This window comes from Coptis chinensis, chromosome 4 (genome assembly GCF_015680905.1).
Source record: "Coptis chinensis isolate HL-2020 chromosome 4, ASM1568090v1, whole genome shotgun sequence".
NCBI classification, from domain to species: domain Eukaryota; kingdom Viridiplantae; phylum Streptophyta; class Magnoliopsida; order Ranunculales; family Ranunculaceae; genus Coptis; species Coptis chinensis.
In genome coordinates this window covers 52,307,520-52,379,608 of record NC_141459.1, presented here as the reverse complement: position 1 = coordinate 52,379,608, position 72,089 = coordinate 52,307,520, and the positions used below count along the sequence as shown (strand labels likewise).

General features: G+C 37.7%; 3 protein-coding genes and 1 long non-coding RNA gene across 4 annotated transcripts in view; 3 read left to right on the top strand and 1 right to left on the bottom strand.

The window, feature by feature from the left end:
* Positions 1-2,412, top strand: part of LOC147503915 (uncharacterized) — a 2,610-nt gene extending 198 nt beyond the window's left edge. Inside the window, exons 2-7 of the long non-coding RNA XR_015220296.1 lie at positions 16-99; positions 219-283; positions 719-801; positions 1,487-1,579; positions 1,683-1,739; positions 2,353-2,412. This is a non-coding gene — a long non-coding RNA (uncharacterized LOC147503915). The remainder of the gene's footprint in view (positions 1-15; positions 100-218; positions 284-718; positions 802-1,486; positions 1,580-1,682; positions 1,740-2,352) is intronic.
* Positions 2,413-5,304: 2,892 nt separating this feature from the next.
* Positions 5,305-15,398, top strand: LOC147503914 (uncharacterized). The gene is made up of 3 exons (XM_086605011.1): positions 5,305-5,547; positions 6,993-7,140; positions 14,968-15,398. Exons 1-3 carry the CDS (start codon positions 5,305-5,307, stop codon positions 15,396-15,398), a joined length of 822 nt encoding a protein of 273 aa, XP_086461137.1.
* Positions 15,399-32,922: 17,524 nt separating this feature from the next.
* On the top strand, positions 32,923-34,109 carry LOC147503913 (F-box protein At2g26160-like). The gene is made up of 2 exons (XM_086605010.1): positions 32,923-33,256; positions 33,412-34,109. The coding sequence occupies exons 1-2, from the start codon at positions 32,923-32,925 to the stop codon at positions 34,107-34,109; spliced, it is 1,032 nt and encodes a 343-aa protein (XP_086461136.1).
* A 6,382-nt stretch (positions 34,110-40,491) lies between these two features.
* LOC147503912 (uncharacterized) lies at positions 40,492-40,830 on the bottom strand. Its single transcript, XM_086605008.1, has one exon. The coding sequence runs from the start codon at positions 40,828-40,830 to the stop codon at positions 40,492-40,494; it is 339 nt and encodes a 112-aa protein (XP_086461134.1).
* Positions 40,831-72,089: the final 31,259 nt, after the last annotated feature.

The following is a 72,089-nucleotide window of genomic DNA, read 5'->3' as shown; positions in this document are numbered from 1 at the left end:
TGCTTGATGTTTCAGCAGATGTGGTACTGGAATTCCCTAATGAAGGGCTTTCATTTTGTGGTTCTCTTGACTGGAGGTTCAGGAATTCATGATACTCAAGTTTGTTTTTTGCCTGGCTAGCGTAGCACACTCTTATCATCATCATCATTCGCACCTATTGATACCATAAGGTACTTGCTTCAGCTTCCTGTTATAACAGATTATTGTGTACTTTACAGTGTGGGTTTAAGATGTGTACATGGGCTGCTGCTAGGAAGCTTTTCACTAACATACGTTTGAAAAGGTACAGAACTATGTGTAACATATTTGCTCAACAACTAACATATGTTTGTTGCTTCACATTCACATAGAAAATATATCACTTTGCTCAAATAGTTTGACTAGCTAAAATCTCAAGGAATTTTGAATACATTGGAAGTCTAACTTGTAGTATCTTGTTGTGTATTGCATCTGTATTGTGGAAACTTTAAAGAATTATGCTGAATGTGAGCTAAATGCTAATTGACTTATGAATGGATGTCTCCTCACTAAATTTAAAGTTGATTGCAGATTTGCAGGTGCTCTGGATTCTTGCAACTCCTCTAAGCTGCGCTCCCATTCTATTCTATAACTCCTATTCAACTATATTAGGTCACCCTCCATGACACCATATTTAACACCATGTCGTTTTAATGGTTATTGTTTGCTTTAATGAGTTTTTTTTTTGCAATCTTTGCAGGTGATGAACACTAGTCCCTTTCATTAATTGGGGTTTTAGTTATTCTAGGATTCTTTGGAAAATGTGGTGCTCTACAGATTAAGGTATCAACTTGCTTATAAATGCTTATTTTTCTGTGAACTAAAAATTGACTTCAATTATGTATTTAGCCTTGCATCTACTACGCCGATTTTAAAAAAAAAATAATCATTTACAATTTAGGTACTCAATAACAAGTTGCTAGCAATTGCCAAGACTGAGATTTGAATTTCAAATAATTTAGACATCGAGTGCTTTATTAGTGTGAACGCAGCTCGATTAGTGTGCGGTAATGGCTCAGTCGTGTCTGCTTTCATTTTTTGTACACAAACAACTTAGGAGCGACTTGACCGTATGCCACTAGTTTGTCAGTGAACTATGTCTATGGACCATGTTAGTATGTTACTAATTAGTCTGGTATTCTGCAATGAATTTAGCAAGTAACGAGGTTATATCACTGTCTGTAGACTGTAGTCAGTTTCATTTAGCAAGTAACAGGTTTGTATCAATGTCAGTTTCAGGAGTTTCACTAGTTAGTTTTATTTGCAATTTGAGTACTTGATATTCCGTCATTATGTATTGTTCCTTTTGGTATTCATTTATTATGACCGCATGAAATTCCTTACACTACAATAACTTGTTATGAATGATTTAGTGTGTGTGCCTCTAATATTTGTTTTTCTTTCTCTTATTTCATTCCTGAAGAGGATGAAGAATTGGCACACTGACTGATTTCCTTATGTTTTAAAGGGTGTGGGAAACAATGACTATTTCTGTGATGACGGCAAGGCAAAATTTTAGTTTCGAGTCATCAGATTCAGAAGAATGAAATCCAAAGACATGGTACATTTACTTCTTACGTTGATATAATCTATTCTATCTAGACATGGTAAATTTAGTTTTGAGTCATCAGATTTAGAAGAATGAAATCCAAGTTCACCTTCAGGTATTGTTCTTGCTCAAATCTTGGGTGTGTAGCGAAGTTCTTTTAATACCCTTAAAGGTTAGTTTTTTGTGTACTCTTTTTTTCGTCATTAGAAAAAAGAAATTACTTGCCTTACTGAAAGAAATTATTACAAACTAAATTTGTTCTTATGAAGGAAATGGGTTGTTGGTAGTGTTTAGATATTGTGTTTTTGCATTTAATTCACTTGGAAAATGGATGACTCATTAGGATTATGGTGTTTGAGTGGTAGTTGTTCTACATTTCTTATCGTTGTGGGAAATCATCGTGGTAAGGACGAGGTGTTGTTAAGGTGTTATAAGAATTGTGTGTGATAATGTTGAGGTAGTGCTTTTTAGATTATGTTTTAAGCCTTGGTGAGAGAACCTTTTGTCTATTTTTTTTTTTTTTTTTTACCATGGCAAACTCATGATATACATGCTGAATCCATGTGATCTTTTAGGGAAGGTGAATCAAGTAAAATAGATTTGGTGATGTGTAGGTTAAGCTTACTAAGTGATCGAACAAGGAGATTTATTTTTCACAATACAAGTTTAGACATCTGAATTTCGATTGTTTCTTAGGTGCAAGAGTTTAATTGCTTGCTTGTATCCTTATTTGTTAGTAATCAACGGATTACTTTATGATGGATAAACACTTCTTTGGCACGTAGGAATTTGAATGCAGACATAGTTGTTCTCAAAGCAAATACGAGAGGTACATTTGATATTGCAGCATTGCTGCATAATACACTTTGAGATTATCAGAGAAATGGAACTGTGCACATCCTAGTGCCCGTTACGTCATTTTGTGGTATTAAACTACATTTTAGGCTTCAATTTTTCGTGGTCTATTCTTTTATGTGGGAAGTATGAGATTAAGGCGACATTTTTTTGGTAAAAACAGGTATACACATCCAACAATGTAAGGGTGAAGATGGTGGTGCTACTTCTGACTGGTACTCGACATATTCTCAATGGTTGAGTTGGTAGTTGTGTCAGCTTGTTAATGTTTGTCAGTTTCTATTATATTGTGTTACAATTGTTGTTGTAACTTTGGATGGATACGATTAGGTTAATTCATTTTTACAAGTGTTTGTTCTGTAAATTTGGATTTGGATTGGTGGCTTTAATTCTATAATATTAACTGAGTCGGGTTTTCTTTTATTCACTTGTTATTTGAGTTGTAATATAATGTAATATTTTTGTATGTAAGATGGATTGTGGATAATCAGATGTGATGTAGCTCCGTACAAGGTGGAAATCTTTTGGAGCTAGAAAAAATATTTTTTTTGCACTGGACTGTTTTTTAGTAACGGTTATATCTGTTACGCTAAATGTTAGTAATGAAAGGGCCCCAAGCTTCACTAACACTTATATCTGTTAGAAATGAAAGATTTCCGTGGACAATCAACGGTTGACTATATGTTACAAAATAATTACCAATGAATATAATTGTTACTAAATTAATATACGTAACGAATATATCCGTTACTAAATTTGCCTAAAGATTGTAACACTCCAGAAGTAACGGATATAAGCGTTAGTAAAAATATAAGTAACGATTATAATTGTTGCTAAACACCATTTATGGTGTAGTGTAATAAGCCATTCTCCTGTTGGTATCCAAACTTGTGAGACAATTGCTCTAACTCTCTCCAGTGACATTTTTGCAAATCAATTCTTCCTACCAAATAGTGTTTGCAAAACAACAAACCCTTTTCGTAAGCTTTCTCTGGGATAGTGATTGCTGGGTATTCTCCCATTTTTTCAGGGATTGGGAGTTCCTGGAATTCCACTGGTTGCCGAAGTTGATGTTTTGTGGCATCCACGTATGAAACTCTCAGAGTTCCTGCTTGAGCTGCATCAGTGCCATTCTCAGTGTGGGTTGACAGATTATGTTGTTGCAGTGCGTCTATCAACGTCTGATTGGGCTTCTCGAACTCGAAAAGGTCCATGGATGTAAGCCTTTTCAGAACACACACTGTGTATCAATGTGGGATTTTACCTGAAAGGCGATGAAGCCTGGGAAAAGAGAGAATGTAGAAGCAAATCCGTATCCAAGCTTTTAGAACTCACACTGTTATCAGTGGAGGATTTGACCCAAAAGCAATGGAGGAATTTACCACTTGATTTTAATTAAAAGCGGCAAAATGGGGGAGTACAGAATCATTCAAATAGCTTATGTTATCTGGCACCTAATCGCCCCACTTATGGTCCCCATGGCTAACCCCATGTCTCAATAAGTCCAAAACAGAACCAAAAATCCAAAACAATTCCTGTCTTTAATTTCATTTCCCTATTTTCTGTTTTTACATAAGCATTTTTCTTTCAATCTCACCTTTGACACTGAGTAGTCTTTCCTCTATAAAGAAGAGATGTGAAACAAAGCAGAGGGTGATAGGGATTGAGTAAGGTATCTTACAGTTGTCTCTCATGGTTGTTTATCATGTCTCATCTTCCATAAGCATGCCAAACCATGGGATGGTTGGCAACTATGGCCCTTTATTTTCGAAAACTTTTTCCTTCTATGGGTGATTTCTAGTTGTTTCGAGTTTCGTCTTACAATCTAGTTGGAATGGCTTTAACGATGGCAAACTAGAGAGTAGGAGAGGAGAGACTAGATTATCTAGAAATAGAGCTAGTCCTCTTCACTAGATTTGCCTACTTGCAAAACAAGAGGTAGAAGATCTAGGGAGACCAACCATGGGATGGTTCACAATTTAAGTTACCTACATTCAAAAATCTTTTCCTTCTATTGGGAGGATCACTTTTCATCATAGTGATTTTTCTTAGTAGTTTTTTCTTTTTCTATTATTGTTTTAAGTAATTTATGAACAAAAACCCAAAAACCCAAAAAGAAAAACCCTTCTCTCACCCTTTCATAAAAGTTCTTGTTTTTCCTATGCTTATAATAGAGTTTCTCGATACATCAATGGTTATGTGATTTTCTAAAAACAAAACGGGCAGTACATACGTAATCTCCATTCTTCTAAAGGCAATTTGAGGATCAGTTATGTGTTACTAAGGGTTGCCCATATCACCATGATATTCGTACAAGACATCTTTCGTCTTGCACAATAAATCCTCTAACACACAAAACTGAAGCCACAGTCTGACTGGATCGGGTTCAAAAATAGCCGACACTAAAGTTGCATAAGATCACCTGTTGTAGTTTGTTTTCAAACTTAGCTTAGAAATCACTGCTTTTTGTATGAGTCCTTTGTATATATTTCTACATAGTTTTCAAAAACTTGAGGATATAAAAATTTAAAATCTTACGTCCTAGAGTAACCAAAATGATACTGGATAAATGTATGATTTGATCTTCTTGCAAAAACCCTCTATCTTGCTAGAGATATCTTTTAAGAAAAAAAAAAAAAAAAACTCGACGAGGAGTTGACTTCTAGAATTAAACAAATGGTGTAACCCAAAGTGAAACCATGATCTGTTTAATTCTATCATGCACCTCTCTATTATTATCTCGAGAATTTGATGTTAAAAGACTCATTTTGTACAAATATTTCAAAAATTTCCCCCTCTTTTCTAAAACTCTACAAAATTTCCAGCTGCCAAAAATTTCAAAAACTTCTTTTCTCCACCCCCCCTTCTACAAACCTTTCAAAATGTCTAAAGACAGTTCTTCTCCATCGAGGAAGGTTCAATGGAGACGTGTACCCTCTGACTCTGAAGTTTTTGCATCTCTTTCGATTGATATTAAACATGATATATGGAAGAGAATTCACACAATCACACCTGGTGTAGGAAAAAGTTCATATGCTCACAGACATCGTGCAGACAGGGAGAACTGGTGTTTGAGATGTCAAACAACAGACTGCCCTGGGCTTCAGTCGAAAAGCAAGGGCTCAGTATTTACAATCTACATGTGTCTTACACCAAAACACAAATCCCATCTTCATAGAGTAATCAAACCATCTGGTTGGGATTGACTCGAGTCTTGGGGATCTGACTAAAAACGCATTTTTACAATTTTTCAAAATATAATCCAAAAAAATGAATTAGTCTTTAATTTCACATTTGTATATTCTTTCTACCATCCATTCCTTTTGCTCTTGTAACACTCTTTTTGATTTATTTCGTTATTCGTGTGCTTTGTTTTCAAGTTGGCATGCACTATTCTTTTTAGAGCTCCTTCGTGTATAGAGCTTATGTCATCTTCACGCTTTAAGGTGTTCATCTATCATCTTGTGTGTCATACAACCTTTGATCAAAGCATGTGATATACCGTTGGATAGGATTTTTCACGCTGATCATTTAAACAGTTCGTTTGTCCGAATCGGACTGGTAACAAAGCGGGGATTTGCTTTTTACTAGTTATGAGACGGAACGGGACCTTTTCGGTATTTCTACATTTCATATGGGCTTGGGCCAAAAATTTCAAACCCTAAAAACCCAACAACCAACAGTCGTATGCGGGTTTTAATTCCAACCATGCAACTGCCCGACGTACCATCTTCTCCACAAAAAACCCTAGCTCATGAAATCAAACCCAACATGCGCTCGCACCTACCCAACCTACGCCGCGCCTCGATTTTCACCAAATCAAAAACAGTTCCTGCTGCCACTAGAAAACCTTCACCCCATCTCATATCCACTTTCAATTTAATCAAAACATCCTCCCATGGCTGCCAATTGAAAGATTGTACCCGAAATGGATTTTTCAAATCTATTTGATTCGGGGGTTTTTTATGTTTTCTTCAAGGGACAGATCCTTAGAAGAGGTTGGAGGCCACTCTTGCTAGAACCCATCACTCATTACTCCCCTTCTCTTGTTCAAGCTTTCTATCGCGGCTTAGCTCACGATAATGAAGGCTTGGTTACCATTTCGTTTAGGGAGGCACGCATGTGTTGACTAGGCAGGCAGTTGGGTCATTTTTGGGTATCGAATCGCGACATGAGGTACTTGAGAGTCAGTAGTTCTATGGCACAATGTTCGATTTGATGCATACGACTGTGTTAGAGGGCGAGTACGTCAGTGGTTCCACCTATGCGAGGCAGACTTCTTTGAGGAAGAACTAGCTGGCAGTGGCAACTTGGATTGCGCACAACCTCGACGAAACCTTCGGATATAAGTAAGTCGATCCTTCACATTCTTTGGATTTTATAGACCTAGAACAACGAGTTATATATTAGTTCTTTCCTGTGGGACCAGCTTTCTCAGTCTAGATAGAGTACTTATTCCCTTCCTACCCTTGTAACTAAGCTCATGCTTAGTTGGGGAGAAGCAGTTTCGAGTAACTTTGTGGTAGTAAAGTCTTCCATATTCACTCTTGTCTACCTTCATTGCATTCAGCACGACTGGTCCCCAGAGGCTATACAAGAGATCGAGCATGGTCTCGACGATGACAAAACTCCACCTCCACCTTCTGTTGACTACTTTGCTCCAGGAGCCCTGTCTCAGTTCATGCGTCCCTTGGATGATTTGCAATTCATGCATGAAGGTCAGCGTCAACTACATCAGCAATTGAGTTTAATTCAGTGAGAGCAGCGCGACTTTCAGGCCAGCACTCTCTAGATGCTTCAGGAGCTGCGAGATAAGTTTGTTCCACAGGCTTCTACACCTGAGAGAGCTCGACGAGAGGGAAGAGACAGGAGTAGCTCGAGTTCGTCTCGACGTCATTACTTACCCCACGCGGATTCTGACTAGGCAGCTCCCTAGTGTCCGCATAGATAGCTATATTTGTTTTAGTTGTGGTACATGTCTTTACTTTCTACACTTTTAGTTTTTTGTAGTATTATCTGTTATGTATGTCTGTGTTTTGTGGAATGTATAAGGATTTGTGGTATATGAGCAGAAGGAAATACAAATACATCATGCCCAAATATTCTTATTTTCTACACTATGAATCTTTTTACAAATAAAATTCAAAAAAAAAAAAAAAAAACAAAAAATTTCAAGTTAGAATAATTACGTTTTCACCTTTTAGTTAAACCATGTACATCTTGTTCTTTCTTTATCAAACCACACTCCAAACTTGTTTGGGGGTGGTATATTTTCATAACGAAGAACAGAGTATAGGTTACTACCATTTTTGCTCATGTTCCTATGGTAATCTCTTTTCTTTTCTTCATACTTTGAGGACAAAGCATATTTCTGTTTGAGGGTGGTATAGTAACATTCTACAAAAACTATGCATTTATTATATAACATTTCTTATATTAGATAGATTTAGTATATTTCTTTCTTTCTTAAAATATTTTAAAAAGACCAAAAATATTTTTCTGTTTAGTACAAAAAGTCTCGTCTTCCTTTTTCTATAATGAATAAATGGTTTAGAAGTCTCATTAAAGCAATAGAGTAAAGATTCGTTCTTTGAACTTAGACTAATATACATACAATAGTTTCTGCATCTTTTCATGAACGGCATGCATCAACATTTGATTGTATATACAGTGAGTTTCCGAGACCAAGGTTAGAACAGTTAAGTTCTATATCCTGTGAGAATCTAGCCAAAAGCCTCATCTGAATGATTATTGAGTGATGACACAAGGATATCTGGATAGAAAGATAACGCGTCCACTTGCGTGATCACCATGCCATATCCTAAGAGAGAATTTATGCCCTTTATAAACGTTAAAACCCTAAAAAAAATTGATTTTCTCTAGTTACCCCCCTTGAGCCTTCACCAATTTCTAAAAGCCTTTTTATTTCTTCGCCATCAATCCCTGAACCATTACTACACACATAATAAAAAGTGTACCCAGCTGACGAGTTGAGAATTGGATGAACTGTGAAAAGAGAAGAGAAGGCCTTGTACTAAAACAGAATAGTTAGAAGCTTCAAAATAAAGAAAAAGAAAGAAAAGATTCAAAAATTGAAATCTCCCAAAAGTTCAAAATCAATCAAAAGGAGTCGAATTCAAAAGAAACAAAAGCAAATTTAGAACTCCCAAAAATCAAAATCATATGGAGTCACAAAGCCAAAGGGCTAAAGAATGAGTCACAAATTCGGAAGCAAAAGAACAAAACGAGGTTCTTCTCTAGTTACAAATATCCTGAAGACCTAATTTCTCAACTTTTCAGAGTTTGTCTTCCCTTCCTATTATTTCTAAACCACAACCTTAGCCCCAAAATTCATAATAAAAGACCTCTAGCTTAACTAGGAATAGGATGGTGTGATAGTAAGTGGATATTATGATCAATCGACCCTGGTTTCTTTGGACGTCATCCGAGTATGTGAGGAATATAAGTGCCCTCTGTACCTGAGAAAACAAACCTTGAGTGAATCTATCAGAGAGTTACGATTGCAACACACCCCTGTGAGAACCCAATTTAAGGACGCTCTCTAAAAGTTTCAGAAACAACTCTGCTTTTGTATTTCACCACTCATCTTTTGCACATTTATCTTTAGATGATTAAATTACTGTATATATATTATTTTGAGTTCAAATGAGGTTTTCTTTATTCCCCCACTAATGAGATGTATAAACCTCTGAGAATAAATAAGAAAACGAGACCCTTTATATTAAATAGAAGAAGTTTGTGAGTACCTTATCTGGAAAACTCTCACGAGGCTTAAACTCGTCCGCTAGGGGAGTCCTAGTAGTTTAAGGCCTTGTTGCATATGGTTAATGTAATCGCACTCTGCGAAACGAGACTAGTATAATAATCACACATTTGTGATCTTTGTTTTTTTCTCTCTCATCTTTGCTTGAGGACAAACAAAATATTGTTTGGGGGTAGTTTATCAGTCCCCAAATGTGCGTTTTATAACCTTTACAATACTTTAATTATGCCCTTCTTATGCTTAATGAATAGACGACTTATAGCTTTTGCTACCGTTTGCAGGATACATGCCATTTAGGACGTATATTCCTAATACGTGCATTTTAGCATGAAAAGAATTGCTATTGACGCTACTTGGGAAGATTCTGGCTTAAGAGCAAAAGTGCCAGAAAGTCAAAGTCAGCTGTGAAAGTCAACTTTCAAAGACTCAAGGACGCAAAGCTGAAAGCTATGGACTTAGGGACTTAAAGCCAAAAATTAGGAATTCAATTGTATGGGCTTAGGTCAAAAGCCCACTAAGCTTAAAGGTTGTTTCTAGAAGGAAGGGCAAAGATGTAATTGGTGTCCTATATAAACCTAAGTTGTAGAGAAAGAACTAACATTACCCTCGAGCTAATCTTTAGTCATTAGGAGTAGATTAAATGTTTTAATTTAATAGTGTAATTTGTTATTTACTTGTTTTCCATTTTTATGTTTTTCAAGCTAGGTTTAAGTGATTTAATATAAGTTTTCAATATTAACTTTAATACAAGTTTTCTCTACTTATCTCATCTTTGATTCAATCCCACAACAATAGTTATACTCATTTGACAAGTTCAAATGAGTATGACTTTGTGAGCAAGATATCCATCAAAACCAATTTCATTCCATGTTTTGATTCAACAAGAAGTTAAAAGCAAGTTTTAATCTATCTACAAATCAACCAAGAGTTTCACATTAAGAAGTAAGTTCAAATACCCATTAGAAAGTAGGAGAGAAGAGTTACAAGTATAGTTTTTTCAACCATCATACCCATCCTCCAAACAAAGGATTCAAGATGAACAACACAACCCTCAACACTACTATATTATCAAAATCAGAAAACATAACATGAATCTTTTATAGTAAGATATTTAAGACTATATGTGGGGTCATTTTAAGTCAGATTCCCCAAGACTATGCATATGATAGATGATATGTTGTTAACTATATACTAATAATCTAAACAGTTGGGGATCTTTATAGAAAAACATATGAAAGCATACACCCCCAAACAGAATGAAATGATGTATTTAGAGTGTAAGATGTAGAATGATAAGAGAATATTTGTGTAACCCATCATGGAAATTATGCAATAACCCGTCATAATTGACTTGCCCAAAAGAGTGAGAGGTTGGTAGTAGATGTCCTTCATGAGGCTCAATTGATGGGGAATATGACATACCATATTTCTAATCTACTGAAATGATGGACTCTTGTGTTTGTATGTTGGGCAAAGTCTCTTTACTGAGAAGGTTTAGAAAATTATGAATGATCTCAAAGGCAATTGGCTTAAGTGCGAATTTGAGGTTTCTTTGATATGGTTACGTGGTGCAATCCTCAGAAATTGTTGGATTTTTTATGAATGGAGGTTGGATTTCAAGAACTGTTAATTTGGGATGGTGATGATTGGGTGGTGGTTCTTCACATGATCTCGAGGACTCAGAGAATTCTTCATTAAGTTTTGGCGTTTTCACAAGATTGTGGTTCATATCTGCAATAGTAAGAATGTCACAAATTTGTTCCATTGATAAGTCTTTAATGGCCAAACTAAATTGAAATCCACTTTCCACCATAGATTTTACTCCCTCTTTTCCAAGCACTTTATTTTCTTTGTCCTATTTGCCTAGATCTTCATAAATTTTCTCAATACCATTATCCAAGTGTGTCGAGTCCATTACATGCTATTGAGTTTCTTTTGCCAGAGTTTTCTCATTTATGGGTGATGATGCATTAAGGCATGTGAGAGAAACTGTGAGTTTGGGCATATAGTCATTATCATAAGATTTGAAATTCTCACGATAGCTAGGTGGAGGATGATGGGTTTTTAACTGGTCATGAGTATTAAGATGGGCTTTAGCAATTGGCTTTGTTATAGTAACACCTTGTTTCTCTTGTTGGATGGGTTCTGGACTAGTGAGAAGAATATTAGTCTCAGATGTGGCATCTTTTGAATTGGATTGGAGAAAACATAAGGTAGTTACTATTGGCTAAGTTAGTAATGTTTACTTGGCCATTTCCTGGTAGAGTTGGTCTATAATGGATAGTAGAGTGGGATATGAATATGATATGGATGGTGATGTGAATGGTAATGGGTTTTGGGTAAAACCGTACTCTGACTGACCATATGGATACATGAATGGTGGTTGACTATTTGTGATGGAACTCCATGAATTGTCGACATGATTAGAAAACTCTTGAGTGTATTGGGTACTCGGGAAGTTTGAAAATTGAGGTTCATAATCGTAAAAACTTCCCGTATTTGACTCGAATTCGGTATATGATGGACAATGGGATAGCCAGTGATAAGGACTACTGCAAAAAGAACAAGGTTTTGGGTTTGCATTGTAATTCCATGACGGTTGAGATACATATTGATAAGACATGAATGCTTAATCAATGATGATGCACAAACAGTAGAAATTCATTTTTTTTTAGATTTTTGAAAATATTTGCATTGGTCTATAATTTACTATGCCTTGTTCAGAGGAACAATTGGGCGCGAGACTTGGATGGCTCTACTACACGTCTCAGAAGAGTAGGCAATCACTTCACCAAGTGGTGTGCTACTAAGAATCTCACTCACGATGAATCTGGGGGAGGGGAGTGAGGAAGGTAGTTGGTCCACCGGAATCTGGTAACTGATTACTTTAAATTCTCGTGGTTATATTTTTGTCCTTTTCTAGAGGAGCGTGACTACTTTGGGTTCTAGTTGATTGATTTTAAATCATTTTTTTGGTCTAGGGCTTTCAAGAATCAAGCAACGTTGCAGGTGCCGACTACCAAAGTCGGTAAAACCTTTGGGTGATGATACCAGAGGTCTGGGGCTCGAACCCCGCCAGCATCAAAGAGTTACTGATCTCATTTAAAACAGGCTTACCAATAAAAAAAAAAGAATCAAGCAACGTCCAATTTACCTACATTGGGGAATGACTTCCCAATGGTTGTTATGTAGCTCGGCCGCTTAGGTTCAGCCTTATGCGCGAATGTAAATTGCATTGCAGAAAGTAAATTTCAAACAATCACGTAAGTATGCTTGAACACACAAGGTATCCTCTTACTTAGGCTTCAAAGAGATTTAGAATTTACCTCTCAAGCCATGCTTACATGCTGCTCGAGGAGAAGGCGATGCCGGTTGGCGCGTGATTTGAGAATCATGCCCAACTTTCGAGCTTTACCCTATTTTAAGTTACAATAAAAGCCTACTTAAAAAACCTACAAGTTGGGTTTTTGATAATTTATACAACTTTGCCTTCAAGGGCCCAAACTTAAAACTAAACTAATATTATACTAATCTAATAGATTAAGTAGTTTTAGATTGATAAGCTAGATTAACTAGAGTCAAATGGACTTAGAGTGTTGATTACCAAGTTGATTCATAGTGTGTGAGCTATGATCCATAACTTGCCTCACACACTTGAACTTCCCAAGGCAATTAAAACTCTAATCCCTTGGTAAGTATATAACTTAAACCAAGTTTAACTCATGTTCATCATAAGGAATCAATCAAAAACCAATTTTTCCTAATTTTTTTCATTTTTCTTTTTATCTCTAACTATTATAAACAAGTTCCACTGATTTATCCTACTCTATTACAAAATCTGGGCTCGGAGTGCAACTATTCATAAAAAACCAACTGAGCTGCCAAAAAACTAGACCCACGTGTCTGGAGGTGATTGGGCAGTTGCACCCTAGGTAGCTCGCGGTCACCCGCTGGCACATGTGAAGTTGGGTCGTCCTTCGGTTGTATCTTTAGCTCCTCTCCAACTTGTTAGTCTCGCACCCTGATTTGCTAGAAAGTAGATCAGTACTGAAAAACAACAAAATAAAATGACAAAAAATTGAAAATAAAATAGAAATGGAAAGATGAGAATGATGCTTCCTTCTTAGATTCTTAACCAAGCACTCTTGCTCCTTTAATCTATGACGGCGGCGCCATTTGAAGTTTGTTTATCAGTGGTGTGTAACTTCAAAGAGTTTGTTTATATGTGAGGTTCATCCTAAATTGTTTAGATTTTGAGTGTGGGAGTTGTGAAGAAGAAAGGTAGACTCTTGGTATAGATTAGATTGGTTTTAAGCTAATGAAAACATGAAAACTTTAGTTGTTGGCATTGAAATGACATGAAAATATTGAAAGAAAGATTGATTGAAAATTGAAATAGGAACAACAAGATAAGATTGAAGATTGAAATAAGAGCAAGTAAAATAACAAGTTTTAATTAAAAGGAAATTAAGAACAATAAAGTAAAGGACTTGAATTAAAAAACTAGATAAGAAAATTAAAACAAACCAAATGGTTTGGACCCTAAAATAATGGATGTTTTCTCTCTCTAACTTTTGGATTATATACCCCTACTTTTATCTTTTACAGATTTGCCCTTCTCCATTGCAAATGAGACACCTCACACCTCACACCTCACACCTCACACTTCACTTTTGCTTTTCTTTTTTCTTTTGCTTTTTGATTTCTTCTTGACCAAGGTAGGTTTTGGGAGAATGTCATATTTTGAGATAAGGGCCTCCATCTCTGGTCTTCCGAGTTGAAGGCTTAGACTTTTGACTTTTGACCTTTGACTTTGACTTTTTTAGCACTTTTCCATAGCAGCTTCTGGTCTTCATAATAAGAGTGATTAAAACTCCTTTTGGTGCTAAGACACAGCTTTTATGATAAGTGGTCTTAAATACTCTGTAACCTGAAAAAGGCAATAAAAGCTATGAGTTGTCTTTTCATTAAGCTTAAAAAAGGTTGTAATGCAGCAATATAAGTGTAATAAAATGCACATTTGGGAGCTGATTAGCTATTAATAAAATTACTGTTAAATACTGATTTCCCATACCTCGTCTCGATGATTTATTAGATCAGTTGCATGCCATGGTGTTTACCAAGTTGGATTTAAAGAGTGGATACCATCAGATACGCATTAGGGTTGGGGATGAATGGAAAATGGCTTTCCAAACTTGTGAAGGATTGTTTGAGTGGCTGGTCATGCCGTTTGGGCTTTCGAACGCCCCTAACATGTTTATGTGAGTGATGAAGTAGGTGTTGAAGCCATTTATTGGCCGCTGTGTTGTCGTCTACTTTGATGACATCCTGATTTATAGTCCTGACTTAGAGTCACACTTAAGACATTTGCATGAGGTTTTGAATGCGTTGAAGGCTGCTCAATTGTATGCGGCAGTTTAAAAGTGTTCTTTCTGTGTTGATAGTGTTCTCTTTTTGGGGTATGTAGTTTCCAAGCATGGCATTTCGGTGGTTGAGACTTAGGTGGATATAGTTAGACAGTGGCCTAGGCCGGCTAGTTTGCATGAATGCCGAAGTTTCCATGGGTTTACATCATTCTATTGGAGGTTTATTCCCAACTTTAGTACTATCACCGCGACCGATTCTCGAATCGCATGAACGATTGGGAAATTCATTTGACCGAGGCGCCAGATCACGAGCTTTGCTTTGCTTAAGTAAAAATTGATCACCACACCAGTTCTTGCATTACCTAATTTCTTTTTGCCGTTTGAGGTTCATGCAGATGCTTCTAAGGTGGGTATTGGGGCTGTTCTTAGCCAAACCCGACATCTTGTGGCCTTTTTCAGTGAGAAATTAACTGGCGCCAAACAAAACTATAGTACCTATGAGTTGGAATTTCACGCCATTGTTCAAACACTTAAGCATTGGCATCACTACCTTATTCACAATGAGTTTGTTCTACATACTGATCACGAATCTCTAAAGCATATTAGAACCCAGGATAAGGTTAACATTCACCAGTTACGCTGGTCCAGTTATCTACAAGATTTTACTTTTGTGCTTAAGCATACATCGGGTGCTCAGAAGCATGTGGCAGATGCACTCAGTAGGCGTGTGTCTTTGTTGGTGTCTATGCGAACACATGTAGATAGTTTTGACAGTTTTTGTGATTTGATAGCTGATGATATTTTCTTCTCTTCTATTTTGGCTTAGATTAGGGCGGGCAAGCGTTCTGATTACCTTCTTCATGATGGGTTTCTTTTCAAAGGTAGATGTTTATGTGTTCCAGATTGTATTCTTAGATTGCTGATTATTAGGGAGTTACATGGCGGTGGGCATTTTAGGCGTGATAAGACATAAAACCTTGTTTCTGATTCTTACTTTTGGCCTAATATGACTAGAGAGGTGCATAAGTTTGTGGACCGTTGCTGTATCTGTTAGGTTGCTAAAGACATTGCTAACAATGCTGGGTTACATATGCCATTACCTGTTCCAGTTCGTCCCTGGGCTTATATTAGTATGGATTTTGTTGTGGGTTTACCTCACACACAACGGGTTATGGATTCCGTGTTTGTGGTTGTTGATAGGTTTTCTAAGATGGCACACTTCATTGCCTGTAAGAAAACCATTGACGCTGTGAATGTTGCTCAACTTTTCTTTAAGGATGTCTATCGTTTCCATGGTTTACCTGAGTCTATTGTGTTTGATCGGGATACCAAATTTTTGAGCCATTTTTGGCGGAGTTTGTGGAAGCCTGTTCATACCGACCTTAAGTTCAGTAGTGCATATCATCCTCAAATGGATGGTCAGACAGAGGTGGTGAATCATTCTTTGGGTAATCTACTTCGCAGTTTGGCAGGTCAGAATACTAAATGTTGGGAGCATGTGTTGTTTCAGGCGGAGTTCGCTTTTAATCATTCAATGAACAGGAGTACAGGTTACAGTCCTTTCCAGATTGTTTACGACTTTAATCCCCGCTCTCTTATTGATTTGGCTCCTGTTCCGGATTTATCTCATATGCATGGTACTGCTGGTGACTTCATTAAGGGAATTCACGTTGTTCACGAAGTTACTCAATAACATTTGCTCGACTTTAACTCGAAGTATAAATTAACTGCTGATCGCCACCGTCGAGATGAGAGCTTTGAAGTGGGAGATCTTGTTTGGGCCATTCTTACTAAGGATCGGATTCCAGCTGGCCTGGTAGGTACAACAAATTGGGTCCTCGCAAGCTAAATTGGTCCTCTGGAGGTGATTGCCAAGATCAATTCCAATGCATATCGGTTGCAGTTACTTGATCATATACGTACTTCGAATGTTTTTAACGTGAAACACCTTCATCCTTATTATGATACTTCTTCAAATGAAGACGAGCCAAATTCGAGGTCGAATTTCTCCCAAGCAGGGGGGGAATGATGCAATTTGAGTTCTGTCAAAGTTATGTGTGGTGAGTTCTGTCAAAGTTATGTGTTTGGGCTTTGTGCACATCGCAAAGCAATAGTCTAGAGTAGTACGGTAGTTGTTATTTCACACGTTTGTTACGTTGCCTATATAAAGGCTAGGTAGGGTTTTGAGAAATTATAATAAGAATAGAGATTATTCTGTTTAGTGTTGCCAGGATTGAGTGATACTTGAGTCTATGGCCCTGCCATAACTTGGCAAGGGAGTTACTTGTACACTACTATTTTCAAGTTTCAACTTTGTTATAGTTGGCTTTAAAAATTACAACACTCGGGGAAAATTGAGACATTGAGGTACAATTCCAGTGGTCCTTACTTCACAGGTCCTACGAAAACTACTAGGACTACAGCGATATATCAGAATTGATATGTAAGAGCATCTTTAGGAGTGATATCAACCTAGCACCAACCACCAAATTCTGTTTAGCACCAAACACTAAATTTGGTGTTTTCTCAACTTCAGGAGAGCTACATGTTGATGAAAACACCAAAAAAGCACCAAACCAAACACCAAATCGGCTAATATTTGGTTCCAGGTTTGATGTTGTATCAAATCACTCACGCGGTTTTCCCAACACCGCATGGGCTTGGGCTTCTAATTGGGTGATAATGATAAAATGAATAATTCTACACATGAATAAAGCGATGAAACTCTAAACGAAAGTAAAACTAAACTTCTTTTTACTAGATTTATCAAAGATATTTTTCTCTCAATCCTATTAAGATATAAGGGAGTAAATGATTCGTTCCACTCCTAGTTCTTTAGCATGCGATGGTTTCGTGTCAACTAATCAGTCCAAAGTCTAATGAGGGATTTACGAGGGGAATTCTATACTACGAGGTGAATTCAATTAACAAGTTATGAATAACGAAATGATAGAATGCTAAAGGTTTGAATCTAGATGAAGAATTAAAGGGAATTGAATCCACCTTAACTCGACTTAATCAACTAACAAAGACTCATCGTGATCCAAATTGAATGCTTCGCATATCAAATTAGTAATTCTAATCCCTAATTATACATGACATGTCTACCAATCAATAACTAGCATGTGAGGTCGTCCACCCATTCTCATGGCGAATCAACGACCTTCTAGAGTGGAATAAACTCTCATGATGATTTCTAAGTTAACAAGGATCAAGCTTCATCAAGGCTTCTTCAACCCCGTCTAATGGAGGTTTAGCCTTGAGTCATACTACTATCATTTCCCATTGAATTAAAACTAGACATCATATAAAACTTCTATCTTATGCAATTTTACTAAACAATAATTGAAATCTCAGGTAATAAATAGGAAATGAATAACAAGTGATAAAGGAATTTAGATCTAAACAATTGTATATGACAAAAATCAAAATGAATAAGAATATACTATTTTATTTATCTAATCCAGCAATAACAATAATTTCGAGGTTTAATCTAAAACAAGGAATGAAAATGAAACTAAACTTAATTAAAAACCATTAAAACTAGATCTAGAATTATCTATATTTTAGGTCTAATTAGCTACCCTTAACAAAGAGCTAAACTTTTGTTTTTATATGCTTCAGATCCAAAAATCGTGTATGGGCTTGGAGCCATGTTTTGGGCCGAAAAATCGGGCCCAAAACCCAATTCTTTCAATCCGGAAAGGGCTATTCAACTAAAATTGACTTTAACAGACTTTTCATCCACTTCTGCTCCTCTGATTTGGCCAAAGCTTAGACCATTGGAAAGCTTTTTCCAAGCCAGTCGTTTTGGCATAAGGTAGGCCCAATTCCGAGGTCTGAGTCCAAAGATATGGTCTTCGGAAGTTCTGCCGACTTGTGCACTATTTCTGCCCATGTTGACTTTTCAGCTTTTGACTGGGCTTTACGAAGGCTTTGTCTCTTTGAATCTTGGCCTTTATTACAAAACTTCTTAGCAACCAATCCTTGCTCCTTTATCTCGCCAAAGTAGCACATTTCTTTTATAATTGACTTTATCTTTGCTGAAATACATAAAAACACATAATCAGTGTTAACTCTTATTTATTACTCACATAATTGGTCTAAAAGTATGATTGTTAAGGGGTTAAAACTACAGTTTTGGGCTCTTATCAAACCACCCCCAAACAGCATTTTGCTTGTCCTCAAGCAAATATGAGAAATTAGAATAAGTAACCAAAAAATAGAGTTCTAACTAATCTCGTTTCGCTGAGTGCGATTGCATTGACCATATACAACAAGGCCTTAAACCACTAGGAATTTCCTAGGGGACGAGTTGTAGCCTCGTGAGAGTTTTCCAGTGAAGGTACTCACAAACTTCATCTATACTACAACGACTAAGAAATAAAACTATTGTTTCCTTATTCATGCTCTAAATTAACTATACATCTCACTAGCAATGAATATAGAATAATCAAGTCGAAACCTAAGCTAATATATGCATAATAATCAATCTTCTACAATAAACATATATACAATGAGTAATACTACGAAATGCAATAGCAGTCCGTTTAAAACTTCGAATAAGCGCGTCCTTAAGTAGGTCCTCAAATAAATGTCAAGACAAAAACCACTCTGATTTTTCCACTCAAGTTTCACTACTCCAGTGTGCAGTGGGCACACTTTACCTTACAATCTCAATGACACACAAGGAAGCCGGAGTCGATAAACACATCTGCCACTTACTATCACACTAACCTATTCCCAATTGAGCTAGAGGTCTTTATTAGGTGTTGCGGGGATCAGGAGATGGTTTAAGAAGGAAGGAAATGGATATTCAAAAAGACCAAGTCTGAGATAATAGAGTCTTTGTATTATGTAACTAGAGAAAACCTTGTTATTCACTTTTGCTTCTACACTTTGTTTCCGTCCTTAGCCATATTTTTCTTTTTCTTTGGCTTTTGACTCCTTTGATTCTATTTTTTTGGAGTTCTAACTCTTTATTTTCTTTTATTTGTTTCTTATTTTATTTTATTTTATTTTCTCATTTGGATGGAAACTTTCTTTTCTTTATTTTCTGAAGCAACTAACTAATTTTTGTTTGCACAGGTTTTTCTCTTCTTCTTTCTTCACTCATCCTATTCTCAGACTTATTCTAACTTGGGTAGGTTGATTTTTATTTTTTTATTTTGTTTTGTTTTTGTAATAGGGTAAAGGAATTTGCGGTTTATGAAAGGCTAAGGAAAGGATCAGAGGGGCGACTAGTGGAAAATAATTTCATAAGGGTTGAATTTCTGGCTATATCGATCCAAAGAGGGCCTAAATTCTCGCTTAGGATATGGTATAGTGATCAAGCAAGTGGACGTGTGATTTCTCTATCCGGATTTTACTTCTCCCTTGTGTCATTTCTCAAATGTTTCGCTCATATAAGGCTTTAGGCTATATTCTTACAGGATTTGTAGAATAAGTACTCTAGCCTAGATTTCAGAAACTTACTGCTAACAATCATATATACTCATATAATATATTTATAGATAGATGCAATGATTAGTACCTACAGATTAACCTAAGTTTCTAAAAATTATTCTAATGCAAAAGCTACGTGAGACTTCTAGATTATTAAGAGCATAGAGAAAGAAAACAATACCAATATTCCTAAGTGTATAGCATAAACTTATTTATTTATATTTTTGAATTTTGAAACTTTAACTAGAAAACAAATGCATATTATACATATCTATATCCTAACAGATGCCTTAATTACACGTGTTTCTATGCACCCCCCAAACAAGAAGCATGCTTTGTTCTCAAAGTATTTTAAATAAAGAGGGTAGGAAAAATACCATTGAAGAGCGTGAAATTCATGAACATCTGCAAAACAAAGTTATAACATACTAATATAGAAAATAAAATCTGACGCAACTCTATAGTAGTTCCACCCGTTATGGGGTAGTAAGAAATTACTTGCTTGGGACATAAACAGACACTAACTGGAAATAAAAACTTACCTGCACTCCTGCTTTCTCGTCATTCTCTTCTCTTTCAAAGGGGCGAGGTTCTTTTCGCATCCCCGCCATGCCATAACAACTTGCTTGCCACGCTTCCGCCGTATCATCAACCACCATTGCTAATCTCGAGTGTTACTTGGTCTGATGGGGTGTAAGGGGGCAACCAAATGAGGTTGCACCTGCCATCCCGCCAAGTCATGGCTCGAATGATCCGACTTCGCTGATTGGTGGGTCTCATGATTTCAACCTTTTTCCAATCCGTGAACTGGGTACAGAATTCCGGTAAGCAACCACGCATAATGCGGCCAACCAAAATAGGCATAAGAAGATACTTATGCCTCATTGTATGGGCTCTCTTTAGAGTAGCCACTAAAACTCGGGGAATGTCATATCGGCGACGTCCCTCAGCTAAAGCAAGGAAAACGTCACTAAGCGGTACTATTGGCGTATAAACCGCCGTTCCCTAAAATATTTATCATAATGAATAACATGGTTGTACCTACATTGAGAGATAGGCTACCAAGGGCTATGCTATATCGCCCTTGGTCCATGACACGAAATACCCCTCCTCCATAATACTCATGGAAATATGCATATTCATAGAGGTATGAGTTATCGATCATATACCCCATGTGAACATAGGGTCGGGGCAAGGGCATCCGAAACCAAAGCTACCAAATACTTACTGAATTCTATAGTCGTGTCATTAATTGCAAGGGAAATTTTTTGTTCTCCTTCTTGGTTACAATAGAATGTAATATGATTATAGAAAAATTCAGTTAGCTGAGGTGAAAAAGAATCTTCATCCCTCACCAGAAGATGTCGCCATCCTAACTGCACGATCCGCTCGCGTAACGATGCTCCATAGGTATCGGTTCCCATCAAGTTTTCGAACGACTATTCAGGAATGACTATAGGAGATGTCATCTCAAAACTACTCTCTAGAATAGCTGCGACGATCCTGGAACAACTCACCCAAAATCAGAAATTTCGCGTCTACGGAAATCCGGGCGCGCTGCTCGGTAAAGCGCAAGGCGCTTAGAAGATTGGACTTCCAAGCACTTGGGCGCAGGTGGCGCTCGTATGGGGCACATGTGCGCTCTGATGGTTTTCGAGTTACAGTACTCTAAGCGCAGATGCGCTTATGTTGGGCGCAGGTGCGCTCTGACTAGAATTTGTGGCGACCAAAGGCGCAAGTGGCGCCCCACAGAGGCGAAAGCGCCGAAGTTCAACCGCGGAATGTGAGAAGGAAAAGAAGGGAAAACGTGGGAGTGAAGTGTGATGGTTGAATGTGGGAGATGTGAGTTTTGTGTGGAGAATGAATGAAGTTTATATAGGGTTTGGGTTCCTAAACTGATTCGGCAAGTTGCCAAAAAATTTTACGGCAATTGTCGGAAACAACAAGTTTCCAAACCGAAAACGGAAACAACCCATATTCTGGATTCTATTCTAAATGTAATATATCTTATGCTGAATTGAGAATAGTAACTTCTAAATTCTCATAAATTTCATGTTGCCATCACATATAACCATAGATATGCCGATATCGGCCAACTTGTCAATCCTCACTCCAAAACAATTTTACAAAAGATGAGCATATAACAAATTGTGCTAGGGTGAAACAATACCACCCCCAAACGATTCGGGAAGGTGGGATTGATGATAAAAACACTCACAATTTGAACATAACCAAAATTATATTAAAAAAAATGTAATCCAAACAACATCAAACCCAAATTCTAATTTAATTACTGAACTAATATCCAAACTAATAAAACCATAAAATAAATAAAGACAAAATAACATCAAAACCCAACATTCTTTGAAACACCTAGCCACGTGATGAAGTTGGACCCGGAGATGGAGATTGGTCCTAGAGTTATGAATTGCCTGCGCCATCTGTTCTTCAGCGACGACGCTCATGCCTCTCAGACTCATCTGAAACAGAACCCTCCAAGGGTGGCATGCGTCGTAGCATCTCTATTCGGAACAAGCGATGTGCTTCCATCTCAGTCCTAAGTACTGCATACTGGGCTTGGTGACACTGGTGGATAGTCTCCATGTTAGACAAGATATCTTCCTGACCCCTTTCGAGCATTTCAACTCTCGTTTGAAGGTTCGTTTGTTTATTTCGAACTACAATCTGTCTATCTCGGATATCTTCACAAATACCATAAACGCAACGCAAGCCAGTTTGCAGCAGTTGCATGCGTTCTAAATTAGAACTACAACTATCTAATACATCTTCATCCAGACATGTCATATCTTCCATTTCATCCTCCAACTTAACTACATTTCCTTCAGACAACGGCCAAGTCTCTTGGATGCAATCCGTATAAATACTTGCATTAGAATGCAATTTGATCTTAATAGGAGCAGATTTTGCGACAACTCTAAAAGACATCATGATCTTAGTGATCAATACTGGAAGGGGCGCAGTGCTCTGTCCCACTCCTCTAATCACATTTAAAATTAACTTGAGGATGCAGAAATTATACTTATTCGTTTGCAAAATCCAGATAACGTGCAGACATTGCAGACCGATGTCGCCGACTTTTTCTTTCCCGAGGACGTTCCTAACAATCCACTGAGCTACAGTCAGTTGGTTGGTTCTCAGACTTGACTGACGGACGCAATGAGAACTCGGATTGTATTCACCTTCCACGACAATATCTTTCATCAAAGCAGGAACTCCAGTATACTGGGATTCCTGAATGGTAGTTTCTAGGTTGCTTTCAGGTGTAACGCCTAAAAGCTTAGCCAACAACTGTCTCGTTACTTCCCCCCTTCTCCCCGCAACCTTAACAAAAATTCGATCCCCCTCCACCTCTTTCTTCATATAGAATTGTTCTACCAAATAATAGTGGTAAAAATCCTCTGTTGAGTACCACAGTCTATTCCAATTTATCCTAATCATCTCCGCATCTTAAAATGGCGCGAAGTGGTCGGCAGCAAACGCGTGCTCCGGCAAAATTCTTCGTCGTAGCGCCATTGAAGTTTTTGAAACAAACAATGGTTTTATAGACGGTGGAGGAGGCGAGTTTGATGAAAAAAAACTAAAAACAATGGTGGTGGCGATGGTGGGTGCGGTGGCAGGTTGGAAACTTGAATTGGCGGCTGTTTTCGGTGGTGTGGGAAATTTGTTTGAGAGAACTCGGGCTGGTGGTTATTAATGGGCGTGGTGTAAATAGGTGTTTTTTTTTCTTTTTTTCTTTTTTATTTTTTGGTTGTTAGGTTTTCCTTTAAACTTTGTTAACTGGCGGGATGAAAAAGGAAACACGATTGTTTGCGTTTTGGGAAGGAAGGAGACGCATGTGCCACGCACGTGCGTGCGGTTTGGGCCCAAGCCCAAATCGAATTATGAACTTTTCCGATATTTCGCGCAATTTCAAATTCAATTTGCCGCTTCGTTATTGGTCCGATTTTGGCGAATGAGTTATGGAAATTATCAGTAGAGAATTTCCAATCCAATGATCCATAAAACACTCAATTCCAACCATGGGTGACGTATAAGAAGGTGGAAAAATGCCTTGAAGTGCGTGTGTGATGTAAGTTATACGAACAAAGGAAATCTAAGTTATAGATAACGTCAACCAGAATGAACTACGACTAACGGGCAATCCGAATGGAAAGACTGACTACCCACTCCCAAACAAATTTTTAAACACAAAATTTGTTTTACACGTGGGTCGTTTAAAGTCAAATTCCCAAGACTTGTTGGATTGCTATTTCTATGATTTTAATTTTTTTTTTTTTTTTTTAAGACAAACGAAAAACCATAAATAAATAATTCACCCCATAGAGGAACATGACTCAAAAACCGAGAAAACATGTAAAAGTAGAAAACGTGAATTATGTGAAACGTGGACTTAGGATCCGGTACTTACAGCCACACACTCCATAGGGAGGGCCTGGTTACCTGAATGGTGCACTTACCACTATATGGGAATGAAAGAAAGTACACCAAATGACAAAGGTCAGTCCTCATAGACAGGGTCCTGTAAAAGGATTTCCTCTACATCAGGGGACAGAAGCTCGTGAAAATGTTTTAACCATTGGCCATTGACTTGAAAGGTGTTGTTGTCCTTGAGATTTACCAAGGTGATTGCCCCGTAAGGGGTGACTTCAGTAACCAGAAAAGGACCAGACCAATGGGTTTTTACTTTCCCTGGGAAAATATGTAGACGGGAGTTGTAAAGCAAGACCTTTTGACCACCCACAAACTCTTTGTGCAAGATTTGCTTATCATGAACACGTTTCATGTTAGCTTTATAATCCTTCGTGAGATCGTAAGAATCGCTACGGATTTCTTCAAGCTCATTCAATTGCAACTTGCGTTTGACACCCACCTCATCAATATTGAAGTTAAAAAGCCTACAGAGCACGGTGCTCTAATTCAACGGGCAGATGACAAGGTTTCCCAAATACAAGTCTAAAGGGAGACATTCCTATAGGAGTTTTGAAAGCCGTCCTGTACGCCCATAAGGCATCCGATAGACGCTTCGACCAGTCTTTCCTATCAGGATTTACAGTTGCTTCTAAAATCTTTTTGATTTCCCTATTAGAAACTTCTACTTGTCCGCTAGTTTGTGGATGATAAGGAGTTGCTACTTTGTGTGTAACTCCATACTTTTTCACTAGAGATGCAACAACTCTGTTGCAAAAATATGTTCCACCATCACTAATGATGGCTTTAGGAATGCCAAAACGACAGAAAATATACTCCTTAATAAAAAATACAACTGTCTTATGGTCATTGCTACGACAAGCCATGGCCTCTATCCATTTAGACACGTAGTCTACGGCAACTAGAATATAAATGAAACCGTGGGAAACAAGGAAGGGACCCATGAAATCAATGCCCCAAATGTCAAAAATTTCTACTATCATGATTGGATTTAATGGCATCATATCACACTTCGTGATTCGCCCAAGTTATTGGCAACGAATACACATCTTGCAATGCACTTGGGCATCCTTAAAAAGGGTAGGCCAATAAAATCCACATTGAAGAACTTTCGCGGCTGTTTTCATTCCACTAAAATGGCCACCACACTCTTTGTCGTGGCAGAACGATAGAACTTCATTATATTCCCACTGGGGAATACAACGACGAATAATCTGATCCGCACAATACTTAAAAAGGTAGGGCTCATCCCAGTAGTATAACTTAACTCTGGCCAAGAACTGCTTACGTTCATTCCTTGACCAATCATAAGGAATAACATCAACCGCTAAATAATTTACAATGTCAGCATACCATGGTGCTGAAAAAATAGCATACAGATGGTCATCAGGAAAAGAGTCTGGTATGGACTCAAAATCACTATCATTGTCGTTCGTAAGTCTAGATAAGTGGTCGGCAACTACATTTTCGACCCCTCTTTTGTCCTTTATTTCTAATGTGAACTCTTGTAGGAGAAGAATCCATCGGATTAATCTCTGTTTAGCATCCTTCTTTGTCAGAAGGTACCTAAGGGCTGCATGGTCCATGTAAACTAAAGTTTTAGAACCAACCAAATAAGGACGAAACTTATCTAAAACATAAATGACAGCTAAAAATTCTTTTTCAGTAGTTGTATAATTTCATTGAGCATCGTTTAAGGTTTTACTAGCATAATAAATAACAGTGGACTTATTATCTAGTTTCTGTCCTAAGACAACACCAACTGCATGATCACTAGCATCACACATGAGTCCGAAAGGTTTAGACTAATCGGGAGGCTGTATAATTGGTGCAGAGAGGTTATGCTTTTTTAAAGTTTCAAAAGCCTACTTACGCTAAAATTAAAATCAAAGATGGCATCCTTTAAAAGCAGATTAGTTAAAGGCCTAGCTATTTTTGAGAAATCTTTAATAAAGCCTATAAAACCTCGCATGGCCTAGAAAGGCTCTAATATCATGGACAACCGGTATAGGTAGAGTCGTTATCTTATCTAGTTTGGCCTTATCTACTTCGATGCCATCACTAGATACAATGTGACCTAGTACTATGCCCTTTTTCACCATGAAATGACACTTTTCCCAATTTAAAACGAGGCTCTTTTCTTCACACCATGTCAAAACCTTAGACAGGTTTGACAAGCAATCTGTGAAGGAGTCTCCATAAATAGAAAAATCATCCATGAAAACTTCCATAAAGCGCTCTACCATGTCACTAAATATATGAAGCATACACCGCTGGAAGGTACCAGGAGCATTACAAAGGCCAAAAAGTATTCGTTTATAGGCATACGTTCCAAAGGGACATGTGAAGGTAGTCTTTTCTTGGTCATCAATATCAATAATAATCTGAAAATAGCTAGAGTAGCCATCCAGAAAACAATAAAAAGCATGACCAGCTAGACGTTCGAGCATCTGATCTATAAAAGGTAAAGGAAAGTGATCCTTTCATGTCATAGCATTTAAACGTCTGTAATCAATACAGATTCTCCATTTCATAGGACCTTATGTGAAAACATAGTCACCCTTAGCGTTACGTACCATGGTAACCCCCGATTTCTTAGGAACTACATGAATGTGACTTACCCATTCGCTATCGGAGATTGGGTATATGATACCCACATCGAGTAAACGTAAGACTTCTTCCCTAACCACCTCTTTCATGGCAGGGTTCAAGCGATGCTGAGGTTAGTGAGAAGTCTTCGCGTTATCCTCCAAATGGATATGATGAGTGCAAACATTATGGTCAATTCCCTTAATGTCGGCTAGGGACCAACCAATCGCAGACCGATGTTCCCTAATCACCATGATTAAACGTGTCTCTTCATCTTTAGATAACAGAGAAGATATAATTACCGGATGACTACCATCCGGATCAAGTTGAATATATTTTAACTCCGGGGGAAGAGGTTTAAGCACCGGGGTGGAAGGAATGTCAATAGATGTTTCATCAGGGTCCTCATCTTGCGTAATGAATACTTGCTTAGGTAGTAAGTCTTCATACTTAGTATATGGAGCAACCAAAGGGTCTACAATTGGTGTGGACTCAAGGATGGTGTTGACTTCCTCTAAGTAGGAGTCATTTACATAATCTGAAGTTCCAAAAGAAAGGAATTTATACATATGGTTTTTGGGAAACGTGTTGTTAAAATAATCTTGAGCTAAGCTCTCGATCATGCTAACCTCCCCATCTATAGACGCGATTACGTAATCTGTTTCATCATTTTAAAACATTTACCTCGCCAGAAAGATGGCCAAAAGATAAGGACATCTTACCATCGCGACAATTTATAAGCGTTGGCGGTTACTGCCAAGAAGGGACGCCCTAAGATGATCGGCATGCAGTCGTTATCGATTTCGTATCGAGGATAACAAAATCTGCGGGGATAGTAGAAATCCTGAACCTTAACAAGCACGTTTTCCACTACACCCTTAGGATACTTTATAGACTGTCCGCTAACTGCAACGTCATTTTTGTAGGTTGCATTTCCTGTAGACCTATTTGTTTATACAAATAAAACGGGAGTAAGTTAACACTCGCCCCCAGGTCTAATAAAGCGGTCGTCATGTGGGAATCTCCTAAGGTGCATTTTACAGTAGGACAACCAGGGTCCTTGTACTTAACAATTCAATTATTTTCTGATAAAGTTGGGAACTGTTCAGTTAGAAAGGCGTCTTAGGTATGTTGGTCTTACGCCTAGTAGTGCACAACTCCTAAAGAAACTTAGCGTGGTTAGGTAGCTTTTTAATAGCTTCCAGAAAAGGAAGGTTTATCGTTAGATTTTTGAAAACGTTCCTAATCTCCTCAAAGTTTGTATCCCTGGTTAGCATGGCTAATTTCTGGAGAAACGGTGGTTTCTCTCTATATTTAGCGTATGGCTCAACTGGATGTCTAACCTTGGGTATCTGTTTCTTAGGTTGTGGTTTAACTGGTACCTCTACAGTGGTAGGCTCTTCAGTTTCTATTTCGGTATCTAGTTCGATATCCGGTGTACGGACTACTGGTGGGGTAACTATAGGCATAGTTACTTTGTTATCAACCACTTTACCAGAACGAAGAGTGGTGATGGCATTTAGCTCACCTATGGTTGTAGTTTCCGTACTAGTATTACCGTTTACCTCAAAGGTCGTGTTTGCCGTTTTAGGGTTTGGTATCGCCAGCCCGAAACACGCCTTTTGGTTGGGCTTTCTCTTGGGCTAACCGCTTGTTGTATGCCCCGATTTATGGATTGTAAGATCCGTTGGTTTGATTGAGTCATTGATTGGAAAAGTTGTTGGGTAACCTGTATAAAGGCGTCGATACGATCCGGTTGTGTAGGTGTAGTAGTCACAGGTGGTGCGACTGGAACTATCTCACGTTGATTATTTATGGGCAGGTTGTGACAGTTATTATTGTTAATCGGAACGATACCTCTATTGATATTATAACTATTATAATTACCTTGACTTTGTGCTTGACCTTGTCGTGGTTGCGCTTGGTTGTTATAATTATTATAATTCTCCTGACCTTGTCCTTGTCCTTGCCTAGGTGGAGCTTGGTTATAATTGTTTGCTTGCCTAACATTTTGGTTATTAAACCCTGGAGGTGTAACTTGTTGATTGTTTTGCCGACTGAAGTTGGGATTTTGTCTCCATGGGGCATTAGGAATAGGATAGCTATTAATGGAGCAAACATTATCTTGCTCTGATTATTGTTGTTCTTAGGCGAGAGGACAATAGGAGTCAGGGTGCTCAGGACTCAAACAGAAATTACATGGGTTGGAGTTGACATTCATGACGGGGATAGGCTTTTGTTGAACAGAAATAGCCTCTACCTTTTTAGTTAGAGATTCGATTAAATTTTTAAGTTATGGATCGGGTTTTATCTCAAACATACCGGCGGCCTTAACTGCATTGAAGAACTAGCAGAGGCGGGGATATCATCACTACCCCCCCATTATTATTGCTTTAGTTTGATCTTCTAAAAATTTGTAAGCCTCTCGAGGCTCCTTTACTTAGGAAACTACCCCCATTCATTATGTCAAGGACTTCTTTATGGTGGTGTAGAAGTCCTTTGAAAAAGGCACGAACTAACGTGTCTTTCGCTAGGTTATGATGTGGACACTCTATAAGGAGATCGGTGAAATGATTCCAAGCCTCCTCAAAATGATTCATGAGGATTTTGTCGAAAAGAAATGAATCTTGGAAAGCATCTCATCCGTCTTTAGGGGTGGGTAAAATGTTCGATAAACAAATTTGAACAAGTTTAGCCCACGAATCCACGTAATTAGGCTTTGGGCGATTAACCAAGACGCCGCCTTATCGGCTAAGGTGAAGGAAAATACCCTCAGTTTAATTTGTTCCGCACCAACCGTAGGATGGTGGAATGTTGTAAGGACTTGTTCAATCCTACGCATGTGCTGATAAGGTTTTTCATGGTTTAAACCATGAAAAAAGGGTAACAAATTAAATATGTTTGGGGATTCAAAATCCCCAATCGGTCCGCTAGAACGATGCAAGATTTAGGGCTATCGCTCAAGGCTCTGTAAAAGTCGAAGAGAGGAGTCTCTCTTTCTTCAGCCATTATGTCAGGTGGAGTATGTGGAATAGTAGCTAGAGGTGCAATGAGTGGTATACTAGATAGGCATGCTTGTTGACATTGCCGTGTAATTACGTTAGGTGTTTTTGTTCGATCAGACCTTAATCTCATACAACGCTAAGACCAAACTTAACTAAACACGACAACACTCCAAACAATCCTGATATACTAGTATAAACCTCTAACAGAAGATGCGAGGTGTGGAAGAAAAGAGTACCTGAATGCCTCCTTGCTTCGCTTACGAATAGCATCTTGTTTACGCGTGCTCAGTGTGTATAACAAGTTAGAACACTGAAAACTTGAAGAAATGGAAAGTTTGAAACAAACTTGAGGAAATCGGGCAATTTCAGCAGAGGGCGCAGGTGCGCTCAGGACAACTCAGAGTTCCAGGTCTTTGGGCGCAGGTGCACTCAAGACTTGTCCGATGTCCAGTGTTTTGAGCGTGGGTGGCGCTCTGTTTGGGCGTAGGTGCGCTCCGTACAAAAATGAATTTCCAGGCATTTGAGCGCAGGTAGCGCTCAATTTGGGCGCAGGCGTGTATTTTCGCGAGGAAAATTTAAGTGCTGAAACGGACAACCGCAGTATGAATCAAACAAGGGTGGGTAGGTTTAATGGGACTTAAAAATGACTAATTATACTATGAAACCAATGCTAAAGGGAACTAAGATGGCAGCGGCGCCATTTGATAATGATAAAATGAATAATTCTACACATGAATAAAGTGATGAAACTCTAAACAAAAGTAAAACTAAACTTCTTTTTGCTAGATTTATCAAAGATATTTTTCTCTCAATCCTATTAAGATATAAGGGAGTAAATGATTCGTTCCACTCCTAGTTCTTTAGCATGCGATGGTTTCGTGTCAACTAATCAGTCTAAAGTCTAATGAGAGATTTACGAGGGGAATTATATACTACAAGGTGAATTCAATTAGCAAGTTACGAATAACGAAATGATAGAATGCTAATGGTTTGAATCTAGATGAAGAATTAAAGGGAATTGAATCCACCTTAACTCGACTTAATCAATTAACAAAGACTCGTCGTGAACCAAATTGAATGCTTTGCATATCAAATTAGTAATTCTAATCCCTAATTATACATGACATCTCTACCAATCAATAACTAGCATGTGAGGTCGTCCACCCATTCTCATGGCGAATCAACGACCTTCTAGAGTGGAATAAACTCTCACGACGATTTCTAAGTTAACAAGGATCAAGCTTCATCAAGGCTTCTTCAACCCCCTCTAATGGAGGTTTAGCCTTGAGTCATACTACTATCATTTCCCATTGAATTAAAACTAGACATCATATAAAACTTCTATCTTATGCAATTTTATTAAACAATAATTGAAATCTCAGGTAATAAATAGGAAATGAATAACAAGTGATAAAGGAATTTAGATCTAAACAATTGTAAATGACAAAAATCAAAATGAACAAGAATCTACTATTTTATTTATCTAATCCAGCAATAACAATAATTTCGAGGTTTAATCTAAAACAAGGAATGAAAATGAAACTAAACTTAATTAAAAACCATTAAAACTAGATCTAGAATTATCTATATTTTAGGTCTAATTAGCTACCCTTAACAAAGAGCTAAACTTTTGTTTTTATATGCTTCAGATCCAAAAATCGTGTATGGGCTTGGAACCATGTTTTGGGCCGAAAAATCGGGCTCAAAACCTAATTCTTTCAGTCCGGAAAGGGTTATTTAGTTGGAATTGACTTCAACAAACTTTTCGTCCACTTCTGCTCCTCTGATTTGGCCAAAGCTTGGACCATTGGAAAGCTCTTTCCGTGCCGGTCGTTTTGGCATAAGGTAGGCCCAATTCGAGTGGTCCGAGTCCAAAGATATGGTCTTGAAGTTCTCACCGACTTGTCTTGTCAAGTTTACCTTGCGTGTTGACTTTTCGACTTTTGGCCGGGCTTTCTGAAGGCTTTGTCTCTTTGAATCTTGGCATTTATCACGAACTTCTTAGAAACCAATCTTTGCTCCTTTATCTCGCCAAAGTAGCACATTTACGCACATAATTGACTTTTATGCTGAAATACATAAAAATACGTAATGTCGGTGTTAACTCTTATTTATTACTCACATAATTGGTCTAAAAGTATGATTGTTAAGGGGTTAAAACTACAGTTTTGGGTTATTATCATTGGGCTTATATGGCGCGGTCGCCAGAGATTGGGAAAGAAAAAAAAGAAAAAAAGTTTATGTGTGATACATGGCGGTTTTTCTCAAAACCGTAGGAAGCTGGGCTTTGTCGGTTGGGCTTTTAGTGGCGGTTTTGGCAAAACCGCATGGGCTATATGGGACGGTTTTGCCAAAACCGAGTAGTTGTTTGGTGAAATTTTGATGTTACTCCTAAAGTTGTTTGGTGTTTTTCTGGTTTGGTGAAATTTTGATGTTACTCCTAAAGTTGTTTGGTGTTTTTTTGGTTTGGTGTTTGGTTTGGTTCAAAATTTTGGTATTTTTTTGGTAGCTCTCCTAAAGATGCTCTAACAATGTATACGATTATGTGTCGGTTTTATGCCTCCCTTATTTACACACCACAGCATCTTTCTCCGTTATTTACCACCACCCTAAACGAACATGTGAGTTCTCTATCTTCGTCTTCTTTGAAATTTGGATTTTTCTTTTGTTTTTCAATAACAACTTTTAGAAAATTTTCATTGTTTGTAATTGCCAAAAAAAGTTTTTCTTTTCCTTTCCTTATTCCTAAAACCAGATGTTAGTATGAGGGAGAGTTGCTAGAACACACACAGGACACCTTTTTAATTTTCCTCCTTTTTGGAATATAGTTTACAGGTTCGATTTTGCAGTAGATCTTAAGTAATGAGGTCTGGTTTTGACGGAGAAGTATTTTGGAGAAAGGGAAGGGTAATTGAGAGTATTGATTGCAAAGGGAGATGGATGAATGAAGGCACATTACATCCGAACAGAAAAAGAAGAAGACAGTCGCAGGTATTTTCCCCCAACAAGGAAAGATTAAAGTCGATTGTAGTAGTTTTAACTGAGAAAGAAATTAGTACAACCTCCTTCCCCAATTGGTTGGAACTTCCAGACGAACTTCTAGAGGTGATACTCAATAAGTTGACCTTCATCAGCGATCGCATTCAGTTTTGTGCTGTTTGCCAGCCATGGAAACGTGTCTATTGCCGCCATAATGGTCTCTATCATTGTCTACCACCCCAACTTCCAATGCTTTTAATTCCCAACCACAAGAAAGATAAGTTAAGTTTGTACAACCATTTTCTACTGGAAGGAGAAGAAAGATCTATGACTTGGAGGAGATACGTTTACCGTTTAATAGTCACTGTATAGGTTCAAGTCAAGGATGGCTTGCTATTGAGGAGGCGCAGGGTATTAAACAAACAAGCTCAATTCGTTTGCTTAATCCATTCTTGGCTGTGAATAATGAGATCCGTTTGCCATTACTTACACCAACACCGTCTGGACCATGGTCTTCAAAAATCAACAAAATTGTTTTGCCTGCCAATCCAGCATCAACTTCTGATTCTGTAGTTATGGCAATTCATAGTGCTCCTTCAGTGTTGGCCTTTTGGAGATTCGGTGATGAAGCTTGGACCAGAATAAACTGCCTAGAAGCATTTTATGATATTATATACTACAAACACCAGTTTTACGCTGTCAACAGCTCAGGACAAGTGCTGCTCTGTGACATATCCTCCCCTCATCCGGTTGTGAGACTTGTTGCAGAATCCCCACCACTTACTGGCCCAAATGCAAAGAATTATCTTGTGGAATTATCCGGGAATTTGTTGTGCATTTTTAGAGAAGTTGAGGATTTTAAATGGAAAACCACTGGGTGCAAAGTCTTCAAGCTCGATCCAAGCAAGTTAGTCTGGAAGAAGTTGGAGAGCTTGTGTGGTCATATCTTGTTCTTAGGTGGTATTTCTTCGATGTCTGTCTCAACTTCACATTTCCCTGGTTGCTGCAAATCGAATTGCATATATTTTGGTTATGACGCATGTAGTAAGCTAGGGTGGAAAGCGTCGTGATTTGACACCATAGTCTTCTATTTAGAAGATGGAAGCTTTGAACGACTTGTCCCCCCGATGTGCAAGCACAGCCCTTTATGGATTGAGCCGAAACTACACAGCTGCTGAGGTTGGAGCTTGTCTTTCTCCAGAGGCTTGATGTTGGTGATGGAGCTCAAGTTCAGTTCTGTTGAATTGTGCAGTTGTTTTTATTTGTCCTCTTATGGTTTTTCGGTGGCCAAATGTGATTTGAGAGCACTTAGAGAAGGAAAAATAACAAAGTAGGTTGGTGTAAGTTGATATGCGCTCAACATAGACACCCTAGAGCTGCCAGCACTGTATGGAAATTAATCCAAAAAGCTGCACCTTCTGATGATAGGGTTAAGAAGGCTGGGGCCAGAACTGCATCAGGGTGTTGTCTGTGCAGAATCAGCTGAACATCTGATGTGGGACTGCCCTCTAGTTAGACAGCTGTGGTCATGGGGTGCAGGGGTTTTTGAGGTCAGGGTTGTCAGACATAGACCCAAGGAATTTTATGGCTGCAGTGAAGACTAAGAAGTCCATTGATAAAGGACTCATGGGATGCTGCTGTGGTGCAAATAATGGTTCGGGTTCGGAAAACAAGGAATAAATCTGAGAAGCCTCAGCTAAGAAGAGAAGTTCTGCAGGGAATCAGTGGCCTCTTGGTTGAGTAAGGCTATTATGTTTAACACTGAACACGACCTGAATTTTCTTCACAGACTCGGGTTCAAGTGTAAGCCTAGAGCTGCTCCTATTATCAGAGAAGTCATGTGGTTAACTGCCACAATGTAATGAGAAAAAGATTAATACAGATGGCCTTCTTTTGGCAATCCAGGCAGTAGTGGAGCTGGAGCTATATTCAGGGATAGTAACAATCAGATCATTGGTGTCTTGGCCCAATGATTAGCGGTTGCAACAAAAAGGTACATGGCTATCACTCTTGCAGTGGAGTGTGCAATACAAAGGAACTGGAGCCAGATTTGTATTCGGTTTGAATGGAGAGGGAACTCAACTTGGAACATCAGAGGTAGATGGAAGAGGGCATCCTCAATGCTTACCAGCTGGAGACTAACACACTTGGCGGGTGGCGTACTTTGGTCAGGTTCTACGGAGTGACACTATCACACTAGGCCACTTATTTGAGTTATTTCGGATTTTGCTGAGTCAGTTGTAATGTAACAAACATTCTTAGATTCTAAAACAATTCCTTATTTTTTTTTTCGCTTAGCAATACAATTCCCTACTTCTTGTGCGGGAAAAAACAACACACACAAAAAAAAGAACCTCGTGGGGTACTTGTCCGCCTCTCTCACCAGCACAAACTGGTGCTTCGTATATTATAATTTTATATTCTTGAAAAAACAAAGTCAATACTTTTTCAGTGTCCACAGCTTAATTTTCAAGAAATGCTTGTTTATTTTGTGATTCATCCGTGAATGGACACTCTTCCACCAATTTCTTCTTCAGTTATGGTTGAGCAGCGCCTCACAGTCGAGTGGATTGTGCTTTACTGTTTCTTATGTCTTCTGGTGTATTCCACTACCGCTATTTCATATCCGAAAATCTACTCCTATACCAAAGGTTTAAATCTATGATTTTTATTTTATTTATTTATTTATTTTGGCTGTTTATATATAAATTTTTCTCCAACTACATCTGATTTCTGCAAATTCTCCTCTTCTTCGTACATCTCAGCACTTAGCGATATACTAGTTTAGACATGCTTGGTATTACACGTCATTCATCAAGTCATTTAGATATTGATATATCCACATCTTGTAAATATTCAAAACCATCGAATGTATTCTACAATATAAATATTATTTGAAGAGAAAGGAGGCGGGAAAGAGAAACGGCATACTATGTTTATTACCTGGCGGGGATATTAGCATCTCAAAGCAGCAGCATGGTCGGTTTGGATCACGGGTGGAATTCGGGTTTATTTGGATTGGGATTTCAGCCAGCCTTCTAATTTAAGCGTAGCCATTTAACTTACTTCCGTGAAGGGATGTGGAACTCCACCTTGGAGAAGCAGGCCTATACTAGTATGGACCTCGCGAGCTGTAACGTAGAAAGCACGCTAGGTGTGTACCTGAAATAGGAGAAGTCTTATTTGGGAAGATAAAGAGACAGCTTTATCAAGGGACAGCAAGAAGTTAGCAATTGCATTTGGGTTGATCAACACTGCACCTGGAACACCAATCCATAAAATGAAGAACTTGCTGGTATTTGTGGTATGCTGTGATTGCCATGGGCAACAAAGTTTACAATCGAGAGATTATTGTTAGGGACCGGCTTAGGTTTCACCATTCCAGAGATGGACAGTGTTCTTGTAAGACTACTGGTACAGACAGGATTACAGGAAGACATGTTGTCCTGCTAATTGCTCATTTCGAGATGCTAAATAGTAACTATGATGTCTAAGAACAATCTTTAGATGATTGTCCTAAGATCACCTGAACTACTGATCGCAATTGAAGATGAATGATAGAAAAATAGTTTGAATGAGATTGAATTGAAGTGAAACAAAGATTTTTTATTTATCAGTAATAGAGGTTTACAATCTCTCCGACTCTCTCTTTCTCTCTCTACTGTTTCTAATAGTTTTTGTGGTAATGATAGAATGAATCTTTCTTTCACTTCATCCAGTTTTTATATAGTGTCCTCAATTAGCTTTGACCCAATCAACTCATGACATGTGTCCATTGTCTTTCTCTTTTTTCCGCTTAACACTTGCAAATGTTTGAAACAACCACGAAATATACCGGGACATGTCAATATCTCGAGTTTTGAAATATCAGATAAAAATACTTAAGGGCATGATATTTGCCCACTACATTGCCTCTCGAAAATTTGAAATTTCACTTCAAATTTCAATTTTTCGAGAAACGGTTACATCTTGACCTAAATAACAACCCGGTCCATATTTTAAATATAAAAATTTGAAATAAACTGTTTCTCTTTCCTTCATCTTTCCAACTTCTTCTATACGGTACTAAAGAAAACTAGAACCACGATTTACTTTCTTTGTCTTCATCTTTCAACTTTCTGCTTCCTTCCAGAGAAACTTAACTTTTGTACACTGCAAGGTACGTCATTTGCTTTTTGCACTTCATTTGTTAGTCTACAATCTACAAACTCACTTTATTACATAATTCTTGAATCAACTAAAAACAATAATCTAGGGATTTGATGATTTTTGATACTTGAGTACTGTATGTCTGTGTATGTTTGTGTTATATAATAATAGAAAATGCTATATTGTTCTTTATCATGCTTAAAAGTTTGCATCTTTATACACTTAAGATGATTTGTTTGTATATCCTTCCTCTTACTACTTTACATATTGGATATATCGATTGAAAATCCTCCCATCGATATTTTTGATATCTCAACCTTTATATCAAAATTTCCGATACCTCAAAACTGTATTATTGATGATGTGTATCACAAAAAAATGAAATTTTCGATACCCTTAACCAAAACAAGAGTATCAGTGATACTTAGACTTGTATCACCAGAAAATGAAATTTTCAATACTCTAAACCAAAACGAGAGTATCAGTGATACTTAGACTTGTAGCACCAGAAAATGAAATTTTCGATACCCTCAACCAAAACGAGAGTATCAGTGATACTTAGACTTGTATCACCAGAAAATAAAATTTTCGATACCCTCAACCAAAAAGAGAGTATCAGTGATACTTAGACTTGTATCACCAGAAAATGAAATTTTTGATACCCTCAACCAAAACGAGAGTATCAGTTATACTTAAACTTGTATCACCAAAAAATGAAATTTTCGATACCCTCAACCAAAAAGAGAGTATCATTGATACTTATAATATACTTGTAATATGTACCCACTGTTTTGAAATTTAACGTCGTGTGTTATCCTTAATAAATGAAATCATAAAACTGATTCAAAAACCAACATGCATTGAAATAATAACCTATTTAATTTTACTGATTTATCATTAAATGAATTACTACTTCTGAAACGTCCTTTGCACAGATAACCAAAAAATTACTTTTTCAACTGACTTCATTAAAAATTCCTCGTTTTCTTGCTAATCGCCCTTAAATTTTCTCGTTTTCATGCTAAACACCATTTATTTTCCTCGTTTTTACCATTTATTACTTGTATAAAACGAACCTTCCACAATATGAATATAACTTACTTTTTACAAACCTTTTTACTGAAAAACAACAAACTTAACCAGAAAACATGTCCCCTTTTTCCTACTTTCTTACCATTCTTGCTATTTTAATGGTCCTTCTAGAATGACCCCACTGGTCAGATTGCCCAACCATTGAGTACTCTGATGATGAAGAAGAAGATGAAAAAGAAGAAGAAGAAGAAGAAGATGAGTGGCTCCGAGATCCTTATTGTTATGGAAAAGGCAATGATGGATCTTCCACTGATGGTGATGATGAGAATGAAAATGAAGATGACGATGAGGATGAAGATGAATACTAACATCTTCTTTTTGTTATTTACTTGTCAATGCTATGTTTAACCGTTTTGAAAATGAATGTTAATAATAAACTTTTTATTACCTTATTATATGTGCTTCGAATTTTTCATTTTGCAATAAGTTATACTTGGGACATGCACCTTTGATCATGAAAACATTTTGATACCCATAAACATAGCAACTATTGCTAATAAAAAAGAAAAAACTAAACCACGCACCTTTATTATTTAATAATCTCTGATGCCTCATCCTTTGAAGATATATTTGATATCCGAACTTTTTGTTCCTCCGCTTTGTATTGGATTTTGATATTAGGACTTTGGCGATATGCCTGATACCAACATTTATGTTGATATCAAGACTTTATGTGCGTGGTATCTACCATTGTTTTTGATATCAGGACTTTTGACAATATGCCTAATACCAACATTTCTGTTCATACCAGGGCTTTATGTGCCTGATATCAACACGTCTGTCAATAACAGGACTTTATGTGCCTGATATCAACACATCTGTCGATAACAAGACTTTATGTGCCTGGTATCTGCCATTGTTTCTGATACAAGGACTTTTGACAATATGCATAATACCAACATTTCTATCGATATCATGACTTTATGTGTCTGGTATCTGCCACTGTTTATGATACCAGGACTTTTGGTGATATGCCTGATACCAACATTTCTGTTGATATCAGGACTTTATATGCTTGATATCTGCCCATATTTCTGATATCATAACTTTTGGCGATATGCCTGATACTAACATTTCTGTCGATACCAGGACTTTATATGCCTGATATCTGTCATTGTTTCTAATATCAGGACTTTTTGTAATATGCCTGATACCAACATTTCTGTCGACACCAGGACTTTATACACAATATTATAACATTATTACATTATGAATTTGAAACTTTTTATTGAATTGAATATTCTTGCTACGTAGCTCATTACTCAATAAAATTGAAAAATACATTATTGATAAAATACCTTCAGATTATTGACATTCTGAGGTTTTGGTAGTAACTCCTCATCAGCATTCTTCAAATAATATATATGCCCCATTTATTCCAACCTTATGGATAATGTAAGGGCCTTCCCAGTTTGCCGATAACTTTCCAGCTCCCTTCTTTTTTGTCGCTTGAGTGACCTCTTTCAGCACTAGGTTGCCTTCTTGGAAACTTCTTTCTCTGACTTTTTTATTGAATGCTTTTCTGAGTTGTCTGTGATAACAATCAAGCTTTATTCTTGCTTGTTCTCTTTTTTCTTCCAAGTTTAGGACCTCTGCATGCATCCCTTGGTCATTCAGCCCTTTTTCTATAAGCATTGTTCTGGATGTCGATACCACCATCTCGGTTGGAGTAATTGCTTCCATACCATAAGCCAGAGTAAATGGCGACTCTCCTGTAGCTACTCTTAGAGTTGTTTAGTATGCCCATAGCACACTGTTTAGCTCGTCGACCCATAAGCCTTTCTTGTCCTCTAGTTTCTTTTTGATATTATCCATAATAGTCTTATTTGTCGCTTCAGCTTGCCCATTTCCCTGAGCATAATAAGGTGCCGATGTGAAGTGCTTAATCTTATATGATTCTAGGAAATCTTTCACCTTGCCTCCAATGAATTGAGGACCATTATCCGATATGATGGCATATGGTAGACCGTATCGACACACCACTCTTTCAAACAGAAAGATGATAATATCTTGTTCTTTGATATGTTGCAAAGCTATAGCCTCTACCCATTTAGTATAGTAGTCAGTCATAGCAAGCATGAACCTTTTCTTACCTCTCCCAGGTATTAGTGGTCCCACAATGTCCATCCCCCATAAAGCAAACGACCATGGGTTCGATACACAGTGCAACTCCTCTGCTGGAACATGAATTGCATGCCCATGCTTCTAACACTAGATACACTTTTTTGCATATCGAAGACAATCCCTTCGCATCTGTGGCCAGAAGTATCCTTCCTTTGCTATCTTGTTAGCCAATGATCTCCCTGCTGAATGATTTCCACACTCCTTTTCGTGCATCTCCGCAATAATTTGGCTAGCCTCGGCCGTTGATATACATTTCAAATGTGGTCCTCCAAGATTGTTCCGATATAATTCATCCTCAATCAGCAGATATCTTTCAGCTCCTGCTTTTACTCTTCTAGCATCATTTTTATCCTTTGGTAATTCACCTTTAGACAAAAATGAAATATAGCTATTTAACCATGACGCCCCCATCATATCTACTTCCATAACCTTTGAATGTTTTGTATCGATACTTGGGTCTTGCTGAACACTAATGTCTAACAGACGCCCTTATGTATTTTCAAGCATAGCTGTGACATATGCTAATGTATCTGCATGTCTATTTTCTCCTCGATTGAGGTGCTAAAATTTAATCTTGCTGAAGTTTTTGAGCTCCAATCTAACGAAGTTCAAATAATCGATCATGTTATCGCATTTTGCTGAATATCCTCAATTGATTTGGCTTACCACTAATTGCGAATCACTAAATACAGATAATTCTTTGACATTTAGCGATTTAGCCATTTCCTATCTTGTAATCAATGCCTCATATTCTACTTCGTTATTGGATGCGTGAAACCCCAGAGTAACCACTGACTCCAATCTCTGATTTTCAGGGGTTATTAGAACAGCTCCGATACCACATCCCTTTTGTCCTGATGATCCATCGACAAAAATTCTCCACCCATTTGTGCCAGCCCATGGATCATCTTCATCTATCACATCATCAGGTTCTTGCAAATTTAAGCAGTTATATTCTTCAATCCTCCAATTTTCATCTTCAACAAGAAAATTCGCTAAGAAATTTGCCAATACTTGGCTTTTTTCTGAAACCCTATTCCTATATTCAATCCCAAACTCATCAATAAGTCCTGACCACTTCGCCATTCTTCCCGACTTGGCTGTCTTGGCTAAAGTTTGCTTTAACAGAAGATTCGTCATGACAATGACTGAGTGGGATTGGAAATAAGGTTTCAACCTTTGAGTAGAATAGAGGAGAGCTAATCCATATTTTTCTAGCATAGAATATCGAGTTTCAGCCTCGTGATAAGTGCTCAAAAAGTATAATTTAACCCTCGATTATGCCTCTTGTTTAGCCATCTTAGTGGACTAATAGTGTTTGTAAGTTATGTTTTATGATTCTAGGTGAAAGAGAGAGTTTTGTGGAATATTAGAGAAAAAGGGGTAAAACGGAGCAATTTGGAGCATTAAGGATCACATGGGAATCCCGTGGACAATCATGGAGAAGGCCAAGGAATTGAAGCAATTAAAGATGCGACTTGGACCTATTTTAAAGCCTATTTGGAGACCAAGGACAAATGATTTGTTGCTTGGACCAAAACCCGCAAAAGAGAATAGAAGGATAGTGCAGAAGAGACAAAATAGACTTCCGCGTCTGGGACGCATGGATCGCGCGTCCAGACGCATTGATTGTGTCTGGGACACATGGATCGCATGTCCAGACACATTGCTTGCATTTAAGATGCATGGATCGTGCATCCAGACGCATGAAACGACACTGTAGCCAATTATTTCTCAGTTTTGGAGACGAAGTTGGACTCTGAAAGAAGTCTATTTGTATTAGGAAACAAATGGCGGTTTGGAATGCTTCTAAAACTCATTGACCTAAGTGCCTCATGTAATTGGCCAATTCACTTATATTCTTGTCTCCAAAACTTGAGGCAGAGAGAGATTAATAATAAAAGATTCGGTTTTAACTAGCTGAGTCTTAATAAATTAGTCTTTCTAGTCTTATGTTCTTCGACTCTTCTTTTTCTCATTCTTCGTGTTCTTCCTTCTTTATGGAAGGCTAATCTTCTCCTTCAAGGGAGGAGATAAAGCCAGTGCTTAAGGTTTAATGATTCTTCTAGTTCATGGTGTTCTTCAATCAGGTTAGTTCTTTATGTTTTTAGTTATTAGTTCCATTGCCCACACCAGGGGATGGAAGTATAGAATAGGGTTTATGTTTTGCAATATTAATATCATGCTAGTGTTCTTTACTTTTCTTCTAGTAGTATAGTTCTTTAGAGTTTGGGAAGTATTCTTTGTGTTGCCTTAGAAGGGGTAGCTCAGGGAGTGGCTGCCTAGGGGAAGTATTCTTTGTGTTTGCCTTAAGTGGTGATTCATTGAATGGCCCCCTTATTAGGAAGTACTCCTTGATGTTGCTCTTGGTAATACATTGAATGGCTGCCCGAGCTTACATAAAAGGAAAGAAGATATTAATAGCATAAACATAGGAACAACCTTAAGTAGAGTTAATTGTTAACGATGTTTCGTCCAAGAGGGCATCGACACTCGCTCGATTGCCTAATTGTAGTCTACTTGTAAGAACAACCATGAAGTAGAAGGTCATAGATTAAAAGTATTAGTGGATTCTAATCTCTTGAATTCCCTCTCTTATAAATTCCCAATAGTTTAGTTAATTTAGTTTAGTTTAGCATTAGAATCTAAAATCTCTACAATCATAGTTTTTAATCCCTTAAACCCCTTTTCCAGTCCTGTCCTTCACATAACATACACTTAAAAGTGGAACGATACTATACTCATCCTTTACTTATTGAGGGATAATTAGGTTTTGATATGCTTCTATTTTGTTCAATGACCATACACCATCTACATATACAAAAAGAGGCAAGGTCAAATGGCGCCGCTGCTGTTTTAAGTTGTTTATGTTTAACGTTTTCTTTCAAGATTAGAAGTTTGGATCTTGAGGTAATTTTAGCCGCATCATCCATCCTTTTGAGAAAGAGAGAAGCTTGAATGACATTTCGAAGACAAGATCTACCATCCAGGTTAGTCGAATCTTCATTCTTTTTATTTCATTCTTAGTATAGTTGCATCATAGTTTAGTTTTATTGCTTTCTAGTATAATTGTATTTAGGACCTTTTCAACAATTGAAGTTGTAAGCCAATACAGTGAAACATCAAACTCTAGGGTTTCTTGTCTGAATCTTGACAAATGGACTATCGTCTGTGGGCCGTGGTACTTAAGCAATCCAAGTGATTCACCATAACCCTAGAAGAGACAGCTATAGACAACGGGCGAGATACTAGCTGCAAAGCCCAACCCAGTTGAAGGAAAGTAGTTTTATATTTTAGTATAATTTAGAATAGTTGCATATTATTTAAGCATTGTAGGATAGTTTTTCATCATTTTTGCATAGCATTTTCTAGTGTATACCTCGTCGTCCATATCATCGTCCGGTAAGAACACAACAGTGGACAAGGTTTAACAACCGACTCACAAGAATACTAGACGAGATTGAATAATGGCTGCACGCAATGATGGAGGTGTTTTGGACACCAATAATCCTGAAATTATCCCACCCATGCAAGCACAACAAAAGAAGAAGCTGAGTGATTTCTATTCACTAATCATTGGAGACCCACCAAGAAGTATTGTTTTTCTAGAGACAGAAGCTAACCAGTTTGAACTTAGAGCATCAGTAATCTCTATGCTTCCAAAGTTCAATGGTTCAGACAATGTTCAGCCTTATGTTGACAAGAACAAATTTCTATCGATCCTCTAACTTTCAAGAACCGAAATATCGGGGGATGAGAGTATCAAGTTAATTCTTTTTCCACTCTCACTTTCGAAGGTAAAAAATCCGAATGTTTAACTGCACAGCCGATCAATTCAATCAACAACTAGGAGAAGTTGAGAACAAAGTTTATGAACAAGTTCTACCCACCCCAGAAGATAGATGCCATGCAGCAAGCCATCAACAATTTCAAAGGGAAGGTGGTGAAGAATATCATCAAAGCCGGAGAAATTCAATAATCTGCTAGTCTCATGTCCACATCATGGTTATGATAAAGCACACCGGCTCATTTTTTTCTTTTCGAGGACTTTCGACTATGAACAAGCAGATGATACAGTCAATGCATCAAGGTAAGTTTACATAATTGGATGGAGAGGAAGCCTACAACTTTCTCAAGGATTTAGCTGAAGACACTCAACAATGGAGTACTAGCAACGAGGACGTAGCTAGAGTGGAGGGGGTGCCGAAGCAATTTGGCAACCAAATTCAAGAAGACCCAAATCAAGCGATGCTATCAATTATGGAAAGCCTATCAACATGACTTGAAACTCTGAACAAGAAGTTTGACCAATTATCCATGAATCCTCCAAAAGCAAACAATTTCCAAGCTAAACCTCAGCTATCCAAGCCTTGTTATGCCATTTGTGAGCTATGTTATGATGAAGGCCACACCACTGAAAAGTGTTCGTACTATCTGGATACAAATACAGAGGTATGTAGTATCAACTCTTTAGGAAGAAATAACCAGTTCAATCAGGGACAAAATTATTGGAAGCCACAAAATACAAATCAGAGGAATTTTCCTCTGGGATTCCAAAATCAGTCAAATTAGTTCCAGAATATCCAGTATCAGTTCCAAAACCGCCAGTAACCATACAGAAATCAACAGTCATACCAAAACTAGCAATACCCAGCCAACACAAATAGAGAGTTAGTAGTAGATCTTATGGGTGGATATATTGCCCCTACGCCTCAGTTGAGCAAAGCAGTTATCCCACATATGGAAGAAGCTATCACCACCATTGTCAATGAGCTGAAACAGACAAATCAAAGAACCCAGAAGTTGGAGAGTAACTTTAGTGTCATTCAAGGCCAGATAGGGCAAATCGCTGCCGCCTTGACGGAAAGATCAAAAGGAGCATTACCAAGCCAGCCGGAGCCAAATCCGAAAGGAAGAGGTGTCCTGCAGGTGGATTACCTGGAGATTACTCATGAACAAGTTAATGCTGTCACCACTCTAAGGTCAGGCAAGAAAGTTGATAACAAGATTGTCTATGAACCAGGAAAAGATTCTGCGGAACCTATGGAAACTTATGTCCCCACCAACCCACCTAGTTATAACATTCCAGATATATCTAGTGTTGTGCCACCTGCTGAAGAAACTGTTGCAAAAGAAGTTGAAGGAACTACTGTGGAAGTAAGTAAGAAGAAGCCATCACGAGTGACTCCACCTGTCACTCCACTATTTGTTACCAAGCGAACCGAAGCCGAGAGAAGAGAACCGATATTAAAGAATCCGCCAGCACCGTTTCCTTCAAAACTAGTGAATACCAGAAAGGATGACCACCATCAAGCAAGTTCCCTCATATGCCAAATTCGTGAAAGATCTAGTGAAGAAGAAGACCAACATTCTGAAAGAAGCTTTTATCGCTCAAAGATGTTCATCTTACCTATAGAATCTAGCGGTTGTGAAACTGAAAGATCCTGGAAGTCCAACTATTACATGCAGAATTAGAGATTCTTTGGAGGAGCAAGCTTTATTAGATTTGGGTGCCAGTGTGAATCTTCTACCATATTTCGTCTACGAGAAGTTAGGCTTGAAGGATCTTAAACAGATTGATGTTACTTTACAGTTTGCAGATAGATCAGTAAAGATACCTAAAGGAATCATTGAAGATGTCATAGTCAAGATCGAAGATTTCTATTATCCGGTTGATTTCATATTATTCGACACAAAACTTACATCTAGTAGGCAGATACCAATCATTATAGGCAGACCATTCTTGGTCACTGCAAATGCACTTATCAACTATCGAAACGGTAATATGACGTTATCCTTTGGTAATATGAGAGCCGAGACTAATGTTTTCCATATGTTACAGCAACCACAGGAGGTATGTGTTGTGAACGAGGTGTGCATGATTGAAGCGTTAGCATAGGATTATCTGACTCATTCATATCTTGCTGACGAGTTGTTGAAAGCTCAGACAGACTCAGACAGTGAGGAACTTAGTGTTGAGGCAATCAATGCAATTTTGGATTCATTACCTGTCATGGATGACATCAAGTTCAAAGAAAAGTTTGAATCGCCTATGCCTGATGGACCATCTAAAGAGCTTAAGAAGGAGCCGCCTAAGCTAGAATTGAAGCCTTTGTCGTCTACACTCAAGTATGTTTTCTTGGGAGATTTGGGAACCTACCCAGTTGTCATTGCATCAGATTTGACTGAGGAGCAGGAATCCAGGTTAGTAGCACTTTTAAAGGAACACAAGTCAGCTATAGGTTGGACAATTGATGATATCAAGGGGATCAGCCTTATGATAGTTCAACATAGGATTCATTTGGAAGAGGATTCCAAGACTTCTAAGCAACCACAGAGGAGGCTTAATCCGAAGATGAAGGAAGTAGTTCGAGAAGAGGACGTCAAACTCCTTGATGCCAGCATTATCTACCCTATTTCTGATAGTCAATGGGTTAGTCCAGTTCAAGTTGTGCCGAAGAAGTTCGGAACCACAGTAATCGAGAACGAGAACAATGAGTTGATTCCAACCAGGATTCAGACTGGATGGAGAGGTTGCATCGATTATAGGAAGTTGAATAGCGTATCAAGGAAAGATCATTTTCCATTGCCTTTCATCGATCAGATGTTAGAAAGATTAGCTGGACAAGCTTACTACTGCTTTCTTGATGGTTACTTAGGATATTTTCAGATCCATATTCACCCTGAGGACCAAGAGAATACCACATTCACATGTCCTTTTGAGGATTGTCTGCACCATCTCTCCTTAGTCCTTAAACTCTGTTGCGATACCAACTTAGTTATGAATTGGAAAAAATGCCACTTCATGGTAAAGGAAGGGATAGTGTTGGGTCACCATGTTTCAAAGGAAGGAATTCTAGTAGATCAAGCGAAAATGTCTACAGGAAGTAAGGTAGGTTGCTGTAAGAATTGCCATTTTGAAACTGGTCCTGGGTTACAGCCATTAAGAGAAAATTGTTGGTACAAGGTATACTTTTGTCAATCACATACTGAGAGAGATCAGAAGAATTCCTACAAATTGGAACCTAGTGGGTGGGAATACTAGTCTTGAGGATCTGACTATAAAGGACTCAAAAGTCTTGAGAATCTGACTTTAAAAGACTCACATTATGTCTTGGGGATCTGACGTAAAAAGACCTAAAAATATTTGATTTGTTTCTTGAACTAATTCTATTGATATTCGGCATCAATGGTAACATCCTACCTTTTTCTCATCCATTTCATTTACTTCTTTATACATTGAGGTCAATGCATGCATAAGCAGGGGGAGGGTGTACTTGAGAAATGAATTTCGAAAATTAGTTTTCAAAAAAAATCAAAAAAATATTTTTGTTTCTATATCAGTAGCATGAGAAAAATGAATTTTAATGATGAGTCTGACGTAAAAAGACCTAAAAAATTTGTTTCTTGAACTAATTCTTGATATTCGGCATTAATGGTAATATCCTACCTTTTTCTCATCCATTTTATTTACTTCTTTATACATTGAGGTCAATGCATGCATAAGTAGGGGGAGGGTGTACTTGAGAAATGAATTTCAAAAATTAGTTTTCAAAAACAAAATTATTTTTGTTTCTATATCAATAGCATGAGAAAAATGAATTTTAATGATGAGTCTAGGATATATATTCTATACTGCTGAGTGTTGAGTTTGATAGATAGTTGATATTATTGATTTCATTACCGCTTAGACTATTTATTATGCTCAGACATAGTTCTTGTTGATAGAATTCTTTATCAAGGCACCACCATAAAACTTGGTCAGTTTTGTGTACTTTTGCTAGAAGAGAGATTTAAACCACTAGTAAACTGGAAGTAGAATTTTTAGACTTAGCTCGAGAGACTTGAGCTTTATACCCATTTTTTGGAGAGTTATTACGAAAAATCCGAGTCTTAGTGACTCAACATCTTTCAGTTTTTTATGTCGTTGTAATATAGTCTCATTATTTGTTGATTTGGTTAATCACGAAGTGACATCAACTGGGGAGATAGCCATTAGGTCTTGTAGTCTATTCGAAACAGAGTATCATACTGATAAGTCAAGTAGTGAACCCATTCAGCCTTTATCCCACCTAGTAGGACCATCATGTTAAACCCTTTTGAGCCTTACAATAAGCCATTTTCTTTCATAAAACCCTTTACCCTTTACCCAACTCCAGACAAGAAGTATAGCCAAAATCTTTATCAGCCATACCCATATGTTTCTGAGAATACGAAAGGCACAAAGAGAAAATAATAGCACAAAAAGAAGATTACAAGGAAATACCAGAGAGATACAATGAAGACCATCATTCTATTCTAAGTGAAAGAAGCTAGTGGAAAACAAGCATATCCAGTACTAATCAAGGATATAACACTGAGCTATAAAAAAAAAAAAGTTGAATAGAATGGATGGAAAAGCTAAGACAAAGGAAGAATTTTCTCTGCAATACAGAATTTGAAGAAATCTTCCAAGGAAAGAAGCAAAACACTTAGTGTTTTCAGAAACAACGTTATAATCCTTTTTACCTTTCCTTCATAAACCAATACCCAAGCCAAGTTACAACCCATGACTTATCACTACAGTATAGTACGAAGTCTAGAATAGGTGAGAGGATGCTAAAGTGAAGGACCCGACACTTCATATTTGATTGACATTCTTTCAATGAGACTAATTTCATCCAGAAATCCATTTTTCAAGGTAGTATGTGGGATGTTCGTATTCATTATTCTTTTTCCCACATACATGTGGTAAAATAGTAGACCATCTTTTCTAAGAGTATGACCGGTGAGGATTGAAAGTCGAGATTATCTACCTATGGTAAACTAGGGATTATGTTTCTTGGATAGGAGAGTATAGGAGATTGACTAAGTACACACATAAGCCTTGATTGAGAATTTTGTCAATTTTTACTATCTTCCATCATAATCTATGAGTCTTTGCCGCAATATAGTTAGCAATGGAGATCGTCTGTTGGAGTAAGCACTAAGTGGGTAAGGAATTTCTCTCTCTGAAAAATACTATCATTCTTGAACATGCTATTGATTGATTTTGTGGGTATATCACCCTGAAAACCCTTACGAGACTATAACTCGTCCTTTTTGGGGAACTTAAAGATTTAAAGCCTTGTTGCATATGGTAAATGCAATCGCAATGCCTGCGAAAATGAGTTAGGATTTTATTTTTATTATTAGGATGTAATTTTGACCACTTATCTATTTTTTATCTTATTTGCTAAGAGACTGGCAAAAGGCTAGTTGGGAGTTGTGATAAGTTCTCAAAAAGTGCAATTTAACCCTCGATTATGCCTTTTGTTTAGCCTTCTTAGTGGACTAATAGTGTTTGTAAGTTATGTTTTATGATTCTACAGGTGAAAGAGAGAGTTTTGTGGAATATTAGAGAAAAGGGGGTAAAACGGAGTAATTCAGAGCATTAAGGATCACATGGGAATCCCGTGGACAATCATGGAGAAGGCCAAGGAATTAAAGCTATTAAATATGCGACTTGGACCTATTTTAAAGCCTATTTGGAAGCCCAAGGCCAAATGATTCATTGCTTAGACCAAAGCCTGCAAAAGAGGATAGAAGGATAGAGCAGAAGAGACAAAATAGACTTCTGCGTCTGGGACGCATGGATCGCGCGTCCAGACGCATTGCTTGCGTCTGAGACGCATGGACCGTGAGTCCAAACACAAGAAACGACACTGTAGCCAATTCATTCTCAGTTTTGGAGACGAAGTTGGACTCTGAAAGAAGTCTATTTGTATTAGGAAACAAATGGCGGTTTGGAATGCTTCTAGAACTCATTCTAAACCCTATAAATAGAGGACCTAAGTGGCTCATGTAATTAGCCAATTCACTTATATTCTTGTCTCCAGAACTTGAGGCAGAGAGAGATTAATAATAAAAGATTCAGTTTTAACTAGCTGAGTCTTAATAAATTAGTCTTTCTAGTCTTATGTTCTTCGACTCTTCTTTTTCTCGTTCTTCGTGTTCTTCCTTCTTTATGGAAGGCTAATCTTCTCTTTTAAGGGAGGAGATGAAGCCATTGCTTAAGGTTTAATGTTTCTTCTAGTTCATGGTGTTTTTCAATCAGGTTAGTTCTTTATGTTTTTAGTTATTAATTCCATTGCCCACACCAGGGGATGGAAGTATAGAATAGGGTTTATGTTTTGCAATATTAATATCATGCTAGTGTTCTTTACTTTTCTTCTAGTAGTATAGTTCTTTAGAGTTTGGGAAGTATTCTTTGTGTTGCCTTAGAAGGGGTAGCTCAGGGAGTGGCTGCCTAGGGGAAGTATTCTTTGTGTTTGCCTTAAGTGGTGATTCATTGAATGGCCACCCTATTGGGAAGTACTCCTTGATGTTGCTCTTGGTAATACATTGAATGGCTGCCCGAGCTTACATAAAAGGAAATAAGATATTAATAGCATAAACATAGGAACAACCTTAAGTAGAGTTAATTGTTAACATTGTTTCGTCCAAGAGGGCATCGACACTCGCTTGATTGCCTAATTGTAGTCTACTTGTAAGAACAACCATGAAGCTGAAGGTCATAGATTAAAAGTATTAGTGGATTCTAATCTCTTGAATTCCTTCTCTTATTAATTCCCAATAGGTTAGTTAATTTAGTTTAGTTTAGCATTAGAATCTAAAATCTCTACAATCAAAGTTTTTAATCCCTTAAACCCCCATTCTAGTCCTATCCTTCACATAACATACACTTAAAAGTGGAACGATACCCTACTCATTCTTTACTTATTGAGGGATAACTAGGTTTTGATACGCTTCTATTTTGTTCAACGACCATACACCATCTACATACACAAAAAGAGGCAAGGTCACCTCGAGCATGGTTTTGGATTGAAAATAAATAGGTCGCTCAACTCCATTTTCCACCTTTACTAGTACTAAACTAATAGCGAAATCCGATATTGCTAAATATAAAAATAAAGTATCACCTTCCTCTGGCTTTATCAAAGTTGGCACTTCTTGGAGATACTTCTTTAATTATGAGAATGCCCTTTCACATTCTTCCTCCCATATGAACTTTGTATTCTTTTTCAGCAACTTGAATAAGGGTTTACATCAGCTGGAAGTTCTTGATATGAACCTATTCAAAGCTGCTATTCTTCCCGTCAGCTTTTGTATCTGCTTCCTAGTACTTGGAGAAGGCATTTGCTGAATAGCTAGAATCTGGTCTCGATTAATATCGATACCACTTTTTGTGACTATATACCCAAGAAATTTCCTTGAACTTACACCAAAAGTACATTTCTCGGGGTTAATCTTCATGTTGAATTGTCTGAATATTCGGAGCACCGTATCGAGGCCTTTAACATGATCCTCTGCTTTTTTCGATTTTATCACCATATCGTCGATATATACTTCCACAATCTGTTTGATCAAATGTCTAAACATTTTCTCAATCAACCTCTGATACATTGCTCCAACATTTTTTTAGACCAAATGGCATTCTGATGAAACAATAAAGGCTTCCTTCCACAACGAACGTTGTTTTCAGTTGGTCCAATACTGCCATTATCACTTGAAAATATCCTGAATGCCTATTGCAAAAACTTAACAACTCGAAACCAGCTGTTCGATCAACCAATTCATCAATTCTTGGTATCGAATAGTAATCTTTGGGACAATCTTTGTTAACATCTGTGAAATCCACAGAGATTCTAGCCTTGCCATTCTTCTTTGGGACAACAACAATATTTGCTACCCATTCTGAGTTATCGATTTCCTTGATGATTCCACATTTCAGCATCTTCTGAATTTCATTTTGTGCCGCATCTGCATATATCGGCCTGACCCTCCTATGCTCCTGATGCACTGGAATTGCTCCTTATTACATATTCAGCTTATGAGAACATATAAGAGGATCGATACCCGGAAGATCAACCTTTGACCAAGCGAATACATCTTTATTTGTCCTTAAGAATTCCACCAAATCTTGTCTGATATTTGCACTCATCTCTGTTCTGATAAAAGTGAAGCAACTTTCATTGTCCTGAGCGATATTGACTTTTTGTACTTCTTCCATTGTTTTTCTTGGAACTATTTCTAACTCTGTCTTCATCTCCGATGTAAACCTAAAATCCTCTTGATGTTTCTTGGTATCGGACTTTGGAGATAAAACTTCTGTTAATTGCTATCTGGTGTCTTCCGAGACGCCCCCAGTGTCTACTTTTTTCTCTTTCATCATACCCTTCATAGTAACAAAATTATATTTCTCAGATTCTGACTGATCACCTCTTATCTCATGTGGCCCATAAGCAGTCGGAAATCTGATAACCTGGTAGAAAGTACTCGGAACTACTCTCATAGCATGTATCCACTTTCTTCCCAAAATATCATTATGATCTTAATGATGCTTGATGACTATAAACTTAGTCATAATTGTCTATGGACCTGCCCTTACTGGCAATTTAATTTCCCCTGCTGGCTGAGTAAAGGTTCCATTGAAACCAAACAGATTAAACTGCAGTTCTTTCAGATGTGACTCATCAAATTCGATACCCGTATATGCTTTCGAAAACAGAATATTGACTGAATTTCCACAATCAACTAGTACCTTTTGCACATCATATCCTAATATCCTTAATGTAATCAACAAAGTATTATCATGAGGTAACATTACCTTTGATAGATTATCAGGAACAAACATAATAGCTCCAGGTATGCTTGCCACTACTAATGAAGGGTTTACCGGTATCGGCTCTGCATTCACTTCTAGCATCTCTTTCACTGTTAATATCTTTCGGATTTTATCACTTATAATCTTTTTCTGTGGGATAACCCCCTTATATATCATATTGATCACCCCTAATGGCTTATCATTCACTATAGCTGCTACTTCTGGTCTAGCATCCGCTCTGAACTCTCGAAGCTTTCCATCTCGCATTAATCTATCCAGTTCTCTGAGCAGTTGCAGACACTTATTTGTTTCATGATTCTTCACCTTATGGAAATTGCAGAAGGGTTTATATGCTATTTCTCGAAGCTTGTAAGTCGGATGTTGGAAATAAGGTTTTTTCCCCACCCTCCTTAAAATGTCCTCCACTTGAGTATTAATGGCGATATAATTGCTTGGATCTAACTCCTCTTTTAGTGATCTTTCAAACCTCTTTTTATGTGACAGTTGGTTTTCTGATTTTGGATAAGAATCAGCCGATTTCCTCTTATCGGATTTGCTATAGTTCTCCTCCTTAATAGGCTTATTTGATTCTGATACCTATAACACTGGTTGAACCGATGCTGCCAGAATACCTTCTTCAACTTGCACATCTTTTTCAGTTTTATCATACAATTCTCTCAGAGTTTTGATATCCTTTCGAAGTTTATACTTATGCATATCGGAACCTAGAATGAGTCCTGTCTGAAATGCCATCATTGCTGTCATTTCTGATTCATCTAAATGCTCTATGAGCTGTGCCTCTGCCTTGAAACGCGACAAGAAGGTTTTCAGAGATTCCTTCTTTCCTTGCTTGAGTTAGAACAACACTGACACTTGCTTTGGTTTTACTTGCTGATGACCATAATTGGTCAAAAACTTCTCCTCAATCTCCCTACAACATGATATCGACCCTTCTTGTAAGGAACAAAACCATTTTAATGCCTTCCCCTTCAGACTTGAAGAGAAGGACTTGCATAATAATGAATCAAGATAGGTTGTTCCTTTGTATATCGAAAACTGGTGTCGATATCCAAATAGATGGTATATCAGATCTGATGTCCCATTGTATTGCGTGTATTTAGGAAGTTTGAACTTCAGCGGAATAGGCAACATCTCGACACTTTGATGCATTGGATTTCTGCTAACATCGTCTGCCAGTCTTCTTATTGAAGCTGAAGTTTTCTCGAGAAGCTGGATTTGCATCATCTCCTGTATCATCTATTTGCTGATGGATTGTGGTATCGGAATTTTAGGTATCGGCGATGCTTCTACAATTCTTTCATTTCTTGCCGATGCCTAGCTTTTCTGTAAAGTGACTAACCGATTTTGAACTACACGCCTCATCCTCTTCCCCATGGAGATCCTTTACAACCTGACTCGGACTTCCCTTCTTCATCTCTTGATTCTCCTTAAGTAATATAGCATTCTGCTTTTCCACTTCCCTTAACCTCTTCAAGACTTCTTGAAGTGAAACTTCTACTTCAATGTTTTCCTCCTGGTATCGCCTACTTATCGAAGCTCTTGTATTCCTTGTTTGTGATTAATTATCATTATCCACTCGCTTGCTGTTTGCTCTCTTCTTTAGAGCCATTATGATTCAAACTTCACTACTAAATTTCTGTCACTCTTCTTTCACTCAAACTCAGAACAAAACTATGGATTCGAAATCGAAAAAGAAGAAAACTTCAAATTTTCTTGTTCTCGATGCACAGACGGCGCCAATGTGATGTCTAAGAGCAATCTTTATATGATTGTCCTAAGATCACCTGAACTACTAATCGCAATTGAAGATGAATGATAGAAAAGTAGTTCAAATGAGATTGAATTGAAGTGAAACAAAGCTTTTTTATTTATCAGTAATGGAGGTTTACAATTTCTATGACTCTCTCTTTCTCTCTCCTATTTCTAATAGTTTTTGTGGTAATGATCGAATGAATCTTTCTTTCACTTCATCCAGTCTTTATATAGTGTCCTCAATTAGCTTTGACCCAATCAACTCATGACACATGTCCATTGTCTTCCTCTTTCTTTTCCCGCTCAACACCTGCAAATGTTTGAAACAACCACGAAATATATCAAGATATTGACCCTCATGTCAATATCTCGAGTTTTAAAATATCAGATAAAAATACTTAAGGGCACGATATTTGCCCACTACACTAACCAACTTCTAGAACCATTATAGCCAAGATACCAATGATTTGACACCTCTGAAGTATGAACTAGTGTCCATATTCCATAGGAGCTTGAGGTCGGAGGTGGTCTGATTGCAAAATAATTGGAGGTGGTTGTCATGGGAAAATATCGTCAACCCGATATTCCAGCCCGAATATCATAACTAACTCAAAATATCGATATGATGGTCAATATCTTGCACATAAGTTTATGTGTCATAGGAACAAGCAGGAAAAGGAAGGAGAAAGAATGAAAATGGACACGCGTCAGGATAGGATTGGGCACCATTATAGCAGGAGGACTATATAAAGTGATGATCAAGAGAAAGAAGGGACATTCGATTCATTATAGAAATACTTGTAAAACCAGAGTGAAATAGAGAGAGAGAGAGAGAGAGAGAGAGAGAGAGAGAGAGAGAGAGAGAGAGACTTTGTAACCGTCATTAATGATAATACAAAAGCTTGAGTTTCATTTCTTTCCGATTATCAATTCAATCCAAACCTATTCAATTCACAACTGGTCTTAGAAGAAGACACTTGATCACTACATTGGCACCGTCTGTGATTCAATGTGATTCAAAGACAAGAAAAGCTGTTTATTTTCTCCTTTCTTTGAAGATCGAATCCATTGGTAGAAGTTTTGAGAATCAGAATAATTGGTTGTGTTCAAGAAAATTTCGTGAGATTAGTGGAGTTGTTTAAGGAGGTATTCATTTTCTTGTCAAGATGCCTCCAAAGTGTCCTACAACAAGTAAAACGATGATGATTAATGAAGGGAGTACTTCTCAAGCAAGATCCAAGAATGAGGAACGAAGAACAAGGCGATCGGTAAGTCGATTGATGGAAGAAGTAGATGAGATACATGAAGAAGAGGTATCTTTAAAAGCCTTGTTGAGAAAGTTTGAAGAATTGGAAAAGCAAAACAAAGTTTTAATGGCTGAAAACAAAGCTGTGAGAGAAGAGAATGAGAAGCGTGCAGTAGAAGCTATGTACGAGAAAGATGGCGAGGAGTTGAGTTCAGGCACTCCAGTGGTGAGAAAGAGTCATCTCGAGAAAGTAAGAAAAAGCCACATCGAAGAGGTGCAATCAGTAGCGAAATCGACACCAAAGGTGGTGCAATAGGAAGAGGAAAAAACACCAATTACAAAGGAAATGGTGCAGGAGATAATATAGAGGCAATTTGGGGACAAGCTCCTGGAAAAGGTATCAGCTTCGATTCGTAAATTGGTAGATGATGTAAGTAGAAACCCATTGAAAAAGGAAGTAGAGAGGGTGTCATTACCTCTAAAATTCAAGAATCCAAAGTTCACCTAGTATGATGGGACCACTGACCCCATGAACCATCTCTTTAGCTATCGACACCAGTGTTCAATATATCACGGAACGGAGTATTGGGATTCCGTACTATGTCGATCATTTTCTTTGAGCCTTAAAGGCAAAGCATTGAAGTGGTTATGTACAATACCGGAAGGGACCATTTCATGTTTTCGTTAAATCGAAGAAAGATTCCTCACTAATTATGGTCATCAGAGGGTGAAGCCGAAACAGGTGTGTTCTATTCCAGCTGAAACAAGGGAAAAAGGAGTCTTTGAAGGATTTCTTGGCGAGATTCAAGGCCAAAACACAATCGGTCGAGAAGCTTGGCGAGTCTAAAATGATAGCCATCATGGCTTTCCAAACAGGTGTGATTCCTGGATCATTTATGCACAAATACCTCTTGCGAAAGGAAGTTAAAAGTCTACAAGAGTTGTATGACAAGGCTGACAGAGATATTAAAGTGGAAGAGGGGGTAAATGCAGCCATTATGCAAACGGTATTGCAAGTGTCAGAGACAGGAAAAAGGGATAAAGATAATGGAGATCGACACGAGAGTCGAGACTCCTTGAGGTCAGATAATAAAAGACCTCAGGAGCATTATACAAATCAGGATAATCAACCACAACAAAGAAGGAAATATGACAAGACACTGAAAGAAGAGCTAGATCCCAGCAATTTTATCACCATCAATACCACACCGGAAGATATATTAAGGATGATCGCAAAAGAAGATTTTGTGGTGTGGCCAAAATACACTCTTAGGGAGATGAAGGGCAGGCCTTATTGTCAATTCCACAAAATTGAGAACCATGAGACAACCAGGTGCTTGCAGTTATTAAAAAAAAATGATAGGCTGATGAAAGATGGGAAGTTGCGAGAGTTCAGGGTTGACATTAGACCCGCAGAAACTGTAACCATACACAAGAAGGCCCTTGGAGTAATAAATATGATTTACAAAGGGGAAATACCACAAAAGAAAATCATGAGAGATAAAATAAGAAAGATTTCGACCGTAAAAGAAGTGCTCGTGGTGAATGTCGAGCCTATTCCAGTAAGTCAGAGTCTGGTATCGGCTAGCATTCCAAGAGCAATTATGTTCATACCAGATGACTTGTCTAAGGTGATGTTGCCACATGATAATGTATTATTAATCACTTTGCGTATCTCTGGATATGATGTGCAAAAGATACTCGTGGATTGTGGTAGTTCTATGAATATTTTATTCTAGAAAGCATTCATAGGCATTGGTATCGATGAGACTCATCTAACGCCACCACAATTCAGTTTGTTTGGGTTTAATAGAAGCTCTACCAAGCCTGTGGGAGAAATAAAATTACTAGCCAGTTCGAGTGGGACCCCAGACAGTGTTGACGAAGTTTGTGGTCATAAAGCGTCACTCTGATCACAATGCAATACTTGGTAGAAAGTGGATACACGATATGCGTGCTGTCCCAAGTACGTTTTACCAGGTAATCAGATTTCCCACAGTGTATGGTTTGCATGAAATTAGGGGGGATCAGTCGGAGTCAGAAAAGTGTAATTTTGTCACTGTAAAGGGGATGATGAAGGTAAAAAGCCAAGACACTAGGGGCGTCTTGGAAAAGCTCTAAGTAGCAGTTACAACAAGCTTTACCTACCGACACCGATATGCAGATACATGAGCAGGTAAAGTTCACACAAGAGCTAAAGCAAAATGAAGAACCCTGGGAAAGAAAAACAATAGAGGCGGTGGAAAAAATTGATATTGGTACAGGAGAAAGTGAACGCCATACGTTCATTAGTACAGAAATGTTTGCCATTATAAGAAATGAGTTGATGGTCTTTTTGAAAGAGAATCAGGATGTTTTTGCATGGTCAATGTTGGACCTCACCGGTATCGACCTAGCTATCTGTTCACACAAACTGAATATGGAAGAAAATGCGACCCCGGTCCATCAAAAATATCGAAAGGTTAGACCAATGTACGAGGAAGCGGTGCAACCCAAGATATAAAAGATGTTAAATAATGGCATAATTAGAGAAGTGGATCATTCTCAATGGGTGGCGAATATAGTCGTAGTGCCCAAGAAGGATGGTAGAGTTCAAATTTGCATTAACTTAACCGATGTAAATAAGAAGTGTCCCAAAGATCATTATCCAATGCCAAGGATAGATAAGTTGGTTAATTGAACAGCTAGTTTTGAATTAATCAGTTTCTACGATTGATATTCGGGATATTTTCAGATTCTAATAACTATTATAGATCAACTTAAAATAGCGTTCGTCGTTAATGGAGGTATATACTGTTTCATCAGAATTCCATTTGGGTTGAAAAATGCTGGAGCTACTTATCAAATGTTGGTGGAGAAAATGTTTAAGAAGCTCATAAAATGAATTGTCGAGGTCTATATTGACGATATGGTTATAAAGTCTATGAAAGCTGAAGATCATGTGAAGGACCTCGATACTGTATTTCGAATATTGCGAGAGTTTAACATGAAGCTTAACCCAAAGAAGTGTACTTTCGGGGTCAATTCTGGCAAATTCTTGGGGTACATTGTTACCAAGCGAGGCATCAACGCTAATACTGATCAGAAATGAGCACTTCAGCAAATGCCATCTCCAACAACTAGAAAGCAGATACAAAGGCTGACTGGAAGAATAGCTGCGCTCAACGATATTCGACACTGGAGAAATACGCTTTGGCGCTTTTATTCTCATCTTAGAGGCTAAAGTGTATTTTCAATCACACTCTGTGATCGTATGACGAATCTCCCATCAAAGCAGACTCTGGCAAAAACTGCCAAATCAGGAAGAATGTTGAAATGGTCAGTACTAATAAACGAATTTGGTGTTGAATACTGAAACCGAGTATCGGAGAAAAGTCAAGTACTGGCTGACTTCCTGGCTGATTTTCCATGTGAGGATGCTAGTTGGGGCATGGAATAGGAGGAGTTCTCAACGCTGCAAGAGCCCGAGGATATTATCGATACAGATGATCCATGGGATGGAACACATGGTTGGAAACTATTTGTCGATGGATCATCTGGGAGTAAGGGATGTGGAATCAGGGTCGTATTGGTTACACCCAAAAATCAAAGGCTCGAAACAACAGTAACGTTAGGATTCCATGCATCGAACAATGAGGCTGAGTACGAAGCTTTAATCGCCGGACTCGAGATGACCAAATCTCATAAAGTGAAAGAATTATCAATTTTTAGCGACTCAATGCTCGTTGTCAGCCAGATTAATGGAGGATATTCAGCAAAATGTGATAACATGGTGGATTACTTGAGTTTTATAAAAACTAAGTTAAGGGACTTTAGTAAAATAAGGCTTCAGCACCTCAATAGAAATGAAAACAGGCATGCAGATACACACCCTAGCTTATGTGGCAGCGATGCTAGAAAACATGGAGGGTCGCACTTTGCACATCAGCATCAAGGAGAGGCCAAGCATCGATGTTGACGAACCAAAGGTTATGGAAATCGACACACTGGGGGCGTCATGGATGGAAGCATATATATCATACTTATTTGAGGGTAAAGTACCTGGGGTAAAAAATGATGCCAGAAGAATCAAGTTTAGAGCGCAAAAATATGTATTGATTGATAATGAGCTATATTGAAAGAATCCTGGAGGTCCGCATCTGAAATGTATATCACCTGAGGATGCACATTTAATCATTGCAGAACTCCACGAAGGAGAATGTGGAAACCATTTAGCTGGAAGATCATTGGTAAATAAAATAATGAGGCAAGGATATTTTTGGCCCCAGATGTGAAGAGATTGTCTTTGTTATGCTAAAAAGTGTATGCAATGCCAAATACATGAAAAGGCTATACACGTTCTAGTTGAAAAGTTGCACTGTGTATCAAACCCATGGCCTTTTACGCTATGGGGCATGGATATTGTTGGTCCTCTAACACCTGGAAGAGGTAAAAGAAGATTCATGCTCGCGGTCACAGACTATTTCACCAAGTGGGTAGAGGCCATAGTTTTATAGTACATAAAAGAGCAAGATGTGATAAAGTTTCTTTTCGAAAGAGTAATATGTTGATACCGGTTGTGATAAGAGCCCAAAACTTTAGTTTTAACCCCTTAATAATAGTACATTTAGACCAATTATGTTTATAATAGATAAGAATTAATATTGTTTACGTACTTTTGTGTATTTCAGGTATTGGAGTCAACTATGTGAAGAAATATGTCACTTTTACAAGAGAAAGGAGCAAAGCTTGGTTGCTAAGAAGTTCTATGGTTAAAACCCAAGTTTCAAGGAGAAAACACCTTTTTAAAGCCAAGTAAAAGCTGAAAAGTCAAAGTCAACACGGGTAGAAATAGAGCATAAAAGTTAACATAACGTCCACAGGCCGTATCTTTGGATTCAGACCTTTGAATTGGGCCTATTATATGTTAAAACGACCAACTCAGAAAGATCCTTCTAATAGTCTAGGTCTTGATCAAATTAGAGAAGTAAAGGTGGATGAAAAGGTTATTATAGTAATTTCTAGCAGAGAAATCTTTTTTGGACTTAAGTAATTAGGTTTTGGGCTTGATTTAGTGGTCCAAAACATAGCTCCAAAGCCCAAGTATGAAATTGTAAACCTAGCCCTCTCCTATATGAGGAGGACTAAGGAAAAACACTAACTCACAACTACCTCTTCTCTTTAGTTTAACCTAGTTAATGTTTTATTAGCCTAGCCACCATTAATACAATTCAAGTTATTTATATTCCTTTAATTATGTCTTCTTCTTCTTACTATTTATTCCATGATAGTCTAATGAACCATAACTAAACCTCCATTAGAGGGGTTTGATTGAAGCTTTGATGAAGACTTGATGTGTTGCTATAGAATAGTTGTATTTAAGAGCTTCAAGTCTAGGGTTTCTATTTAGCAATAAGTAAAATAACCCTAGACTAGAGGGTAGTTCATTCACTATGAGAATGGGTTTCAAATTTCTCTCATACTAATTATTAGTTGGATAGAGATACCATGAATAATTAGGGATAAAAAGACCTAACCTTTATGTTGAACTTTGTGTGGAAACATAAAGATTAGGGTTGCAACAAACTCTATACTAGCATGTTAGGGATTAATCAATGTGTATTTCAAATCTCCCTAATTCCTTCTTCATATTCACATCTTAATATTTAATTGCCTTAGTTTAATTTAGAATATATTTAATATTAGTTTTCACCATATTAGTTATATTTTGAATCATTACTCTCATGCTGTTTGATTGTTAATCATTAGTGGAATTAGTAATATCTAAGTAATTAGGAGTGGAAGGAATTCTTACTCTAGTTTTATTACATGATAATTGAGAATAAAACTTTGATCAAAAGAATGAAAGTATATAGTTTACTTTTTCCTAGTATAATTAGCTAAGTAGGAGTAAAAGAGAAATTTTCATTATATCAAATGGCGCCGTTGCCATCTTAGTTGTCATTAGAATTAAATTCCCTTAGTTTTTTGAATTGTACAAATAGTCTAGTTCACCCACCCACCCCTATTGTTTGAGATTGTTTGTGTTTCTAACTGTGTTTTCTGTTTTCGAAAAATAGGATTTTGCTCCGGAAGTCTACTGTAATTTTTTGAAGCTGTACACTTAAAGCGTCCACGTGCCCTATTTACACTATATCTGAGCGCGCACGTGCCCTTCCTTCCAGTAAGTTTGTTTTATGTTTTATTTCCATTCTTAAGGCCCAACCCATTAAGAAATTACGCGAAAGCCTGTTTCTAAAAAAATTGACAGAGCGCGCAAGCGCCTTTGTTACCTTATTATTGAGCGTGCCCGCGCCCCTCTGAAGGAATCCCAATTTACACAGGTTAGTTACATGTTATTTTTTTGTTGGAAATAATTGTTGATTCAGTGTTCCAAGCTTCTACAGGACACTGAGGTTCGTATTAAAGACGTTATTCATAAGCGTAGCAAGGAGGCATTCAAGTTCTCCTTCTTTCACTCCTCGTCTCTTCTGTCAAAGAACTTTAATTCTAGTATATTAGGTTGTTGTTTGACTACTATCATGTTTCTTTCATATTGGACTTAGCCTTGCATAAGATTAAGGTCTGGTAAGAGAAAACCATTTAACGTTATCTATCATAAACGTCAACGCACACGCCTATCTAGAATATCACACACTACACCTACATCAATGGCTGAAGAAGCAGAGACTCCTCTCTCTGATTTTTATAAATCCCTAAACAATAGCCCTAAGTCATGCATCGTTCTTGTAGACCCAGTGGGGGATTTTCAAATTACCCCGAATATTTTAATTTGTTATCCGTTTTTCATGGTTTAGACCACGAAAAGCCTTATCAGCATATGCGTAGGATAGAACAAGTTCTCACTACATTCCACCATCTTAACGTAGGTTATAAACAAATTAAACTGAGGGTGTTTCCTTTCACCCAAGCCGATAAGGCGACGTCTTGGTTAACTGCCCAAATGCCTAATTCCGTAGACTCATGGGCCAAACTTGTTCAATTGTTCATGGAACAGTATTACCCACCACTGAAGACAGATGAAATGATTCAAAAGATTCATTTCTTCCGCCAGAACCCTCATGAATCCTTTTCAAAGGCCTGAAACCGGTACACTGATCTTCTTATAGAGTGTCGACATCATAACCTTGCGAAAGACATGCTTGTTCGTGCCTTTTTCAAGGGGCTTTCACATCATCATAAGGATGTTTCCTTAGTAAAGGAGCCTAAGAGGCTTATAGGTTTTAAGAAGATCAATCCAAGCGTAATAATAAATGGGGGGGGGGGGTAACGACATCCCCCGCTCTGCTACTTCTTCTTCCACTGCTAAGACTACCAGTATGTTTGAGGTTAAACCTGATCCCGAGCTTAGAACTCTAATCGAATCCCTCACAAAAAAGGTAGAAGCCATTTCTGTTCAACATAAGCCTACTCCTATCATGAACATCAACTCTTTTCCATGTAATTTATGTTTTAGTTTCGAGCATACCGACTCCTATTGTCCTCTTGTCTATGACCAACCACCCGCACAGCCGGACAATGTTTGCTCCTTAAATAGCCTTCCTAATGCACCTTGGAGACAAAACCCCAACTTCAGTTGGCGTAATAATCAACCAGTTATATCTCCGGGGTTTAATAATCAAAATGTGAGGCTAGCAAATAACAATAACCCAGCTCTACTAAGACAAGTACAAGGACCAGGTAATTATAATAATTATAATAATAATAATAATAATAATAGAGGTATCATCCTGGTTAATAACAACTATCACAACTCACCCGGTGATAACCCGTAAAAACTCAATTAGATTACTCTAATCTTATTATTACGGTATCAATAATTTATTTCCTACTCTCACATGTATATTCATGCAATATATAGAGTACGGAATCGTTCCACTCTTAACTCTCAAGACTTAACAAATTCAATTGAACAAACACAAAGAACAATGGTGAGAGTAATGTGTTATGTGAAATTTCTATTCTACGATTATACTACGGATTCAATTTATACTAACAAGACGCGATAATTCAAATAACAAGGTATGAACTAAAATGATTCAATGATAAGGAATTAGGGGGGATTTGAATCCACCTTAACTCTACTTAATTTACTAACGACGAATTGTCCTAATCCGAATTGAACTGCTACGCAGAACAATTGGTTCTTCCTAATCCCTAGTGTTCATGGTAATCTCTACCAACTAACATCTAGCATGTGAAGTATTCAACCCCATTATCATGGTGGACTAATTACTTCTAGAGTTGAATGGGAAATTACGACTATTCTACGCTAATCGAAATCAAGCTTCATCAAGGTTTTTCAACCCCCTCTAATGGAGGTTTAGCCGAGAATCATAAGACTATCATTTCTCATGGAATCTAAACAAGACATAATATAAAGATTTGAACTTTACTTGTTTAAACTCAATTCAAAACTACTCATGCAATAATTGAATTAAACTAATAATGACAAATAAGTAAATCTAAGGATTTAAGCTAATAAATAAATAAAAATGAAACTAGATTATGGAGAACTAATTAACTTTATTTATCTAATGAATAGCAATAACAATAATTTAATACTAAATTTAAGGCAAGAATAAAAACTAATTAATTAATCTAAAACTAGATCTAGAACTAAGGTTTAATAGCTACTTTTCTTATCCTAACCTAACTATCTACCATTAACAAAGAGTCAAGCTTTTGTTTTTATACTTTCAGATCCAAAAATCGTGCATGGGCTTGAAGCCATATTTTGGGCCAGAAAATTGGGCCCAAAACCCAATTTCTTTAGTCCAAAATGGGCTCTTCAGCTGCAATTGGATTCGACAAACGTTTTGTTCACTTCTTCTCCTCTGATTGGGTCAAGGCTTTAACTATTGAAAAGTTCTTTCCGAGCCGGTCGTTTTGACATAAGGTAGGCCCAATTCCGAGGTCTAAGTCCAAAGATATGGTCTTCGGAAGTTCTACTGACTTTTGTGCATTGTTTCTGCCCGTGTGGACTTTGACTTTTCATCTTTTGACCGGGCTTTACAGAGGCTTTGTCTTCTTGAAAATTGGTCTTTAATCATAGAACTCCTTAACAACCGACCTTTGCTCCTTTATCTCGCTGAAGTGGCACATTTCTGCACATAATGGACTTTGAAGCCTGAAATGCATAAAAACACGTAATCAGTATTAACTCTTACTTATTGTTCACATAATTGGTCTAAAAGTATGATTGTTAAGGGGTTAAAACTACAGTTTTGGACTCTTATCATCCGGTAATAATCAACGTGAGATAATTCCTGTCACACCACTTGTGGCCACTACACCTTCACAACCGGATTGTTTCAATGCCTACATGCAAGCTTAACAACATATTCTACAATCCATTTAACATTGCATACAATAGTTAACCCAAGATAAAGCCCAACCAAAAGGTGTGTTTCCAAGTCAAGCTATACCTAATCCTAAAATGGCAAACACAACCTTTGAAGTAACCGGTAATACTAGTAACAAAAATTTAAACGTAGGTGAGTAAAAGCCATCACCACTCTCTATTCTGGCAGAGTGGTTGATAATGTCATAACCATGCCCGTTGATACACCACCAGTGGTCATTGCAAATGAAAATTTACTAGATACTGAAATAGAAACTGAAGATCCTACCCCTATAGAGGTACCAATTAAACCACAACCCAAGAGGAAAGTGGCAAAAGCTAAAAATCCTATTGACCCATATCCTAAATATAGAGAGAAACTATCGTTTCCCCAAAGACTAGCCATGTTAAAAAATGATACCATATTTGGGGTGTAAGGCGTAACCTGATGAGGCTGTATTCTCCACCCTTGCCAAGTCATTGCATGGAAAGATCGAATAATAGAATTGGTGGGTCTCACAATGTCGACCCCAACCCAATCCGTGAGACAGGCACAAAAAACAGGGAAGAAACATAGCATAATACGGCAAACTAATATAGGCATAAGAAGATACTTATGCCTCATGCTATGGGCTCGTGCTAAACTAGACATTAAGGTCTTAGGAAGGTCATATAGTAGGCGTTCTTAAGCTAAAGCAAGGAAAACATCGCAAGTGGCATCATTCGCAGAAGAAAAATGCCACTCCCCTGATATGTTTAGCATGATAAAGAACATTACCGTATCACATTAAGGGACAAGCTACCAAGTGCTACGTTATATGTCCCTTGGTCCTCGACACGGAAAAGGCCGGACCCATAATTCTCATGTAAAAGCTCATAGTTGTAGGCAGAGAAATTATCAACTATGTAGCCCAATGGGTCTTGAATCTTAGTAGGCATAGGAATCTCAATAACAAAAGCCAACAGGGACTTAGTTATCTCCATTGTTTCGTCATCAATGTTGATGGAGAACACATCCATCCGATAAAAGAATGTACAATGGTTATAAAAATATGAGGCAAGTCGCGGGGAGTAAAGTTCATCGAACTTACCATTAAAGATTGCCATCCCGCTTGTATGATTATTTCACAAAACAAGTCTTGAAAGACTGTTCCAAAGATGATCTGTGGGGATGTCATCACAAAACTACTCTCGAACAGCAATTGCGAACTATCCCGAACAACCCAAGCAAAAAATCGGAAATTTTGGCGTCTCATCGAGTTCTGAAGCGCAGCGCTTCGGGTGTTTTGGATTTACAAGTGTTTTGATGAAGTCGCTCAACTTGAAGCGCAGGTGCGCCGGGGTAGAATTTCGACAATGATTAGGCGAAGTGCTTCGAGTGTTGAGTGCGGGTGCAAAGGAAAATTAAGCGAAAATTGGGAGTAAAAAAATGAGGGATGGATGTGAGAGATGTGTGTGTGTGGAGAATGAATGAAGTTTATATAGGGTTAGGTTTCCAAAAACGAATCGGGAAATTTCCAAAACGTTTTAAAGCAATTGCCGGAAACAGAAATTTCCAAAACCGAAAACGGAAACAACCTATATTCTTGATTCTATAACAACCCTAATATCTTTTATACTGGATTTAGACTAGTAACTTCTAAACTCTCTTAGATTTCATCCTACCACCACATCTAATCATAGGTATGCCAATTACGGCAATATTCTCAACCTTCACTCCAAAACATACTCTAAAATGGATGATCTTCTACAAATCATGATAGAATAAATAATACCACCCCCAAACAATTCGGGAAGGTGGGATTAACAATAAAATCCATGCACAATTTGAAAAGAACCACATTATATTAAAATTGAAATTCAAACAACATTTAACTACCAAATTCAAAGTTAACTACGGAATTTAACAATGTAACATCCTATCTACTAAAAATAATAAAAAACAACATCAAAACAACAAACAAGAAGAAATCTAGCTACTCTTCAAGGGAGCGAGGTGGGGGTAAGAATAGGAATTTGAGTGATCAAGAATGGAAAAACCAAACACCCCATCCCCAAACAAATTTTTGAAAACAGGTTTGTAAAAATTTGTTTTAAAACGTGGGTCTTTTAAAGTCAGATTCCCGAGACTTAATGTGGGGTCATTTTACGTCAGATTCCCCTAGACTGTGCACACCCCCAAAAGCATGAAACTGGGGTGGCACAAAGTGGATGATGCGTGGTCAACTATAAACAAATAGTCGGAAGAGTTGGGGGTCTAGCCATAAAAACATGATACTAAATGTACCCCCAAACAGAATAATGTTGTATAATTGGAAGCAAACATGTAAGCGAAGGAATAAAAACTTATGCATCCTATCAAAGAACATATGCAAACCATCATGTTGTAATTGTTTTAAATAGTTGGAATGACCAAAAAGATGAATTAGCGATACTTTAGGTGAGAAGGGAATGAAGTGTGGATCCTGATGTCTTTCATGAAGCTCAGATGAAGAAAAATAAGACAAACTAGGTTTCTCACTACACTCGGTCAGAGCTAGTCTCTCAATTACCGGAATGGTGTACTCATGGGATTGTGTGCTAGGCAAACACTCTTCACTGTGAGGGTTGAAAAAATTATAGATGGTCTCTGAGGCAATTGGCTCAAGGGAAAAATCGAGTTCCTTTTAAATGGTGGGTAAATGGATGGCTTAGTTGTGGTAGATGGTTGGATTATAGGAGGTGGTAACTCAGGTGGATGGTGGTTGGTTGGTGGTTCATTGGGTGGTGGATCCTCACATGCTCTTAAGAACTCTACATCTGGCTTAGCTGAATCCACAAGGTTGTGGTTCGTGGCTTTATCTTTAAGATTTTCATCTATTTCTTTCCTTGTTATTTCCTCAGCTGCCAAACTGAATTGAGATTCACATTGCTCTAAAGATGTAACTTCCTCGTTTTCTTGCACATTAACTTGTTCATGCCTTAGATTTGAATTGTTAATCTCCATGTCCTCACCCTCTTCCTCTAAAACACTACAAGTATCCTCAATGGCCTCATTCGAATGTGTCGAGACATCATCCAGCCGAGTGCGGTTAGCAAACTCAAAGGCCTGGACATGCTCAACAGGAGGGTCCATATTACGAGAATGCCAATAGTTATCAAATTCTTCCTTCGTCACACCTTTATAAATATCTTCTAAAGTGTTATCATTATATTCATCGTCAGGTGGATCAGTGGGAAGTTCCTCGGAGACATCGCTCAAGTTTGAGTGGTCATCCGAAACTAGTCCTAAAGAGTTGTCTACCCAAGAATTTTCTCATCCAGGTGGGGTGTGGAGTTATTATCATGGTTAATGAGAGGGTCTTCGAAAGGTAATGGTTCATGAAATGTAGGGTAAGTGTGAACTAGGTTGACTGGGTTAGTTATGGGAATAGTGTTGATCTCTGGCATGGTAGAAATGTCTGGCGTAGGTGAACCTATTATCTTTAGGTTCCGGTTTATTTCCTAAAGTATTATTTTGTTTTGGGCCATTATTTCATCGAATGTTGTTAGCTGAGGGGAAGCTTGGTGGTGTGGGTCTAGTTGGTATGGTGTTTGATAGTTATAGTTATTGGCGTTTGAGTGACTCTGGTTGATGTCGTACTGTGATGGGTTAGGTTGAGGCTGAATGGCTAGTTGATTGTTATTGGTGGAATTACATGAATAATTTGGATGACTAGAAAACTTTTGATTGTATGAGTCACTATAAAAATTTGAAAATTGAGGTTCCTAATTATTATTATATCCTATAGTAGGCTCAGACTCTTGATATGATGGGCATTGAGAAGCCCAATAGTCAGGACTACCACAACATGAATATGGTGAAGGGTTCCCATAGTAATTACAAGATTGCTCTTGATATGATGGGCATTGAGAAGCCCAATGATCAGGACTACCACAACATGAACATGGTGAAGGGTTTTCATAATAATTACATGATTGCTCTTGATATGATGGGCATTGAGAAGCCCAATGGTCAGGACTACCACAACATGAACATGGCGAAGGGTTTGCATAATTATCATATGATTGTTGGTCTACATATTGATATGCCATATTGGTTTTTCAAATATATTATAGGGCAATTAATATGCAACCACAACTCTAAGCATACATTTCTAGATAGGCGTGTGGTATTTCATTTTAAGAAAACAAGCCTGATTATACTATAATTAAAACTCCTCGGACAGAAGAAACAAGGAGTGAAAGAAGGAGTACCTGAATGCCTCCTTGCTTCGCTTACGAATAATGTCTTGTATACGCGATCTCAGTGTTTGTATGATGTTAGAAACACTGACTGACTTGAAGAAATGAAAATTTGGAACAAACCTGAGGAAATCGGGCAAATTCAGCAGTTTAGGGCACAGTCGCGCTCTGTTTGGGCGCAGGTGCGCTCAAGACACTCGAAGTTCCAGGCGTTTGGGCGCAGGTGCGCTCAGGTCAATTTTTGAGTTTTAGGCATTTTACCGTACTCCAAAAAATTTAAAATTTTTACAGTAATTTTCTAAGACGTCTATCAAGTAGCCTGTAAAATTTCAGATCAATCGGAGCTATGAAAGTCCCTCTACTTCCCTGCAAAGTTTGCAAAACAGTTTTCGGACACAATACAAACAACCGAATGGTTAACCCATCAAAACAAAGCCAAAAATTGTCAAATTTTTACTGGAGACTCCTGACAGATCCTACTTATTTCTGTAAAAATTTAAGAGCAATTGGAGTTCTATAAACTCTCCTTATGAGCTGGTGTTCCAGAAATTAAGTGTTTGCAAAACTGCAGAAACACACTGGAAACACTCCACTATTTAGGAGGTCAAAACAATTCAAAAACTTGTCAAATTTTTACTGGGAGCTCCTGACGTAGGATAGATACTCCTGTAAAATTTATAGAATTTTTAGAACTGCTTAAGTAATCTTACTCGACAGTTTTTCCAAGAACACACGGTTTGAAAACTGAAATGCGGCACTGTAAAGATCGTATTTGTTCACAAGGTAAAACAATTAGGAAATTTCTGACAAAATTACAGTAAATCAATAACACATTAAGGATTACACCTGTAATTTTTTAGAATTTTTAGAAATTTACAAATACCTTTACTGTAGTGTTTTCCTCCGTGAATCCACAACCCCTATGCCTAAATAGTGAACAGTTCCAAAAATTCAAGGAATAAGAATGAAAAATTAAAAGGGTGGGTGGGTAGAGAATGGAGGATTGCCCCTTGGATTCAATCAATTGAATTCTTGTCTTGAAGGAGATTAAGATGGCAGTGGCGCTATTTGATAACCCGTAAAAACTCAATTAGATTACTCTAACCTTATTCTTACGGTATCAATAATTTATTTTCTACTCTCACATGTATATTCTTGTAATATATAGAGTACGGAATCGTTCCACTCTTAACTCTCAAGACTTAACAAATTCAATTGAACAAACACAAAGAACAATGGTGAGAGTAATGTGTTATGTGAAATTTCTATTCTACGATTATACTACGGATTCAATTTATACTAACAAGACGCGATAATTCAAATAACAAGGTATGAACTAAAATGATTCAATGATAAGGAATTAGGCGGGATTTTAATCCACCTTAACTCGACTTAATTTACTAACGGCATTTAATCGTCAGAATCCGAATTGAATGAATCGCTACGCAAACAATTGGTTCTTCCTAATCCCTAGTGTTCATGGTAATCTCTACCAACTAACATCTAGCATGTGAAGTATTCAACCCCATTCTCATGGTGGACTAATTACTTCTAGAGTTGAATGGGAAATTACGACTATTCTACGCTAATCGAAATCAAGCTTCATCAAGGTTTTTCAACCCCTCTAATGGAGGTTTAGCCGAGAATCATAAGACTATCATTTCGCATGGAATCTAAACAAGATATAATATAAAGATTTGAACTTTACTTGTTTAAACTCAATTCAAAACTACTCATGCAATAGTTGAATTAAACTAATAATGACAAATAAGTAAATCTAAGGATTTAACCTAATAAATACATAAAAATGAAAATAGATTATGGAGAACTAATTAACTTTATTTATCTAATGAATAGCAATAACAATAATTTAATACTAAATTTAAGGCAAGAATAAAAACTAATTAATTAATCTAAAACTAGATCTAGAATTAAGGTTTAATGGTTACTTTTCTTATCCTAAACTAATTTATTTTCTAACCTAACTATCTACCATTAACAAAGAGTCAAGCTTTTGTTTGTATACTTTCAGATCCAAAAATCGTGCATGGGGTTGAAGCCATGTTTTGGGCCGGAAAATTGGGCCCAAAACCTAATTTCTTTAGTCCAAAATGGGCTCTTCAGCTGCAATTGGCTTCGACAAACGTTTCGTCCACTTCTTCTCCTCTGATTGGGTCAAGGCTTGAACCATTAAAAAGCTCTTTCCGATCCAGTCGTTTTGACATAAGGTAGGCCCAATTCCGAGGTCTGAGTCCAAAGATATGGTCTTCGAAGTTCTCACGACTTTTTGTGCAATTTGTTTTCCGCGCCGCGTGGACTTTGACTTTTCATCTTTTGACTGGGCTTTACAGAGGCTTTGTCTTCTTGAAAATTGGCCTTTAATCACAGATCTCCTTAGCAACTGACCTTTGCTCCTTTATCTCGCTAAAGTGGCACATTTCTGCACATAATGGACTTTGAAGCCTGAAATGCAT

What these genes read in the sequence shown, in the direction of transcription:
- LOC147503914 (XM_086605011.1), top strand. Translation starts at nt 5,305, where the DNA reads ATGTCTAAAGACAGTTCTTCTCCATCGAGGAAGGTTCAATGGAGACGT. An exon ending in AGTCGAAAAGCAAGGGCTCA is followed by an intron (nt 5,548 to 6,992) that starts GTATTTACAATC and finishes CATTGCATTCAG; the next exon opens with CACGACTGGTCCCCAGAGGC. An exon ending in TTTGCAATTCATGCATGAAG is followed by an intron (nt 7,141 to 14,967) that starts GTCAGCGTCAAC and finishes AGGTTCATGCAG; the next exon opens with ATGCTTCTAAGGTGGGTATT.
- LOC147503913 (XM_086605010.1), top strand. Translation starts at nt 32,923, where the DNA reads ATGAGGTCTGGTTTTGACGGAGAAGTATTTTGGAGAAAGGGAAGGGTA. An exon ending in TGTCTATTGCCGCCATAATG is followed by an intron (nt 33,257 to 33,411) that starts GTCTCTATCATT and finishes GTCACTGTATAG; the next exon opens with GTTCAAGTCAAGGATGGCTT.
- LOC147503912 (XM_086605008.1), bottom strand. Translation starts at nt 40,830, where the DNA reads ATGGAAGTAGATATGATGGGGGCGTCATGGTTAAATAGCTATATTTCA.